The following is a 72089-nucleotide window of genomic DNA, read 5'->3' as shown; positions in this document are numbered from 1 at the left end:
CTGTGCTAATGATCCTTTGGTTCCCTTTACAGCTTTTACATACCATATATACACAACTGATACACACAAATAATGTAAAAAATGTGTACATTTTATGGAGAAAAGTTAGTGCAGGGAAACTGAAAATGATAAAAATGACTCAATTGTTTCAAACAAGGAACTAAAACTGAAATGGAAATGTTATAACCGAACCAACAAGCTGGAGAAAGTCACTCTCATACATACGCCATCTACCGATGACATTGAGGATCCACAATCAGATGCCCTAATGGTTAACTAACTGTCAAAAGCAGTTAATGCATATCATCCACCTCTGCGCTGTGGGCGCGGCAGCTTTTTGCAGGTAAATTAACATAACAATAATGAATCCTCAACATCCCATGTAGCTTTGTCCTTTAACATATTTGTAGAGCAGCATAAGCCTGGACTCTGCGGGATGAAAATTATAGGTAGCCATATTGGTCAATAGACCCCCCCCCAAGTATCTTTTATTAGAACCTTTCAAATATCACAGAATACTGAATACAACTTTTTAATTTGTAATTTGTAATCAGAACTCTTCACAAGGCTGGATATTATGGACTAAAAAAGGGTGAAAGGGGAAAAAAACTGTTCTGGAGTCCAAAGGACTGCAATTGTAGATTTCTTAAAATGGAGACTAGGAATTTATGCAGATTAAGTAGATTGTATGATGATGGTGCAAGTCCCCTGGTGACTGAGATAGCTAGGAGCACTTGACCTCTGCTCTCTTTCATAGCTCAAGAAGCATCACTTTTGCTTCTGCAGGAAGTACCCAGTCAGAAGCAGTTGACTCTATCACAGGAGAATGCTTGGCTTTTGTAATTGGCCCGGTCCTCTGTAGTGGCTGTTTTGTGACTGATCTTGTCTCCATAGCAGCCTTTTTGCAGGGGCACTGCTACCACTATGAATGTCTCTATCACAGGGGAACACTTGGCTATATTAGAAGTTCAGGGGTTCCTCTGACTTCTAGGCACGGGAAGTCTGAAGGAGCGACATGAACAAGCCTCCCTTTCCTCGTCCTTCCCAGAGCTTAGGCACTGTCAAGGGGGGCAGAGGAATGCAAAGAGAGTGCCCTGCAGGGCAGCTTGTGCGTCAGATGAAATTAACCTCAGCGTTGTTCATAGGATAAGGTGAAACATAAATCTAAAACAAATACAGAGATTGAACAGCAGAGAACACAATACAAGTTTCTGGGGCAGAAAAATTCTCCAAAAGATGATACACAATTGAATCATTGCTGTAGTGGAAGGTTTAACTACAAATTTCCCCCAAAGTGGGTGAATTCAAGCAACAGAAAACCTGCTCCCAGAAGGATTGCCCTAACACTTGGAGAGCCTTTTTGATTTTGTTTGTGTTGCTCTACCTAGTTGCTCCAAACTAGCTGCTCTACTTTTAAAAGAAAAGCAAATGGGACCATGCCTGGTAGCAGACACATCTCTCTTGTAGCAATACCCTAGATCCAGGAGTTTGTAGTTAAACATTTAGATGGCTGATAATGCCCGCTGAACACTCACGATACCATGGTAAGAGATCAATCCCAATAGGGTTGCCAACTTAGGGCTGGGAAATTCCTGGAGATTTGAGGGCAGAGCCTGGTTGGGGTTTGTGGAGGGGAAGGATCTCAACAGGGATGTGATGTTGTACAGTCTACCCTGTTTTTTTCAGGGGAACTGATCCCTGGAGTCTGGAGATCAGTTGTGATTCCAGAGAGCTCCAGGGCCTACCTGGAAGACAGCAACTCCACTCTCCAGCAGGCTTTTTCAGAATCCTACAATGGGGCTTACCTGCAGGGAAGTGTTCTTAGTACTACATAGCAAATGAATTAATATACCATATTTAAAACGATGCCTAAATTGGAAAACAGTGTTTTTTAAATTCCAGACCAAGATAGATTGGAGAGAACGTACTACAGTCTTTCTTCTTGCCACATCATTACTATGTACAAATTAATTAATTGAAACATTTTCACAACACTTTTTACAACTTGGCCTGCAGCTAGAAATGATTGCAGCTCAATCATGCCTGCGTCTATCTGGCAGAAGATCCCAGTGTATTGAATGGGACCAGTTCCAAAGTAGATCTACGGCCGAAGGTTTTGTTGCTGTTGTTATTTTGCATTTAGAGCTGATTGCATCTTAACCGAGCAATTTAATCCCTTTGTCATCGTACAGCCATAAAAAATTGCAGGGAGACAGAAGTTAGCAATGGCTGCTTCACAGGCCCCACAGCAATGCATGGTAACAGATTTTCAAAGCAGTTCAAAGAGTCCAGTTTCCATCTGTGTTTGGTGAAGGGTGCAAAAAAACCTTGAGGCCATCTGAAAACTCTGCTTCATCTCTAACACTTGGAATAACAAAGGTGTTATTTTTCAAAGCTCCATTCTCCCCTCCTGGGGTGGCTCTGCAGATATAGTTCAGGCAAGGTGGGAAACTTCAGAGTAGATATTCCCCTTCTAGACTTTGCCTCCTTCAGGGAGTTCTTTTGAGGATGTCACAATGCTGGCCTATATAACATGGGTTACTGCCAGCAGAGGCCAACTGTTAATGAACCCTATAGACAAATTCTTTCTTCTGGTTTCTGTGAAAAAAAGTCTCCAGAGAAACAGCGTCCAGGCTCCCCCCCCCCCCCAAGCTTTGGTGTGTTATTTGATCAAATGAAAGTAGAGGGTGCTGTGCATCCATATTACAATGTAAAATGAACACACAACACTGTTCTCGCTGTTTGATTCAGCAGCGTAATGCTCTCAGATACACGACATTGTGAAGTTCTTTATTTTTTGATCACTAATTCTTGCTTTGTCTGCACATAAGAACTCTTTCTTTAACTTCTAATTATTTCAAGAGAAATGTGATCACATTATATACAGAGCAAATGCTCATTCTCTGCTAAAATCAAACCTAGATAGCTGCAAGTGAATGTTGTTTCCCTGCAGTTGCAGGGAAGCTGAACATTCGCTTGCTTACATCCATTTCACTATTCTTGTGTCTCCGTTCCTCCTCCTCCTCTTCTATTCCCTCTCTCTTTCATTCTCCTCCTCTCTGTTCCCTTTGTTTTGTTTCCAGTTGTTAAAATTTAGATTGAAAGTTCCTTAAACAGAGTAGTTTAAGTGTCCCTTGACATAACACTGGAGATTCATAATTTGATCCCTAAACTGTAACAGAGCTGCAAAAAGCAGTATCAGGAGGACCTGATATGGGCCTAAACCATATCAGGGAAGTGGGGATTAACTCAACCCTCCATATCATTTCTTTGGATAAATCTTCTCAACTAGATATCCATGTCATGTTTGCTCTCCTGGGATTTACAAGCAGCCCAGGAGCATATTTTGAATCAGGGAAAAGGCACAACTCTGTGTGTGGGGGCGGGGGAGGAGACACTAAAGTCCACTTCTTTTGCATCCTGTCCTCAATCGATATCAGGCCTCCATATTGTGTTTTTGCAGCTAAATTCCCAACTGGACAATGTGATCATGAATTCCCAACATCATGTGTATTTTGTCTGTTAGCTGTAAATATGGATTCATGTGTTCTGCAACAGGGTTAGGAGAGTCTTACTACACTACTGCTCCAAGCCAGAAATCCAGGGAACAAGGGAAATGGTAAATTTCCCCCAATACTTGGCTTGATAATACCAACAGCTGTTGGACAATGTTGTAACTAGGGTTGCCATTGCCAACCCCCAGGTATGGCCTAGAGCTCTCCCAGAATTACAATTGATCTCCAGATTACAGAAATAAATTCCTCTGGAGAAAATGGCTGCTTTGGAGGGTGGAGTCTATGGCATTATACCCTGCTGAGATTCCTTCTAAGAGTGTGCATTCTGGAAATCCCGAAAAAAAAATATATAAAAAATCACTGTTTTAGATCATTACTGTGATTTTGTGGGATTCTTAAGCATTACAAAAAATGCCCCCTGGGAAAAAAATCCATGAAGTTTTTCATGTTTGAGTGCTTACCGTCAGCAGCAGCAAGCTTCTTGTTTTTCTTTGATTGTCTAAAGTTCTCAGACAATGGTGTGGGGAAGGCATCACTCAGCCAGCACAACCCAGGTGCAGGGCCTGGCAGAGCTGCAGTTCTGACTTGCTCCTTCTCCTTCTCTTTCTCCTTTGTGGAGACAGAGCCCTTTTTTCTTCAGCAAGTAGCATGGCTGCGGACCTTGTTCATGGGCACATAGAATTGGAACCTTTGATATAATTCGCTTGAAACTTGGGAATTCTTTAGTGGACAGACAACACTAACTTTTCTGCAATTGTAGTAACATTCGGTTGAAAAACAGCCATTCCAGCCCTCTCCCCTGAATAAAGTCCCCCCATAGGGAATAATGGAACCCAAATAATTCTGAAATCCTGGAAAAACCCAAAATCTGAACCCCAAAACAGTTTTGGGGGAACTAAATGCCATTGAATACATATTTTTCCAAATTCTGAATCTCTAGGAATTTCCAAACTCAAAGTTGGCAACCCTTTTTGTTACATGAATACTGGGATAAATCATTTATTTTTCATCTGAAGAGTTTTTTTATTGTTATTGATGTTTTTATTTGAATTATTTTTCTTGAACAACTGAATACAAAGATACAATATGTTAATTTACAATTAGGTTGATCCATCATTAATGTAATTTTCAGATCACATGTTTTCTAAATGGTATGAAAGAACAATTATTTCTTCCAGTACTGATGCGAATTTTCATCCAGCAAGTTCTGGGTATTGCAAAATCACAAAGTGTGAACTTAAGTTCACAACTAATAAGCAGTCAGGGCTGTAGAAAGTCAAAGATTTTCCGAGCTTTTGTTAGCTCCTGCAGTATAGTTAGAGACACTGAAAAACTTGTGAATATTTCCCATAAGACAGAACATGTCCAAAAATGGTAATACAACAGGGCACATACTGTATTAAAAATCATGTTCAAGGACTTGCCAGTCAGAAAGTAACATGGAAGCTTGAACGAGGCCATAATTCCACAGGGTTCTCCTCTACACCTCTCAGTGAAGACCAATGGCTGCTTAGTAACAACTGTGTTGTAAAATATTTAATGTCTTTCAGGGGCTGCTTGCTGGCAAGTGTCTTTATTTCAAAGCCACCACTGCTGGCTACATTTCAGATTTCACCTGTCTGACTTCAAACACAAGGTACATTAGCTAATCAATGGTTAAATAAGATGCCAGGAGCAAGATAAATAATGTAACACTGAGTCAATACCAAAAAAAAAGTCAAGAGCGATAAAAACAGCCAGGAGTTGCACTTTACAAAAGAGAATATGAATTCACTTTTGTGTTTATCACTACCATGCCTTCCTATGTGTTATTGATATTTATGGGCTCTGTCAGTACCTATAAGAACCTACGGGCATAAAGAATTAGTGGGGGGTGGCCCTGCTTTGAAGTAATTCACCTAAGAGCCACACCTGAAATCATAGAGCCAGCCAATCTTAGATTGTGATTCCATTTTCATATATAAGTTTTATGGTTTTAGGGAATATGGAAACTAGCCCCCAAATGGTTTCTGAGATCAAGCAGATCTGGATTCTTACTCTCCCCACTTCTGTTTCTACAAAGGAAAGGTGTGAGTTGCTATTTAAAGACTTATTTTTATGACTTCTCTCATGATATACATGTCCAATAATAGATTGGCAGGAATATTTGCATAAATGTTACGGATCAATCTAAGAAACAAAGTTGGAGGCACGGTCCCTTTGCTAGGCTGTTTTCTTACATAAAAGCTGCACAAGTCACTCCACAAATACAGATAAAATGTTGTGACACAGATTTCTCCAGCTAGCAGTGCAATCTTATGCTGTATTACTCAGGGTAAACCCATTGGCTTAGTAAGTGTGTCCCATAAAGCAATCTTCTAGAAATTAACATCTATTTTTTCATAGTTGGGATTTGTTTTAGAGTATTTACAGGTAGATAGGCCTGTGTACATATGTTCCTGAGTCAACTATTCCTCAATGTCTTATAATGAATTAGCAGAGCAACACATACTAAGAAATACATACTTATCCTTTGACATTGCACATTAATACAGTCAATCAAACTGCTTGTAGATGCCATTATGTCTTACATAATGCATGCAGTTTGCTAAACATAAGTTTCTTATGCTGCAACTCATAATATGGAAGAAAATTGCATTCCCACATCAAGCCTGAGTTATTTTGAAAGAATGCAAAATAGTAAAAAAGTCCAGTAGCATCTTTAAGACTAACCAATTTTATTGAGGCATAAGCTTTCGAGAACCACAGCTTTCTTCATCAGATGAAAGAATGGTATACTATTATACCAATTTGATTGCCTTTTTAAAAAAGTTTTGAAGATGAGTCTCTGTATGTGGCTTTGGACAAGCCTCAGAGCACAAGGAATCTGCAGAGCTTGATTCTCAAATAAGTTCAGTGCTACTTACTCCACTACCCTGGGAACTTTCTCTGTAGTTGTTAAGCTATTGTGCTGCACAAATATGCATGCACACAGTGGAGATAACAGTTGCACTTAGAGAATCTTGCAGCGGCAGAAACTCCAGAAAACGAGAGAATATGGAGGAAAGCAGGAGGAAGTGTTCTGAATGCGGTTTGGCAAGGTTCTATCACAGCAGTCATGTCTGCTCACATGCAATATAGTGGTTCTGCTGAAAGCTAGAAGCAGGTTGATCCAAGAAGGTGCTACTTGTGTCAAGTCAGCTGGGTGCCATATCTCCTGGTTTGAACAGGGTTTGGATACGTTAGGTTCAGCCCTTCTGTCAGGGCTGGTCCAGCTGAGATTGAAGGAGGCCATGATTGCCCCACTGGGAGGCATTCTAGTGGTCTAAATGGCCAATCTGACCCTGCCTGTGAGGTAAGTTAGGCTGAGACTGTGTGTGACCCATGGTCACCCAGTGAGTTTTCTAGGCAGAATGGAAATTTGAGGTTCTAGACTAAAATTCTAACCCCTATGCCACACTGGCTTTTCTCAGGTGGGTGCCGTTAAACAGTAGAAAGCAGCCATGCCTACATGAGTCATGCAAGTTGGATGGTAGCAAGTTGCCTGGTGGATGCTGCCAGGCCTGACCCTGATGAGTTCTCCATCAAAGGCCAAAACAGCTCCATAATGAGCCCTGCCCCTCCTCCTGCTTTTTTCTGACAGAAACCAATCCTGGAAGGCTGGTAAAGTGATTGTGGTTGCTTAGCAACTGCAACTGAGGATATTGGTTTCATAAGCTATATTTTTGGCTATTTTAACAGCCCCCTCCTTTTTTTTAGATTAAATGTTTCTGCAAACCTGAGGCATTTTACAGATTTGTAGAAAGATCCATCTTGTCCATTCACAGCTCCAATCTCCAGATTAAAGTATCCTTAGATCTGGCCAAGTCAAGAATTAGATATATTGAATTGCATCTTTTTTGCCTTGCACATATCCATTAGTAGTAACTCGTCATGTTTTTCAGCTTCCAGGTGCAGGTATGTCAAGCAAATATAAGTATTGTGGGTTTTGTGGCATGGAAAATGTTTTGTTTTCTAAGACTTAAGAAAAGCTAAGAAAACAAAAAGCACCCAGAGGAATCTCGAATGCATATCTTAGCTATATGTCAAAGATTATTGAATGCATGGATGTTGTCTCACAGGAACAGAAAGGTCTAATGGAAGAGCCAGCCGGTGTGGTATACCTCTCAATAATGATGAGTTATGCTACATGGAGTAGTTAATATTTCTTGGCTGAAGAAGCAGACTAGGAATTCATCTTCAATTATATTTATATATGGAAATTCACCTGCACAAGATTTGGAAGTCTGAATTCCCTGAATATTGGTGCCAATAAAACCTGACCAATAATATCTACAGTGGATTTCACTCCAGGAAATTTTCCTTAAACAGCCAATCTCAGCCAGCTGGCAGGTGAAGAGCAAGAGACAGCCAGGCTACCTGCTATTTTGGGGTTCATTCGGTGATTATTTAGAATGTAGATGGCCTTTCCCTTTCCTTGTTGCCAAATATGGGTGGATGAACATCTGGTGCTTCCCTAGGGCAGTGATCACAAAAAAAAATGAAAAGTCAGTAGAAGTTGATCCTTTGACAGAAGAACTTAAGTGGATAAGGAGTGGATAAGGAGGATCCCCTTGTTGACATCATTTCTGTTGGCATGTCAACATTCTTGGTCACTTCTTTTTCTCCACTTTTCCTATTAGTACTAATGGCACTGTTAATTTTGCATTGGACAGGTTTGGCAGATATGCTGGTTGTACTGAACTATCTCAATCAAACATGAGTCAATCACCAGGCTTGCTCGGTTTGGCACTGAGCAACTTGAACACATTCCAGACAAGTTTGCAACAGATTATTTCAGAATGGTGTATGTATGACCATGTACAGATCCAACAGGACTACTTAGACAAACATCAAACAGTAGGATTTGTTTTTTAAAAAAGAGCATTTATTTATTATATATTCACATGATTTTGATTGATTTAACTATCTATTTAAATAATTGCTTGCTGAGTAAAGTAGGCATGGGTGGAGTGGAACTCAACTGGGCTGTGTGAAAACATGCACATGTGGAAAGTTTATTGAACTATACAGTACTATTAGGAAGGGGTACAGTGAAGTATCTTGTCAAACTGCTTGAATGAGTCAACAAATAGCTGAACTGATGAATAAAAAATAGGTTCCCAGTTTCCAACTACTGAATAGGACATGGGCTGAAGTAGTAGGTATTTGAGCATCCATAATTCCATAACAATCCACAATCCATAACAGTTATAGAAACAATTTCATGAGGTCATGTTCTAACAAGCTTTAGAACAACCACTTTCCTAGCCTTACTTCCTATAACAAGAATTTCACCACTGATCAGTACATTGTTAAAGAATTAAATTAAGGAACTGACTCCTCTGAAAAGTACTTACAGAATTTCACAGAAAAAACATGAAATCTTTCTAACCTCTTCACTATCACAAATCAAAGTCTCCAAGACTTCAGGAGAAAGTCCAGGAACATTTATCTTATGTAAGTATTTCATCTCTTCTTTTACAGGTTCCCTGGAAGAGTAAATCATGGTAGTTCACCAAACCTTAATGAGATTTCTGTTAGCAAAGCCAACAGTATTTCATTCTTTCCCCTGTATATAAATGAAACCAGATTTGATCTTCACTAATGTTTCAGCCCATTTCCCTACAAGTCTACTAGCTGTGTTTCCATAGTTATTATAAAGTGGAATTGTGTCTTTTGTGCTTTATTAGCTAAGCTTTCTCCAGATTTTCCCCAGTGTCATAGGCGCTAGATTCTTTGTGGTCTTGGTTACGTACATAATATTGCCTCAAAAGTCCTTTCTGTTCTCTTCCTCGTATTTTCTTAGGATTTCTTAAAATGCACCTCTGATACAAGTGCCTTAAAACACACCTTTAAGAGAATGCCAGTTAATTTATGGAGGCCTTATTTAGCAAAAAGAAGTTCAAAATGGCTGGCTTAATCTGTTTTACATATTGTTGATTGAGTAGCATCAGCCTGTAAACATCCAGACTGAGCTCCATGATCCTTTGATGCCCAAGTGAAATAAAGCTTTGATTCAAATGTATCTCAGCTAGACACTGGATGCATTCTTCACTGTGTTATTTAAACAGAAAAAAGTATACAATCAATTCTACTGTGAGAGTTATAGAGTGTAGAGTATTGGCATACTGTGGTTTGCTAGTAGGTGAATAAGTCCGGAGGATACTTGAGCTTGCATGTTTCTTCTCCTTCCAACCTTCCCTTGTACATGACTATCTAATGACTTATCTCTACTTTGGTGGTGCTGTTCCTTCTGAATCAGTGAACTATGGCTTGCAAACCAAAATCTGAATCAAGAAACTGTGACTTGCAAACATAAAGTGTGGTTTGGAATTCTCGTTTGCAGAAAAAGGGCAAAATAATAGTTTGCAGATTTGGATGTAATAGCAAATTAGGGTTTGCTGTGAAAAAGTAATAACTCGTTAACTGTCAGTGTTCAAATGGACGAAAGGGACAGAACATGCTAGCCCACAAATAGCATTCACACAAGGTTAAATGGTTTGCCAATTTATGTGGATAAAAATGCTTCCCACTCTTACTGGTGGGAAACTGCTGTGATTTTACCATTCAGTGTTTCAAAATCCCTGGCAGTCCAAGAAGGATGTAACCAAATTTGTCTATACTGTCACTGTAAAAGTATATGCTGCTCTGCTCCTGAAATGTCAGTTTTGTTAGGTCACTAAAAGTAGATTTCAAAAGGGAAGGGAAGCTTGTGCCGTCTATATCATGTTCAGTTTTGGCAAAGGTTTTCCAAGCATGATTATTGAAGTCTTTCAAAAAAGAGATCAAGTGACTGATGTTCCTGGAAGCCTTCATGAGCAGAGATTAGCATACAAAAGCTGAAGGCTATTTACACCTAACTGCTCTAATAAATTTTTAACCGGTAAATCATGCTGACACCAGCAAACATTAAAAGCATGTTTGTGCAAAATGTTTTAAATGCCTCTATTAAGTTCAATGGCTGTATACTCTGGAAATTGTCTTTTTTGCCATTCATCTGAATTTAATGCTTCAGAGTCTATTACCATTGCCATTTGGCATTAATTCTGCAGAGTGTTTTACAATCTATATATTGTTATCTTTCCCAACTACCTGTGAAGTAAATCACTCATGCTTAAACTTGATATTATGGGGAGTTTTGTAAGTCACAATAGGGATGTTCAAATATCCCACCCGATTGCCTCATGGTCTGTTGCTCATTGTGAAATGGGAGCAGGTTTTTCATTGAGCAGTTTGACTGCTCGTCAACAGTTTGAGCATGTTCATTGGGTTATTTTTCATGTATTCAAACAAGACAAAACAGTTCAATGGCCACTGTTTCAGGCATACACATCTGAGAGTCCTACTTCCTTTCGCCCTTTCTCCTACAGACCTTTCGTTGCTGCACTGTGCTTGGCAGACAATTGTATAAGTAAACAGTAAACAAATCAGTCAGTAGGACAATATAAACACTGTGTTATTTTTATTATTGTCTATTCAATTAAGTCCATGTGATCAATGTTATTTTGCACATTCTCATTTCTGCACAACTTTATAGGCGGCATAGTTCCCTCATCTCATCAATTGACTTCCTTTCCCAAGTGTCCATGATGATGATGATGATGATGATGATGATGATGGTGATGGTGATGGTGATGGTGATGGTGATGGTGATGGTGATGGTGATGGTGATGATGATAGTGTGCTTATATACTGTCCTTCTGGACAGATTAGTGTCCACTCAGAGCAGTGAACAAAGTCAGTGCCATTTCCCCCACAATACAGCTGGAGAGAGCTGAGGCTGTGAGGAGTGGCTTACCCAAGGCCACCTGCTGAACTCATGGAAGTAGTGGGAGTTGCAACCTAACTTAACCACTGTGCTACAGCAGCTTCTATGACCCTACTGTACAAATGTAAAATTTCCCTCAAGACAAGAAAAGGAAACTCCACTACCACAAGGGAAAAAACCCACCACCACAGCTTCTGCACAGCTGTAAATCTGTTCAACAGCCACTGAAGGCAGACATTTAGTTAATGGGTGATTGTGGCTATCAAGCATTGTATGTTCATATATTAAACATGCTTACTATGAAGTTCCCACAATCCCTAGTCCAAACAACATGAGGTAGACTGTGTCTCTGGAAAAGTATGGTAAGACAAACTGTTTAACCCTTTTCTTTCTGGTTCTCAAACTACCCACCAAACTTTCTTTTTCACAGGTGACAAGGCAATTTGGGGAGAATGGTGTTTGAAAAATATCAGTAAGGAAAGGATTAAAAACCTCTTTCTTTGTGTCAGGCTCTGCATGTCCCAGGCTGCTTTGGGCTTAAAAAAGGGATAGGAGAAAGGAATCTCAGAACTGCAAGCAGTATGTCATTTAAATTTTATTTCCATTTTACTGACAGGAAAATGAGTGTAACCTATAGCATCTTCTCCAAGTCCATACAATGAATCCCTGAGGGAAAGAGGGCTTCTTGCCAGGTCAACAAGCTCCAAGACCAACTCTCAAGTCTCTGGAAAAAATTGCTGATGGTCTGACCATGTCAGTCTACTGAAATACACAAAAAACTTCCTCTGCTTATAATGCCCATTTTTCTCTTGAGTTAATCTCCTAGACTCTCCAAGTGCTAATACATTCATTTTCCCTTGGTGGGTTCTAGAGGTGGGGTACTTATGGGTCATGCTTTTGGGGTAGCACTCAGCAGAGACAAGTAGGCTTAACTGCTTTTTATTTAGAACAGAACACTGGCACTACAACTTAATTGCAAAATTCACACACACTTCTCGCTGACAACCAAACTAATTAGAACAGCTTCACCAAACAGGACTAAACCACCCCATTCAAAACATGGGTTGTAGAACCAGGTAGTACCAATCAATCACATAATGTGTGTGTGTGTGTATACATGCATTGTGTAGTTGAGCAGTTTTGCATCTGCACAAGTGGCAGCATTCATCATCATATTAGGCTGCTAGTCAGTAACTGCCCAGAATAAGGCATCACAGTACATGGCATGCAATATGATTGTCTAAGCAATGCCATGCCTTCCTCTGTATGTGAACTAGAGGCACCACAGCACTGGAAAAAGATATATATGCAAAGTATTTGCAATCCTGTTTAGAATAGGTGATAAATACTCAATTTCCCCCTCCTTGGGGAACAAGCAGGTGAGATAAGCAGCCAGGCCAAAAAATACCACAGAGTCAATCCATACCCAGTAGAGTTCCCAGCTCCAGCTTGAAAAATTCCTGAAGATTTGGGGGGTGAAATCTAAAGAGGACAGGGTTGGGGAGGGGTGGAACCTCAGCAGAATATAATGCCACAGAGTCCATCCTCCATAGCCACCATTTTCTCCAGGTGAACTGATTTATGTGCCCTGGAGATCAGTTTTCTGGGAGATCCCCAGCCACCACCTTGAGGTTGGCAACCCTAACACCCAGTGTGCCTAAAATTCAAGAAGGTAAAGCAAAAAAGGCAAGTGAAACAACAACTGCAAAGGAGCAAAGCAGCTAATGATTGTGAATAATTTGTTCCCTAAGCTGTTATGAATGGTCACTGGGGAAAGGAGAAGCTACACAGCTTCATTCTAGACTGATGCCTTTTTCTGCATATAAACCATAGCTGTTACAATGCAGTGCAAAAGTTTTAAACCTTTCAATAAAAAATGAGCATTTTTTGGACTGCTTGTTATTTGAAGATCAGTTTCAGTAGATGAATGACTACCTACCACTGGTCCCAATTAGCTCTGAGTTTATTCTATTAGTTTGTTGTGTGGAATTTTTAAAAAAATCACAACTGCTATAATTATGAAGCTCCATATCTATTAAAATGAGTATTTTTTGCTTACAATTTGGGATTAAATTACAATTCAAATAGAAAAGCAATTGCCCACTCTTAGCTCTGAGTTTATTGTATTAGAGTTTGCTATATGAACTCTCTTTGAAAATAATATTTCCTGTCTATTTCATGCCAATAACAACAGGAAGCCACCTTTGAGAGCAGGGGCAAGGTGAACTTGAGTTGGTTCATTTGCAATAGAAGCTCATTTTAGTCATTAGCAGCTTGGCTATACTTTGGGCCCTTCTTATGCCTCCAGAAATCACCTGACATCAAGCATATTCTATTTTAAGCAGAGCTAAAAGAGACAATCACCTTTGCCTTTAAAGTGCTGTATTCAAAGCCAGGATAGTGGACACAACGAATTGTTCCAGTATGTTTAATCTCACTAATGAAAATAATCCCCTGTAATAGGCTTAGGTTTGACCTGCAGCTATCGATCTTGCTCTTTTTACCCCATCCTGACTCTGAGTCATAGTATGAAAATCTTTAGACTGTTTCACTACTGGACTTGAGATTGTGTCATTAGGAATTAGTTATGGGACTTTTGATATCTTCCACCTGTATCTCTAATTCCTTAAGCTATATCCCCTCTTGGTCTTTTTATAGTTCCTTCAGTGCATCAGGAGGAGGAGGAGGAGGAGGAGGAGGAGGAGAAGACTTCATACTAAAACCACATCAGTCCTAAATTCTAAACTTACCTTAATGGTATTACAAGTATATCTACTTCTGTCATATGGAGCCTGTGGATGGGCTTATTCTAGAAGTTGTTTTTTCACTGTTTAAACACAGCTCTGATTCCTTTTTCATATTTTTGCATCAACACTGTCTATTCTATAACCCAGGTGAATCAAAGTAATCTGATTAAAGCCAGTTTAGTCCAGTCATACCACCAGCACTTCCCATCAGATTTATATATTAAGGGCAGCTGTCTAATTCAGATTTTCATAAATCATTTATTCTAGTATAACCTCCAGACTTTTTTATGTGCCAAATTAAACACACAAACAAAAAAATTCCCAGGCATTTGTGGAGTCATATCGATGATGTTTGATTGTCTTCCATTTAAATTCTATATTTTGAATTGTTTCATCACTTTGATCTTTGTCCTGGAATTAAAGGTTTTAAAAATGACTGTTAACAGAGAGCGAAGAGCAAAAAGGATTTAAATTAATAAGTATAAAAGCGTACTTGAGTTATACTTTTAAGTAAATGTGCTGCAAAGTACAATATAAGACTTATATCTTCAAAATGGTTACTTTAGATTTATCTTAGAATATTCCAATATTGACTTACTCATGCATTTATGTTGCCAAGGAGCCCCCCTCTCCTGTTCTAAGGCCTGCAATGAACTGTGTCAGTTTCCTGCGTTGCTGTTTAAAGATACACTAAAGACCTGTCTCCTGATTACCCTGCACATGTGAACTCTACTACGCGTGTCTGTTTCCTGCCTATTATCTACAGACTATGCCTGTTTCCTGCATCTGCTATGGACTATGTTGTTTACTGTTCCCTGCCTCTATGGACATCTGCCTCACCTGGGCCCAGAGCCATGCTGTTAGCAGCACGGTGCCAGCCAGGGAAAGCCCTCAGCGAGCTTGGCCAGGCACCCCCTGGTCAGTTCCCGACGGGAGCCTCCCGCGGGCCAGTTACCAAGTCTGCCCTCGCTACCGGGCAACCTGCTAGCAAGCCCAAGCCATGCCAAGGGAGAAGCCATGTTTCCCAGGCAAAGAAGAACCACTATGGACTGTGTGCTCTGCGGCAGCCATTTCCAGACCAGGCTCCTGTCACATCTACGGAGCCCAGCATATCTCTGGAAGCTGCCCTGAGATGGAAGTGCCGACTGTCCAGAACAGCTAATGGATGCATCTCAAAGCAGCCTCCACATTCCAGAGCTGATGACATCGAAACCAAGCCCAGTGTCCTGGAACATCCATTCAACCCGCCCGGCTTTCCCCCTCCCTCCTTTGTCCCCTCTTCCCAAGGTGTCACAATAACAATCAGATTCTAAAGTGGCCCATTAGCGATAGTTATAGGACCATCAAGCTTTTGTTCCCCCTCCTGAGAACCACATGGAAGGCCCCCGCCCCAGGGTACATGTTTGGCTATTTAAGCAGGCTCTGCCTGACACTAGGTGCTCGGTGCTGGGCACCGTGCCCAGTGCCTGGCGCCATGCTCAGCCAGGCGCTGTGCCCCACCCCCAACCCAGATGGCACTGTACATTGCCCCCCAACCTCGCTGCTGGAATCTCTGCTTCTCACCGTGATCCGGTAATGTATTGCCTCTATTCCATCGATCTCAAGTGGGTTCCTGCTAATGCAAATGTCTCCGTAACTCTTTCCAACCTTTATTTCTGAGTTCTTGTATGTTTGCTGTATGTAAGTACTATGTCAGGCATATGCCACACTTTTAGTAAACATTTTTTATGTGAATATTAGCCTCCTCTTTCTTGTCTGAGTAATCTGATAGGCTGGTATAGTTGGCTAAAGATCCGCGCTAGCTCAAACCCAGACTGCTAAGCTAATTCCCCATTCAAATAGAGCAGTTCTGGTAACATTTACTTGGATGTATGCCCAGTGACTTAGGATTCCAATCAGATGCTCTTTGTGTATGATTCAGGAAAAAAGTTAATATTCAGAACCAGAAGCCCCATATTGTATGCTTTTGTGCCTTGCACTTGTCCATATCTTGCAGTCAGTTTTGACATAGTTGAGGAGGCACAAGGCAACATCTGGAATCATTGCTTCCATCACCAATAAAAGTGATGTATTAGATGTGTCAAGACTGGGAGAACCACAGTGCCATCCTAAACAGACTTACATCCTTCTAAGTCCATTTAGTGCTTAGGATGCTAACAACTTAGGTGGGCACTGCTAATCACTTGTTTGACAGTGCATGTGTAATTCAGAATAACAACAACAACAACATTCGATTTATATACTGCCCTTCAGGACAACTTAACGCCCACTCAGAGCTGTTTACCAAGTATGTTATTATCCCACTACAATAATCACTCTGTGAGGTGGGTGGGGCTGAGAGAGCTCCTAGGAGCTGTGACTGACTCAAGGTCGCCCAGCTGGCTTCAAGTGGAGGACTGGGGAATCAAACCCAGTTCTCCAGATTAGCGTCCCATGCTCTTAACCACTACACCAAACTGGCTCTCACTGAATATGCACACTGCATGATGGATTTTTTTTCTTTCCATGCAAAACTAGTTGAATGGCTGCACTCGCAATCTTCAAACTAACCAGCGTAGTTTTACCAATTTTGAACCAGAATTTAACACCAGTGGATGACTGTAAAAGATGATATGATATAAAATGACACTAAAATGTGTATTTTAATAATTATAGAAAAATACATATTAAATTATTAGACATTGTAACACTATTATATCAAAGGTAGATGAAGAAAAAAAATTAGCAAAATCCTTCCGGAAACATTGTGTAGCATACCTTTATAAATTAAACCATGAAATACTTTTGTCTGTGCATAATTTATTCCAATAATATAATGGAAGAGGATGTTTCCTTATAAATAACTTAATTTACTTCTGTATGCTAAGGGGCAATTATAGTCTGAGGTAGATAAAGTTATCTGAACAGATGGGCCCAACAAACTGTTTTCCTATAAAGAAAAAAGCCACGAAATATCACTTTTGCTATGTACATTGTGCTCTTAATAATCTTATCATATTCAAAATTTCAGCTATTGATCTTATTGAAGCATTGTAAGTGAAGATTAAAACACTCTGACATTCTTGTATACAGGTGTGCCACAATAAATTATGATTCTTGCATAATTTATAGGATGAAAAAGCTGGACCCAGGAACCAACTGTTAATCAGTGCATTTGCACAGAAGATCAATCTTTGATACTTATATTCACAAATCCTGTTTATTTGGCCATATTAGAGAACAGACGGGTTTGCTGGAATGGATTCTTAGCAATGATGGATGTAATTGTCAAAACTGCCAAGGTCAATGTATAACGTTCAAAAAGAGAACTAACTCATTTTGAGCACCTTCCATTTATCATTCATGCAATTTGACCCCCAGTTCTCTCTGTAATAACAGAGTATGAAGGAACAACTGCTGTGTTCATTCCTATATGCTCCTGTGGACTTCTAAATACCATACAGGTCACAGCCTTTCCATGGAACCATTTGTACATAACTTCTGTTTCCAGCTATGCTGGAACTATTGGAGGAAACCTGAATGGAATAAGGAATAGATTGCCTATAAATTTGCACATAGCTGGAAAACATATTGAAATATAATATACATTTAAAACATAAAATTATTTTATGTCTTTTACTATATATATATATATATATATATATATATATATATATATATATAACCTGCTGAATCTTCTTTTCTCCTCTTTCTGTCCATCATAGCTGATGGTGGTATATTTGATTTGCATCTTGCACAACCGAAGTCATTCCTAAAGATCGTCAGAGAAAGATGCTTCCTCCATTCAAGACAATTTATTCCAACAGTAATTTGAAGGTATTCTTGCACATTTCCCTGAATACCAAACAGTGCTGGAAACAGGAAATGAAGCAATAGAATGACTAACACAATCTGCTATGACAATTCCTTGGAGGCTCTTACTGTTCCCTGTATACAATTTTTCTGACAGCCATGCTGATACAAAATTTAGAAACCCAAATATTTATTTAAAACTCTGAATATGTTTAAATACGAGTTTCAATAGTGATGGTATATTTCCTCAAAGTTACAAAAAAAATTGGAATTAATTAAGCCACTATTAATTAATTAATTACACATTTCTATTCCGCCCTCCCCACGAGTAGGCTCAGGGCGAATCACAATTATTTGTTCTTCTTTTCCATGGTTTCCGTGAGGGTCAAGGGCACAGAGGACTGTCAGGTCCCATGCTTTCCAGACACTGAAACTCATGTAATGAGACCTGGTGATGTCACATTGAGTAGCAGTATTAATTCGTACTTAATTAGTACATCCACCAACCACTTGAAAGTGCACTAAATGACATTTGTGAATATGTGCTCACACAATTATATGGAGGTTATGCCTGGTTTTCATGTAGTTGAGCTTTTGGTTCCAAATTATAGCCTCCTTGCTCTGTTTTACATGTGCAGCAGCTACCACAATCAGCCCTATATAGAGAAGCAATCAAGTGTATGGGATAGTTTATGACCCTAATGTTTCAACTGGCTTATCTCTCTACTTTTGAGATACTCTAAGCATCAGCTACTTTAATTACTGTCTCCAAGGCCTGATTTTTTGAGAGATTGTCACACATAGTGATCAAACTACCCTTTGAGCCTGGCTTGAAACAACGAAATAGAGTGCTGTCAAACAAGAAGCCTGGATAAATAGTGCTGGGTTCCTACATATTTAGTCAAGCCACTATTTACTGTCAGGACTAGAGATGAGCATGAATCAAAATACGAACCACAGTTTGTCATGAACCGGGCTAGTATGTGGTTTGTGAACTGGCAGTTCATCAGAGCCCATTTCTGATGAACTGCCACAAACTTTAGTCCCGTTCGTTTGGTTCGTTTTTTGGTTTGTCACTGCAGACAGCCTGGTGCTGATCAATCAGTTTCCTAGGCAATAGGGGGCAGGGGCTTTCTGTAGACCTTCTGCTGCCCCTGAAGTGACATTTTCATCATCCAAACGAACCAGTTCGCAAGCTAGGACAAGTTTGTGGTTCATGAAACGTGACGAACCATGAACTGTACAATTTTGTATTTTCCTGGTTCGTGCCCATCTCTAGTCAGGACACATGGTTGAGGATTCACCATGGCATTACGTTGTACAAGTGCAAGATGCAGCTCTTTCCCTTCATAATGCTGGCATTGCCTAGGCCTTTCTGCATCCCCTGAACATTTATACTGTCCACAGTCAGAAGAAACACAAGTATGCCATCCTCATACAGTTGTTCATGCTTGTGGTATCCTTGAGTGAACTCAGCCTCAAGATTTCTGTACCTGAATCCAATAACATAAAGGTTTCCAAGTAGAAATGCTCCTGTTCACATAACTGCAGGTACCTGCATAGTTATTTATCTGGACCATTCATATAGTTGCTGAGGGTAACACTTTTGCCTCAGCTACACGGAGATTCCCTGGTATGTCTTACCTGATATGATACCTTGGGAAGTTCCTCTTCCAGTAGTCTGTTTGTTCCCATTCTATGCAAATATCATTTGTCCTGGGGTTTTTTGAGAAATTGTTTTGGATTCTGCCCCCCATCCTCAAAGACTGCTGTTGAATTTATCATACTTGGGTCCTCTCAAACTGCTGAGCCACAATGGTAACAAGCTGTTCCTGGAAGGCTGTTGTTGTCAGAAGAAAACAATTCTGGATCCTGAAAGTAACAACAGATATTTTAAGGAAAGAGCCATTTCCACATCCATACACTGTACAAATTAGTTCATTGGTTTATCTAAAAATAGGATCTTCTTTAACCAGCATGCTGTGAAGTTCACCAATCAATCCACTGTATGCTGGTTTTCCAGAAGGCTTCTTCATGGCTTGCCTGTGTATCGTGTTTCCTGTCCGTATTGGCAGTTTTATAAAGGTTTGAATGTAACATGCCACAATAACACAGTATATGCTGACTCTCTTTTTGAGTTCACAAAATATTTCAGTCAGAATTTTAAAAAGAAAGGAACACAAGACATGTAGAGACCTTCAAGCAGCTGCCTAGCCAGTTCATCCAGAGCTGTAAGTAAAACATTCATAGGTACCCATTATGAAGTATGACCTTCATAATGGCCTTTAAAGCACTTACATAGCCTGTAGGAGCACTTATGAACACAAGCAGCTGCCTTATGCTGAATGAGATCACTTGTCCATCAAGGTCAGTATTATTTACTCAGATTGGCAGCAGCTCTCCAGGGTCTCAAGTAGAGATCTTTCATATCACCTACTACCCGATGCCGGGGATTCACCCTGTGATCTTCTGCATGCCAAACAGATGCTGTGCTACTCAGCCATAGTCCCTCCACTGAGGGCATTACTCTGTAGAAAGACCACCAGAAATTGTGCTATCTTCTGGTCAGTCCACTCAGTCACAGAAACCAGAAGTTCAAAGTCAGTCAGGTAGTAACTGAAACTAGACTCATCTGACCAGTACATTTCTTCTCATACAATAAGGCTTTTGATATCTTGAAGTTGCTGCTACCAGCTGTAATACCTGAAACAAACTTTATCAACACCATTAAAGTTATCCCAACAGCACAGACCTAGAGATCAGATTTGAATGTCTAGAGCATGTGCATGTATATGCATACAGACACATGCACACTCACCTCAGTGCTAGCACAATCAAGAAAATGCATCCAGAAATGAGTGTCATGGGAAGATCTCTTTCTGGGTAGGGGGAAGGAATCTCCTGTCCTGTACCCATCCAAGCCCTGAGAAGGTAGAGTCCAAAAGGCTGAATATGGCATAGGCAACAAACCAGGAGTGCATCTGACAGTGGTGTAGCATGGGGAGGGGCCAGAGGGGCAGTCGCACCAGGTGCATAATTTTTAGGGTGCGCTGCACCAAGCAGAGCCTGCAGTGCATCTGTAGGAGGCTGTCTATACTACCATGGCCACCTGCTGTGCCAACGGGACAGCTGGCTCACTGGGCACTGAGCTGGCCCTTCTGAAGCAGCTGCTGGCTGAGGAGCATGCAGAGCTGGTGGTGGAGGCACGGGTGGCTGCACCGGAGGTCTTCCAGGTAAGGGGTGGAGAGACAAGCATGCCTGAATTGCGGGAGAGCTCCTGGGGAGCAGGGCGTAATTGTTAGGGGATGGGGTGCTGCACCAAGGAGAGCCTACACTGCATCTGGGGGAGGCCACCCATGCTGCCATGGCTGCTTGCCGTGCCAACGGGGCAGCTGGCTCGCTGGGTGCAGAGTTGGCCCTCCTGCAGTGGCTGCTGGCTGAGGAGCATGCCAAGCTGGCAGCAGCAGTTCAAGTGGCTGTGCCATATGGCTGCCAGGTAAGGGGCGGGGAGGTGAGCAGGCTCGAATCGCAGGAGTGCTCCCAGGGGGCAGCTGCACCTTATGCGATAATGTCACTTCCCAGAAAGTGGTCCTGGGAGTGGGCGCAAAGCACACACGCATATGTAGTAACAAGGGCACCACCAGCCAGGAGTTGCCCCAGGTGTTGCCTACCCACACTACGCTGCTGGCATCTGGCAAAGTCTGGGCTTTCCAAAGTACTTGAAGAGGGATGGGCCAATCTTAGCAGATTTTTCTCAAATTCTGTTGAGCACTTTTCATAGTAATGTTGGGAAACAACCAAAGATTTCTGTTATGTATAAATTACTATATATGCCTTTGATAATCTTCATATCAGTTATTCTAGAAAAAACAGTGGTATGCAGGTATGCAAACAGGGGAAACGGTATACTCAGGCTAGGGTTGGCATTGAGAATTCCCAAGAATCTGTGAGATGAAGGCAATAATGAAAAAGGAGAAGATCTTTATTTTGACAGATCCCCTTTAAGCAGTTCTCCTGGAAGAAGCATGTGCATGTGTGTTATGTTCTGTCAAGTTGCTTCCAGTTTATGGTGACCATATGAATTAACAACCTCCAAACTGTCCAAAAGTCCTATCATTGACAGCCTTCCTCAAGTCTTGCAAACTGAAGGCCATAGTTTCCTTTAATGAGTCAATTAATCTCATGTTGGCTTTTCATCTTTTTCTACTGCCCTAGGACCCCCATGCCAAAACTAGGGTGTGTGTGAGAGGCATTTTGGACACAGGTGGCCATAGGTACACACCTGTGCATGCACACAAAGCGCAGACAAATGCCTGAATCCCTCAGTGATTATATCAATTTTGGCATGACCCAGAAGTGACAGGTCACATCAGGAGCCAATTCTTTTTTTAAAAAATTAAATATCGGCCCTGATCCTGTAGGTATGCAGATCCCAGTCCGTGAAGGGCTTTAGACACTAAAACGAGCACATTGAACTGGATCCAAACTCAACTGGAATCCATGTAGCTGGCACAGCACAGGACGGATATATGCCTTAAACCAGGTCCCAGTAAGGACACATGCTACCACATTCTGGACCAGTTGTAACTTCCGGGTCAAGCTCAAAGGTAGCCCATGGTAGAACAAGCTACAGTAGACAAACCTTGAGGTGACCGTTGCATGGATTACCAAAGACGACAAATAGGGCACCACTTGCCTGACCTGCTGCAGCTGCAGTAAAGTAACTAGGCTTTTACAACTGATATCTACAAAGGGTCCACAGGCATCTGAGAATGCTGCAGTTGGAATTTCTGCTTGATGAGCTTTAAAAAATTCTGGGTGGACAAAGTTTGTTACCCCATGTAATGAAAACAGGGAAATTAGATATATATGCTTACATGTTTCTTCAGATCAGCATCAAGTAATGCCATACATATTCCTGTAGGCTTCAGGAAAACAAAGCCAAAAGACATTTGGTGTGTCAAAATGGAAACGAGGAAGAAGAAAGTCACCTTTGAAGCATAGCTGTACATCTGCAGTGCAGCAGTAACTCAAAGCTCATTTCAAAATCAAAGATGGATCACACAAAATTCCAAGCAATCAGACATAGATTGCTACCTGGAGATGTCACATCAAACCCTTCTATTTCAATATGGGTGGGGGAGGTAACAAAAATGGCTGTTTTGTGCTGAATAGTTCAGGCAAATTAGTCAGATCTAAAATGTAAGTAGCATTACCACAGTCCCAGTGACTAGCATCACTTTTTTCTCTTCTGTGGGATGCAGTGTATAAAAACCTGTCATTTTTATGTGACAGAAACTATCAATTCTCAAATTCTCACAGATGTGCTGTTAAAAATATTAATTTCAGCAGGATGATCAAAATGTTTTATTCAGCTGTTTAGCAAACATCAGAATAATAATGAAGCAACTTTTAAGTGTGATGTCAAAATAGCTTTTGTCCTTATGGCGGAGCTTTGGCCTTGCTCAGGTGTACTTGGAATCTAAAACTGACATTTCTGTGAAGAAAAGGTGAAGCACTGTGGCCAATATATAGCAAGTGTGTAGCCTGCTGTAAAATACAATAAGCTGTGTCACCTATAGAAGAAGAGAATTCTAGCTCCCCCCACCTCTTTTCTGTATGAATGTTAACACCTGTAACAGTAGACTTGAGGCAGCATAGTTATGGAAAGGATGGGTACTGTTGAAGACTCAGCAACTACCAGTTCAGTATTTATTTCTCTGCACACCAGTAGCACATTAATTTTTGGCAATTTGCTAATTAAGATGAAATTTGCTACTGTTACACAACCTGTTTTTGTTGTTGTTCTTTTTCTCCCCCTTCCTCCCAAAACGACTTCGTTAGCATCTAGCTTGACGCAAGACAAACACATCTGCTGTCAATATTCATTTTAATTAAGCCAATAGCATTAGCCGCTTATGACTTCATTCTGTTTGGTCCCAGTGGGCAACCTGAAAGGCAATTCTCACTGTTACTTAGCTCCTGCCGTGTAATCCGCAAGAGGCTGTCAGCTTTCCATGGTTTGTGACCTCTGACCCAATCACTTTCTTCCTTTTAACACTACTACTTTTGCACATTTAATGAACTTTGTACATGGTTAAAAAGATGTCAGCACAGAGAAACGATAGAACCTGCTGTGAAGGACCTCATTGTTTCTATAATTCTAATTGACCTTTCACATCTGGGGGAAAAAAACAGAAAAAGAAAAAGAAAAATCAATATGGTTACTTAGTCACCAATCCAATGCTATCTTTTATTATTAATATGCTAAACGCGTTGCTTTCAGAGCACTGACACCTAAACACCTCTAGACATACAAAAATGACTTCTCATTAATAACCATTATATTAATCACTGTTGCCCAGAACTAGAATCTGGCTGCGAAATCCCCTGGTGGAAATTGCTATAATCGTTCAAACTACAGGAATGAATTTTTTTCCCAAGCATAATTACTGCTGTCTTCTTATTGAAAAATATCCCATTAGATAGCAGCTTTTAGTTACGAACATCGTGTTGATTAATTTTTAATTTCTGGCTTTTTATATGACATTGCACATGTAAAGATATTTGATAATTTAAATGGTTAGCTGAACAATTATTACAATAACTTATAAGCAATTGAAATATCCATTTACTTACTAGAAGGTGGCGTACATAATTTGACTCATTGCTAAAAGTTTGGAAAAACTGCTGGTGTGATCACAAGTCTGTTGTTATTATCTATGGTGGTATAGCATGTCCTACATCATTATGTTACAAGGAATCAATCTTGGCTAATGCTTCACACTTTCTCAGGAGTTTAACCTACAGAAGAACAATACCATGGTTTTGGTGAGGTAAACTCCTCATTTTTACTGACTGACTGACTGACTGACTGGAGAATACCAGCTTGCCAGCAATAATCCTATCAAGAAATATATAGATGGAATAGGAACTTTAAAAAAAACTGAAGCATTTACCTATGGAACACCTTTTTAAATAAGTGATAACTTCCTTGTATTATTGCTTGTTCCTCTGAAATATGTTGCTATACTCACACAGTCATAGGAATTCAAGAAAGTTTTTTTTAAAGAATCTCAAAACCAGATTTTACTTTAAAAAAACAGAAGTGGTAATTTTACTAATAAATAAAGTATTTTTCAAAATATTATTGGGCAAGGCAAATCAGTGTACCTGACAGGCTGATTCACCCATTGGTTCCACCACAGCTCTGATATGACCCTGACACCACCTAGGTTTAGATGGACTTTTATGGCATATAAACTTGATCCTGCTTCTTTGAAGACTGTGAGAATAGATACATATTTCCACAGTCGTATCTTACTGCCCTTACTGATTACTGTGGGTTACTGAGCTAGTGCAAAGGTGTCGGTAGGAATGATGACTGCTAGGACAGAAGGGTTTTTTAAAAGAAGGTGGCTGTAATGTATAGACATTTTATTGTGTTAAAAAAGGAGGATGGTATGCTAAAAGCAGCCTTTATTAATGAACCACGAGTTCCCTTGACCCAGTTCTAATTCACGCTGGCATTTAGAGATGTGGCAACCACTGGCTTTTTAGGCTGTTATTCATTCTGAATTCAAAATGCAGTGGCTGGAAAGGGTGCAAAGGCGATTCAGACAATGATCTATGGCACATGCTAGTCCTAGCATACTTTTGGATGTGTTCATGGTACTCGCTTATATAGGAAAAGAGACCAGGAAATCTCAATATTTGTAAGCAGATCTATTTACTTTATGTTGCAGCATCTCTGACATTATTAAGACTAACTCTGTAAGTCATATTTCTTTAAATTGTGGCCTGTTTAATTCCAGTGCTTTGTGTCTTCATTCCATTGCTCTTACAATGGCTGCAATGTTTGCTTAGAAACAGGAACAAGATTATGAAATGAAATGAAGCCATTTGAGCAATGATCCATCCTGTTTACTTGTGGCCAAAATATTTTTCTTTAGTTCAAAAGCTTAAATCTGCTCATAAAAACACTCCCTTTAACTAAACAACTTCCTTGTTTCTTTTTATCCCTCTTTTATCATCCTGCCACGCCTTGAGTAGCTAAATGACAATAAATAAATCATGCTCACTGAAGCACGATAAAGGTGATAGAGATGTTGAAAAAGCCACTATCATAACTATGAAGAGCTGGACAGACCAGGTGGGTTGAACATTAAACACTACAATCTATTGTTGGCACAAGTAGCGACTTAAAATATATATGCAGGAATAATTTAATGAGAATTTCTCATGCTTTAAATAGAAGCTGTAAAGCCACAAATTTAATTATTTTTTTTAAGAAAATAAAATCCCTCACATTGGACAAAGCAGTGCTTCACCCACTGACACCACCCCCACTCAGCCAAGCACCATCAGCCAGTATGAAGTTATCCCTCATCGTGTCAGTCCCTGCCTTCAGTATTTTAAGATGTCTTTGGCCCCGAGTTTCCTTTTATCCCTTTAATCTCTCTTATCTTCACCACACTGGCGCCTCAGTCACAAGTGGGGATGACCCCCACCTGTGCTGTCATTCCCTTCTCACTCTTGCTTGTTTATACCCAATGAGCTGCTTTGTACTGAGCCAGACTAGACATGGGCATGAACAGCATTACGAACAGAAAAAACCCATGAACAGCCCAATCTGCTGTTGGTGAGCAAGCTGTTCGTGAGGCCCCATCCTAAATGAACAGGTGGTCGTTAAAAGCCTTGTTCGTTGCCTTTGACAGCCGTTTGGTAAGCCAGACAGTCTGGCACCTGCTGCAATCAATCCCCTTGGCAACCGGAGGGAGAGAGGGACGGAACTCTGTCTAAACTCCTTCTGGCTTTCCTTCTGGCTTTAACCCTTCAAAGTACTTCCAGCAGAGAGTCCCATTTTTGCCACTGTGAAGAGAAAATGACAGCCAACGGGGAGACCCATAGATCATGCCTTTCCTGGGGTGCAATCTCTCTAAAACTTGGGGGTCTTCAGAGGACAGTGAGGACTATGGACCCTGAAAATTTGGTGGGTATTGGACATTGGAAAGGTCAGTTTGTGGGATGTTTAAAGGGCACTGCTCCTTGCACGTGGCAGGAAAGGGACCTTTAAACTATCAGCTGGCAGGCGGTAGGGGGGAATCCCCCTCTGCCGCCTGCCAGCTGATAGTTTAAAGGGATCTTTAAAGGGTCAGGTAAGTGGGTTTGAGGGGAGGGGGCTAAGTGAGGGGGTTTGGGGGTGGGGGTGTTTCTGGCCCTCACGAACAATTAATATGTCTGGGAACAGTCCATGTTCATCGTTGTTTGTTGTTCGTGGATGGCACCAAACGACGAACAGGGTGTTTGGGGTTTTTTTTCCATTCATGCCCATGTCTAAGCCAGATGACTAGCCTATTAGTCAGTAAAAGTGGAGACCGACAAGGTTTTGTGGGGGACATCCCATTTTCCCTTCCCACACATGTCCTTTTTCTCTTCCCTGTCACCCCATACCTGTTTCCCCTTTTTCTGCCTCCTTTTCTTCTCCCCATCCACCATTGTCTGTCCTCTGTCTTCATATTTTTTCCTTCCTCATCCTGGCAGGACTATAGGGTGGTGTGGTGCCAGCTGATCCAGGCCATGTTCCAGGGTGGGGAACCTTCAAGGGCTTGCAGGGAGGTGGGTACTTCATTTTCCCCTGTATCCTCTTCCCTACACTATTTCCTCTTTCCCTCCTCCTTGGACCCTCCTTGGACCCTTTCTTTATGTCCTTTTCTCCTTCAAACCCACTAAACAGCTTACCTTTTATCTGCCCCCTATCTCTATCTATATTTATTAATTTACTTCATTTATATACAGCCTTTCTCCACAACGTGGACTCAAAGCAGCTTATGTTGTTCTCTTTGCCTCCCTATTATTAGAAATCGGCACGAACAGCAATATGAACAAAAAAAAAGCCACGGACAGCCCAATCTGCTGTTCGAGAACAAGCTGTTAGTGAGGCCCCATTCTAAATGAACAGGTGGTCATTGCAAGCCTTGTTCATTGCTGTTTTTCAAGCCAGACAATCTGGCACCTGCAATCAATTCCCTTGGCAACATAGGCAGGGATTGTCTGAACTCTGTCTGAGCTCCTGCTGTTGCCCTGGAAACCCCAATCTAAGCCCAATTTAGCTTGATAGGCAGGTCTTCCTTCCAAGTGCGGAGCTCCAAATTTGTTATAAGAGAGCAAAGACCAGAGGGGAGGAGGAGGGACCCCAGTGTTCTGGCTAATCTTTGCAGACAGTGGAGAGGGAGAGACAGCTGCTGTTGGCATTTTGATAGAGAGACAGGGAGACTGCATTGGAGCTTTAATTTTCTTTGTGTGTGGTGGGATAGGGATCTACCACTTCAGGTTCCAGGGCTGCTGCCAGGCTCTGGGGCCAAGCTATTATTTACTATTGGTACGTTTCCTGCTGCCTGCTCAGGTAGGGTTTCTGGGAGTGGTGTGGTAGGGATCTACCCCTTCAAGTTCCAGGGCTGCTGCCAGGCTCTGGGCCAAGCTATTATTTATGATTGGTACTTTTCCTGCTGCCTGCTCAGGTAGGGTTTCTGGGAGTGGTGCGGTAGGGATCTACCCACCCTCAGATTCCAGGGCTGCTGCCAGGCTCTGGGGCCAAGCTATTATTTATTATTGGTACCTTTCCTGGTGCCTGCTCAGGTCAGGTTTCTAGGAGTGGTGCAGTAGGGATCTTGACCAAACTTGGATGATGGCTGGAGGAGAGCCTGCTGGCTCCTATGAACAGCCAACCACAAACATGTTCGTGAAAAGTGTCATGTTCGTGGTTGTTTGTGAGTCCCTGTTCATGGATGGCAATGAACAACGAACATCATGTTCATTTTTTTTCTGTTCATGCCCATCTCTACCTATTATCCTCATAACAACCCTGTGAAGTAGGTTAGGCTGAGTATGTGTAACTGGATCAAAGTTACCCAGTGAGCTTCTACCACAGAGTGATTCAAGCTTGGGTCTCCCACATCCTGCTCTGAAACTGTAACCACTACACTATACTGGCTTGGGGGATTGCCGTTGCAGTAACAAGTAGTCAGGACTGGGTGAGTCAAGCAAGTCATGTGGTATCAAGTCACCTGGTGGTTACATCTGAGCATGGCCTCGGGATTCGGTTTCGTTTTCTCAGCCATGCTGGACGCTCCTCTCGGCTGGTCCGGGAGGAAACGACCGGGCACCCTGACCGGGCGGCTGATCCGCAAGGATTAGCCCCCAGGACTCCCAGGGAGGGAGCCAGGGTCCGGGACGCGGCGGGAAGAACTCCCCGAAATCAATGCGGGGGGGGGAATTGCCCGTTTGTCCCTATGGAGGCCGGCAGATGTGCGCGGCGCCTCGAGTGCCGCCGGGCAACGAGAAACGGCAAGTAAAAGAAACAGGCGGAAGCCTGTAAACTAGCGAATCCCTTCTGTTTTACAAGCGTTTGTGAAGGAGAGGTTGATCTGAAGAAGACTCGCTCTTCCCCTTCGTTGAGTTCCAGAATTTTGTTGGCGCCCCCCCCCCCAAATGGCAGCAAGGAAGCAAAGTCCCGCTCTCGGTAAGTCAATCTCGGCTACTTTGAAGGGGGAGTCGCTCGAAGAGTTGGTGCGCAGGGCAGTGGTGGAAGCCATAAAACCCTTTGTTGACAAGCTGAACGAAACTGATCAAAGGGTGGGCTTAATTGAAAGCGAGGTGAAAACCATTAAGGCAGCAGCGGGGGGGGGGGGCAGAAAAGTCTGCTCTGGAAAGTGCGTCACTTGTGAAGGCTACAAAAAAGGAGCTGAAGTTGGTGGAGAACCAGCTGATCGGGCTACAGGTGGAACGAACGCAGACAATTTTGCGTCTCCAAAACGTGAAAGAGGAGGAAAATGAGGATCTGTGGGATTTGGTCTCGGAACTACTGGCGACACCCGCGAGGACGACTAAAGAAGAGGTTAAAAGCGCCATTTTGGAGGTCCGTCGGGCTTCTTCAAAATATGCAACAAAGCGACAGTTGCCTCGTGAGATCATTATTGACTTTTCATCTAAAAAGATTCGGGACACCATCCTATATAACTCATACAATGCGGATTTGGACTTTATGGGTTTGAAAGTTAAGATCTTGAAGGACGTTCCATTTCTAGTCCGGAAACGGCGTTTTAAATATAAAAAGTTTGCAGCTCTTCTGAGGGACCATGGAATAAAGTACAAATGGTTATTCCCGGAAGGAATATGGTTCAGATATAAAGATCAGGCCTATAAGATATTATCAGAAGATCAACTAAAGGATTTTGAGAATAAAAACCCAGAACTCTGCTGCACCGAGAACGAAGAAAAGGAGGAGCCGGAGGGGGGGGAGGAGGAGGAGGAGAGCACCGCAACAGCGGTTGCACAGAGAGAATTGCGTCCGGGACCTAGAAGGGGGAGGAAAGTTTAATCAGAATTTGAAATGTTTATTCTCTGTATGATTAACCACTCCATCATTATTCTATGGAGCTATTTTTGTATTATGACAGTATGAAGGGAAACATTGAAGTGTAGTGTTTAGTGTTTGTAGTTCATTCCCCCCCCCCTTTTCTTTTTCCACCCCCATTTGTCCCTTCCCTCTCCCCTTTCCTTGTGATAGTCTGGTGTAGTGTTTTGTAGTTATGAAAATAAAAAAATTTATAAAAAAAAAAAAAAAACATCTGAGCATGGCCTCAATGAGCCCTCCCTCAAAAGCCAAAACAACCCTGGAAAGGGCTCTACCCCCTCTTCTTGCCTTTTCCTGACAGAAACCAAGTCTGGAATACTTCCTAAACTATGGTTGCCTAGCAACAGCTGCTCCACTGAGGGCATCCAGTTAAAGCTATAGGCATTCTTTTTATCATTTTTTAAAAACCTTGCAAGGTGTTTTTTAAAAAAAGATTTCAGATATTTCGGCAAATCTGGGCCATTTATTGGGTGTGTGTTCATGGTTTCGGTCTCTGGATTTAAGTATCCACAAATCAGGACCACTTGGCTATTAGTATGTAAGACTGTTTATTCTAACTGGCAGTATCTCTCAGTTAGGAGTTATTCACATCACCAGCTACCTGATCCTTTTCACTGCAGAGGTTAGGGACTGAACCTTTTGCATGCAAAGCAAATGCTATACCACTGAACCACAGTCCTACTCCTGCCTCTGTCCCCATTCACATTCATGAATTCTTGTTGATTCTGAGATTTCACACAGTTTAAATAATCAAGATGTGTGCCTCATAAATATGACACAGTAAAAACAAAACAATGTAAAAGAGATACCTTTTTCCTCAATGAATTTAGTCAGTCCAGAAAACTGATGGAGCTAAGCAAGCACTTTAAAGTGAGAAATAACTACAACCGTTTTCATCTTTACGCAAAAAAAGCACCAGTTAAAGATTCTAGGTGTCCATTTCAATTCTGTGTTTAAATCACAAAATGTGATTCTTGAAGGCCTATGTTATTTTCCCCCGAGTCCTCCCCAGGTATGCATAACCAAACTTGAGAGCTGTCTGGTAGGAACTAAATTCCCAGGCTTTAGGACATAGGCTGATTCTGCACACATTGGATAATGCACTTTCAATGCACATTATCAATCGTTTGAGGTGGGTTTTTTGTTCCGCACACAAAAAAATCCATTTCAAATGATCTATAAAGAGGATTGGAAGTGCATTATCCAACATGTGCGGAATCACTCATTGTTAAGATCAGGACCATGACACATGGAAAGCAGGAGCTTATACCTTACACCACTGGTACTGGTTTCCTGGCTAGAAATGGCTGCTAGGGTGCTATTTGCCCTATGGGGGTCCACATGTACTCATGGGATACATGTGAGCTATGGTCCTGATCCAGTGGGAAACTCACAAGAAGAGTATGTGTGATAGACAGTCCTTATGCCAGACCCAGACTTAATCTGAGGATTGTGCATTGTGTAGTTAATAAAGTACTGAACAGCTAAAAAAAAGAAAAAAAGCAATTGTTTAAAGATATGCATTTTAGTTTCTCAGCTGATTTGCAATGCTATCACACTTTGTAGAAGTGTCCTCTTTGCCTAGCTGAATGTTCAAAATATTTTGCCTTAAGGAACAGCTTGAGAAAGAAGAGGGGGGGACCTTTGCTTTTAAAATACTAATTTTGTACAAACCTGTTCAATATGGTTCCTTAGCAGATTAACATTATTAACATGCAAAGGATAACATCCATAAAGCAGAAGAGACAGTACCAATAGCTACTGTGTCAATTTAATCTTTGCATTCATTATTCCTGTATCCTTTTTTACCCTGTTCTTCCTTGGTGGTCTCCTTCTATTTTTGTTAAACAGAATTCAAAAACGGAAAGAGAAAGTGAGTAGGGGAGGAGGGGGGAAGATATGGATTTGATTTTTTTTTTGTACTTTACAGATACAGACTTTTTGTAGTTTAATTTTTTTTCTTTTTTGAAATTTCAGCCCTTGGAACTCTGAGAGGCACCATTCCAGTATTTACACAGATGTGAGCAAAGGCAGCTTGTAATCATCTACCTCTGCCCTTGTGGTCACATCTGCCTCTGAGCAATTTTTGGGAGGTACATTAATAGCATTTGTATTAAATACTCAGTCCTAAGATCCAATATTTTCATTTCTCACTGTCTTCACAGAGTGTAATTCAATATATACATTCTCTGAATGCAGTTAAACATTTACTTAGCATTTTATGATAAATTCAATCATGTACCAATGGGACATTACAAGAGAGCTTCCATATATCACAATCCAGTTCCAGTTCTCTTTTAAAGAAGGGTACACATAGTGGGGTTAAAAACTCATTTTAATGGCAGAAGATTTTGTTTTTGTTTTTTTAAAAAAATCTGTTTTCCTTGGGAAAGAAAAAGGAAAGAACTATCTTTAAATCTTGCTCTTTGAAATGAAAATAAAATAGTTCCAGGCACATTACACGTATTGTATATAAATTATTTTAGAAGATAACATGATTGCTGGATAAGGTGATTAAACTGAAAATGGATGGTAGGGGGGTGCTGTCTCTCTCCATATCATCTTTCCTTTGCTATTCTTCAAAATGTTCCCAAGAAAGAAAGGAAGAAAAGCCATTGATGCTAAAGGGGGTCTTAGAAAGCCTTCTGCTAAGTCCCTTTTGATTCTGCCTTATGCTCTTATTTTATGGTATATGAGGTGAAATTGGCAGCAGCCTTATTCTGTGGGCTCTTCCTGCCTCTTAGAGCACTGCTCTTTCAGAACCCGCAGATGTCCACGTCCTGCTGGCAGGCCGAGTGCTAGACTCCCACTGGGATTTTTACTCAGCCAGGTGTCACGGCTGCCACACTGAGTGATAAACACTAAGCAGAACCTGTCAGGGGACTATTTGCATTATGGCTTTTTCCTTTAGAATTAAAAAAAATGTTACAAGATGTCATTGAAAATCTTGGAAGAGTGACTAAGCATTTTTTGTGCTTTAGCACCTCTCTGGCTAACTTACATAACTAACATATGGAAGGCCTCCTGCAGGTAGTCCTAATAACACCAGCTCTAGTGCCTATATCTCTTTGCACCTTTTTATCCGGAAGGAAGCATTGTCTTTGATTGTCCATCAAGCCTAATCCTTTCTCAGCATGATGCTTGTTAGCATAATTGCAGAAAAGAAACCACAAGGTATATTGTGTGTGGGTGGGTGTGTTTCTCTTAAAGGCCATTGGGATGAAAGAACACTGTACTTATGACACTAATCCAGCATTTATAGATTCCTTCCATAAAAAGGGGGGGGGGTGTTTTTTGACATCTCAATTGTCATCATTTGTATTAATTTTTTTAAAGAAAGAAAAAAATTCTGCAGACACAAAAACACTTTGCAGTAGTCACCACCAAGTTAATGTTAGGAGAATAAAAAGCCAAGGCCTTGAAGATGTACACATTAAAGGTAGTGTTTAAAAAAAAGAATCATGACTGAACTTGCATTAGCAACACCTCCATTGTTAAACCTATTTCACTAGCTGGATCACACAGAGTGCATATGGAGAATTGTCTTTGATGGTTATGAAAGAGATGAAAGGATGGCTCAGTCCTTCAGCCTTCCCAATGTCCATATCTACAGGGTCTTTGTTACACTAATGCACAATACTGGCATTACATAAATAATTGCATGGCCATCAAAAGACCGCACCCAGCTCCACCAATGGATCTTCCACTGTTTGCACTGGTGGCAAGGATCATATATCTACCATTGGATAAAAATTCCTTTATGATGGAATGTCCAAAGCAGCATTCCTTGAAAAAGCTGGAAAAGACACTTAACTGCTTGCCAGAGTCACCCTAACATTTCCTTGTTAAGAGGATGCCAGTAGTGCCTTCTGGATTATAACAGAGCTGATAATATGGCCATTAGCTCGCCCCACTCTTATCCTAGCTCATCTAGGCTTACCAACCTCCAGGTGGTGGCTGGAGATCTCCAGGAATTACAATGGCTACATAGTGCAGTTCACTTGGAGAAAATGGCTGCTTTGAAGGGGGGACTTTATGTCATCACATCCCTGCTGAAGTCCCAACCCTCCGCCACCCCTGCTTTCCCCAGGTTCCCCCCCCCCAAAAATCTCCAGGAATTTCTCAACCCAAAGTTGGCAACCCTCATGGTCCCCTGGAGCCCAGTCTGGAGAGGGGTATTATGGAGGGCATGGGAGGACTTACCTCAGTAAATCAGCCTCCATGAGAAAATTCCCTTCCTTGTCATTCTGGAAATGATGTCATTCCTAGTGCGACAAGGAAGAACTCTGGTGCATGCAGGAGCACACTCCGGAGCTCCTGGGACCATTCTCCACATTTCTGTCCCCCCTCTGCCAGCCAGGTGAGTAATGGCGGGGCTGAGGCTGAGACTAGGAACCCTAAACCCTACTCCTAACTCCCAAAGCCCCTATGCATGACCTTGATGGACTTGGCAGTTGCTAATAACTGTTGCTAACACAATCCGCTGGGCAGTCTAAGTACAAATGTTAAATATTTGCTCTTATTCTTGAGACCATGTAAGCAAGTCTCCATACAGATTGGTACTTGAAGGCAGCTTGCAACTACTATTTACTGGTGGTCAGTTCAGGCCTGATGCAACTAGAATCATGTACCAAATGCAGTGATGATGACCATAGAAAGCATTGATATAACTTGTAATGTTTTGCATTTAAACAGTTTAGATTTTATTTCTGCTTGCTAATGCTGGGTTTTTAAAATTATTGCACTCAGTTAAAATGCAGGCCTCTGAGGAAAGAAGAGGGGAAGAGTGGAGTAAAATCTGATTGGACAGTAGTTGTACCCTAGGGAATGGAGTGAACTACAGTTTTGGTCAGAGAGCTGAAAGAAACGTGTTCATTCTGTTCAAAACAGACATGCTGTGTGCAGCCTTGTAGTGTCTGTGTATTTCTGAAAGAAAGTATTTATTCTGGGTAAAGCATGAAGGAGCCTGAACTTGCCATGTGGTGTTCTGAGAAATTCTAAGTCGGGCAGACAGTGTGTGCCCCTGGGGCAGTCTGTGTGTATCTGAGAGCCAAGCTACAAGTGATGAATGAGTGCAAGTGAACAAGGAGGAATACTCGGGAGTCTGTTCACCTGCCGTTCAAGTGTTGTTCGTCACTTGTAGCTTGGCCCTGAGAGAAAAATTATTCTATCTAGGTCAGGCAAGCTGTGTTGAAAGGCCTGAATGAATCTATGTCTATGTGGATGGAAAGAAAGTTTATTCTATTAATGAAGATGTGTGGGGAAAACTAAACTCTGTGACTGAGTTTGTAAATATACCTTTTAGAAGAGATAATTATTTGAAACCCCCAAGCTTAAGAACTATTCTGAAAATAATACACATATCAAAATTCTGCTACCACCAAGCTTATGTACTTAGAAATAAATTCTACTTTTGTTTAAGAAAAAAAATACTCTTTTACCTTACAACCACCCTCATGCAGTGACTGTTCTGTCAAGCTACCATTTATAACAAGCTTTCCTATATTACCAGTTAAACTGAGGAGATCTATGGCAAAAGCCTTTGGTGGCATAAACCTTTTGAGGAAGTCTGGGAGGCAGCAATATACACTCTAACATAAAAGGTGAGGGGTTCTCGAGGTAAAGGTTTGGGTAAAGTAGAGAACACCTGAAGCTCTGTATGAGTGGAAATAGGAGTGTTGACTGGTTCTAGGACTCTCCTGAGGTATAAAACCAAAGGTTTAACAAAAGGTTTTAAAAGTTTTTAATACAGGGTGGAATCAAAACTAAGCAAAATATTACTAGTGTTAACACTGATATAGCTCCATCAATGAATTATATCTGTGATTATATAATACTGCAAACAAGCGACAGGGGATGACTGCCTCCATCTTGATTGGTTTTATTAGGCCAGCTTGTTAACTGCAAGTAGAAACAGAGACTTGGAGCAGATGTGTCTTTGACCTAATCCAGCAGAGGATATTTTAAATGCTTTTAAATGCTCAAATGACATGCAACTCCTCTCTACTGTGAATGTCTCCGGCACAGGCAATCTGTTAAAAATGCTTCAAAGGTTATTTGGGTCCCCTCTTTCTTTAGCCTTCTAGCTTAATTGCACTCAGTATTTCTGCCTTAGTCCTCTTCTATGTTTTATTGTTCATAGCTTTACAATAGAAGTATGGTGGGGGGAGGTGTTTTTATCTGGAATTTTGACTCAAATGTTACTATTTTGGTTCTGTACATAGTGCCTTGATAGGAATCTTTGTATGATTTATTAAAATGCTCAGTCATTTGATATCTGCAGGAGCAATACAAAAAAGTGATATGGTATTTTGTGACCCACTCTGTGTTCATGTTCTCTATTGACATAACCTGCAGTTCTCACCAGGGTTGAAACTTTATTACAGACTGAGATAATAGAGCTTACTGGCTGGGCATCTACCCACAAACTCCCCCTCGTTATAAATGAAATGGCAGTATTCAAAAACTTTTAGTACCTTTACACCTGCTGTTTGATGGAGGGCAATTTACCACACATATCTGCATGCATATTAATTTTGAGTGTCAGTGACTTTAAAACAAATTCTAAAGTTCCTGATATACATGCCTGATTATTTTTTCCATTACAATAACCATTTATAGTTTAGATCAGATGACTGGAAAGTTATCTATGTTATGGAATGATATATAAGGAGTTGTGAAGAAAAGTTCTAGCCATCTGTCATTCCTTTACCCTTACATTATTGTTCCCATGGTACATATGAAAAGTGAACTCTACAATACTTTCCACAACAAACTTGCCATTCTGTAAATTACCACAGGATGTTTTGTTGTTTTTCAACAAGTAATACTAATAATCCTCTGAAATTTATACTATTGAAATTATTTATTACAAGGGAAAAACCACAAATAACTTTTAATCTTAATTAACAACATCATTGTGAGGTAAGGAGGAAGAGAAGAGATAGAAGGAAAGAACAGCTTGAATAAGATCACTGTGATAGACTATGGAATTTCAAAGTGTTTTGTCTATCTTGCTTGAGCAGGTATACCATGAAGAGTAACTTTTATCAGCATATTAGAAAGGATATTAGGAGTAGAAAAGATATTAGCAAGCATCACCACTAATTTTACATACTACCTTCATGCATACATACACATTTTAGTCCAGTTTCTTTCTCTCTGTTTCTAAACACTATTATTTCTTCACCTCAAGCCCCTAAAAGCCTAAGTAATAGAATTGCCACTTACTCAGTGGGAGAGGGGGAATTCCTGCCCCTATTCCCTGCTTTTGCTCTGGCAAATAGCAGGGGATAATACGGGGGGGGGGGGGAATAATGTCACAGCATCATTTCCAGTCACATAACCATCACCATGCCATAGAATGTTCTTGGATTTACCTGAAACTCTGTGGTTATGCCAACAAGTTTTAAGTGAATCCTAGAGTGCCCTGAGATGTGGTGACATCACTTCAAATTATGTGGCCAGAAATGACATTATGATGTCACAAGATATCATTCCAGAGAATTTCTGCACTCCAGTATCCCAGGGACTGCCAAAAAAGGCTGACACCTTTGCTCAAGATTGGATCAGCGGAAGGCAGTGATGGATGTGGCCTGCAACCTGAGGAATCAACTTTTCCAGGTTTAGAAAGGCCTCCTAGAGGAAGATAAGTGTAATAAAAATTCACACTCCTTGTACCAGTGGATCACTGGGTCGAATTCAGTGCACACAAATGAACACAAATGCAGGCTAATTACTATTGTTGAGGGCTGAAATGCTTTTAATCTTTCTCTTAAAACGTAATACTTTATACTGAGCTTTTTTAAAGTAGTAAAGTTGTAGAAAAAGCATGAGTGTTAATGTTCAAATTCTGTCAGAAGCGTTATTATTTTAAAGAAAACACTGAATAATTATATCTATAAAATAAAAATGTTTCTTGGTTCATTTCTTGTGTTTTCTATACTGTTGTTACAATTAAAAGTATGCTGAATAACCTGAATTATGTTGCAAAGTCTACATTTAGTAGTTCGCCACTACTTCAGACAGGAAACCATAATACTTCTTCTGCATTTTACAGCCTGTCAATCAAATGCTAATTATTTCCCTCACCTGGGTTTAATTCTCATGTCAATTTAGTTATCTGAGGATTGCATCATGAATACTGTTAACAGGTAGCTTGTCTCAATTGGTTCTGATCTTGGAATTACAGTATGGGAAGTGTGGTCATACTAAGTTCATATCTGTAAACCTTTGAATAGGATTAGATGTAGAAATGACTGCCAAGTAAGTACATTCTGAAATAATGAGGTTTAGTACTAGTTATACTTGAACATCCACTGGCTTGGCTCACATTCACCTTATCATTTGGTGAGCTTTTCTGATGCATCTGGGTAAATTTGGATACATCTGATTTGCTCAATTATACTGTTTTCTTGCACAATTTGATGGCTTTTTTTACAGCTGCTGCTCACTATTTGCCTGCTGTTGCTGCCTCTGAATTTAGATGGTAGTAAATGGTAAAGAAAAAAAAGAGGGGAAATAGAAATTAAAAAAGTAGAGGGTTTTGAGTTGAGAGTCACCACTTATATTTCTCCATGTGGTTTTGATTCTGACCGTGAATCCAGCTAACCTTGTAATCAGTTCTTACAACTGATTCCTGAATAGAGATGGGCATGGAACAAAACAACAACAAAAACGAACCAGGAGGTTCATGGTTCATGGGTTTCACGAACCATGAACTACAGAACTGGACTAGTTACGAACCAGTTTGTGGTTTGTGGTGTTTAAATGCCCCTTTCCAGCCTTAACAGCGGCAGGAAAGGGGCATTTAACAGTTTAAAGAGCCCTTTCCTACCTTGCAAGTGGCAGGTTCCTTTAAACTATCAGCTGGCAGGCGGCGGGGGGATCCCGCCTGCCAGCTGATAGTTTAAAGGGACCTGCCCTTGCAAATCCCTGGGGAAATGGCCATTTAAACTGCCCCTGTAAATACGACCCAACGAACCAGTATACAGTTTGTGGAAGTTCCTTGAAAAGGAGCTTCCACGAACCCTGGATCGTGAACCCCGAAGCCTGGTTCGTGGGTTTTTTGGGGTCGTATTTAGGTTCATGGCCATCTCTATTCCTGAATAGATACTGTTTACTGCACAGGCATGCATGTGCGTGCACACATACACAGGTTATGAATTCTTTTAGAAGTTTGTAGTTTAAAGGATCTGACTATGCATGTGCAAAGAAGGGATGAACGACAAGCTGTTCTGTGCTTTATACCATTCAGTCAGCCTGAACGATCATGACCACAGGGGATCCTGTGTCTTCTTCAGTCAATGATTATTTCAAGCGGGTAGCTGAGTTGGTCTTCAATAGATGAGCAAGGGTTGAGTCCAGTAGCACTTTAAAGATCCTGGAAACTCTTGTTGAACTTTAAGGTGCTCCTGGACTTTATTCTTGTTTGGTAAATGAGATAATTTAGTTCTTGGACTAGGCAAAATCAGTCACCAGCCAAAAAACCAAGTGACTACTGTGCAGGTGCAAAGCTGCTCAATGCATGTGTGGTGGTGGAAACTACCATCAAATTATAGCATGGCGATCTCTGCTGGTGTTTTCAAGGCAAGATATTACAGAGGTGGTTTGCCATTGCCTGCCTCTGCATATAGGCCCTTTTCTTCCTTATTGGTTTCTCATCCAATCACAAGCTAAGCCAAGACAACCCTGGTTATTTTCTGAGATCTGATGAGATCAGGCTAACCACCTTGACTAACCACTTCTAAATGTCTCTTGCCTTGAAAACCCTACAAGGGTCTCCATAACTCACCTGCAATTTGATGGCTCAATGCATACTTAAGATGAATTTCACCTGGTTACATCAGGCAACCAGATCAGATGCTTGCCTTATAGATAATTGATGTGACTCACCACAAGGCACTCCAGTGGCTTTGGTCTGTAAGGAAGGTGACACTCAGGGTCGGCGCCTCCATTGAGGCAGGTCCAGCAACCGCCTCCAGTACTGAGGCGCCAGAGGGGGCACTGGGGGTGAGGGCGCACACTGTGGGGCTGGCGGTGGCAGCGCGCGGGCAGCTGAGCAGGAGGGATGGGAAGCCACCTGCACACCGCCCCGGCTGCCTGCCATGCCTGGTCCACAGCTACTGCAGCCTCCCAGCTCTCCTGCACTGCTGCCGCCACCAGCATACGCCCCCGGCCAGGAGCAGCAGCCGTGGGCCAGGCGCAGCAGGCATCCTGGGTGGCGCACGAAGCAGGAGGGCTGGGAGGATGCATGCATGCCTCCCCAGCCACCCACCATACCTTGCTGGGAGCACATGCCAGTGGCGGCAGCGCAGGGCAGTCTGAGCGCAGGGCAGCCCTCCCACCCAGGTGCCTGCCACCTTGCAGTCTGGGTGTACATGCGCGAGGGGGCAGGAGCAGACCTGAAGCTGCCCTGGCCTCAGGCACCAGAAACCCTGGTTCTGGCCCTGTTGACACTGATGCGTTCATGACCACATTGATTGCCCCATCCACATGATTGCTCTCCCTCAAATGTAACAAGCAACAAGGTGGGAGCAGCTGTATCAAAGCCCTGACAAGTATTTTATGTACCAGGCCTGTTTATAACTTTTCTATCAACAAAATTCTGATTCATTGTTAATGGTTTACTTTCTTGCCCAACAACAGTAGGATTGATATGTGTTTGCTATGACAGTCTACCTCCCAACAAAGAATGTGTAGTTTGCTAAAAAATTTACACCAAAGAGAAAGTTTATAAGAAAGACACATTTATTGATTTTTTTAAATGATGATATTTTGATTGGTATTTTCTCTTTCATGGTTCAAAATAATGTAACTATTATTTTTCATCTTGGCTTCTCGGAAGCCTTTTAAGGACTCTGAAGAAAAAATATATATAAATATCATAGATGGAGAGAGACAGGTAGATAGTGAAAATTGTGTCTACAGTTCAGGTAATTAACAATATTCCCGGGATATGGCTGGAGGGCATATCTGTAGCAGTCTTAAGAAACAGGGTTTCTTCAGGGCATGAATGGTGTACTTGATGGGAACTCTATGTAAGCTGAATTCTACTATGGATAAATGGTAAGTCATTGAATAAAACATCACATTAATGACAGACATCTAGTAACTCATTGATATGAAAGATTTGAATCTGGTTCTTATGTATGTGTTTTTAGTACATTTTAAGCCATCTTTTTTCCAAGGAGCTCAGGTAGTGTATCTCCCCTCCTGTAATTTACTTTTACAAACTTCCTGTGAGGAACGTTAGGCTTAGAAAGTGTGAGTGGTCCAAGGTGAACTTCTTGGTAGAATAGCCAGATACTAATACAACACAATACTAAGTTGGATCTCAGACTTGACACTCTGATTGCTATGTATATGGAACCTTTTCTTGAGACTCATAAAACTCTGCGGGTTTGCCTGTAATGAATTCAATTGGCATGTATTTCTGATGATAAGAGATCAAACTGGTTTTATATGTTACAGGCCCACTTAAATTGTCCTGTTATAATTGGCGCATTTTACATTATATGTATTCTGTAGCTGCACTGGAGAATTGAGGCTAGTTCTGAGTATATCCACAAAGTGTGCACAGCAACAAAGAAAATGGTGTAGCTGCATTAACAGCACAGTCCTAGCAGGTCACCATATCAATTGGTAACACATACCCATTCAAAAAGTAGTGCATGAAATGTCTCTCACAGAAGGAAGGTAGAATTACTAGCCAACTGAGCTTGCTAGAACCACTATTTATGCATTTAAAAGTGCCCCTGCCTCAAGGTGCTATAAAGTCCTGGGACTATAGAGGCTGCTTCTTGCCTTGACCTGCAGATTTTTAACTTTTTCTGTTTTGTACCCTTATTTCGTGTTTAATAGCTTTTTTCCCTTTGTAGGCGGATACTCCCAGTGTAGTGTTTTTCTCCAATTTTGAATTTTAACAGGAGTGTGAACAAGATATGCTCTGCTGTGTTAGAATTTTAAATGATTGTAGTCATCTTGGATTTTCTTTGTCTTTAATATTTGTAAGCTGCTTTGAGTTCTGCATTTCAGAAAAAAGTGACATGTGAATATGTTAAATAAATGAATAAATAAATAAAATTAATATATCCAACTCTCAATTTTTCTTTTATGGCCACATTTGCCTGGTCTCAACATAATGGCAGAAAAAAGATAGAAAGGTATGCTCAAATGCTTGTTGTTGTTCCAGAAATTTGGAGTACGAATACTACCTCTGGCTAAGTATATATAACTATCAGTAAGCAAAGCATTTCCCCATAGATATGACATCAAAGTGCTAACAAAGTTAACACCTTTCTAATCTATTGACTCCAAAGTAACTCACTATGCTTAGGCTCTATGCTCTAAGGCTCTAAGGACCTTCAGAAGACATGTGATTATTAAGATAACTTCAGACCTTCCTTTTCTTATTATACTAATAAAATACTTTTACTCTTAACTTTAGACTAAGGAGGTCAAATATGGCACAAAATCCACATTTAGAAAACAGCCCTTGATCATTGGAAAAGGAAACAAATGTCAAAAGGAAAAGACAAACGTCATAAGAAAAATTGGGAAATGACTATCATGTATTAAAATGAGTATTATATGTCATAGAGCTGGGGTGGTAAGTGATCTTTGAACAGTTCTGAAACTATTTTAAAACTGATACCTTTCCAGTATTGTTTCAAACATTAGGAGAGCATTCAATAGTTCTGACAGCCAAACAATTTTGTAAATACAGCTGTCAAAATCACACAGTATGGGAGTATTTCCAATAATGGCAGTTGGTTTGATTGATTTTCAAAGTGGAGGAGGACTTTCATCTACTTCAAGACATTTTTTTCCAAAACAGTTTGTAGGTTTTATGGGTGTATGGCTTTGGGATGGCCAGCGTTCTTTCTCCCTGCAAAGGGGATAATTGACAACAACAGCTGTGCCACTGCTTTCCGGAGCTAGTATAATCCACCAGGGCACAGAACTGACTGGAATCCAAGAGAGAGGGCCTCTTAGAGGTTGAGAGAGAGCTGGACCACTTACATTTTTGAGCCCCTGTCCTCCTCTGTCACTGATGCTGGGCCTTGCTCAGTTCCCAGACTCTACTGCCTGGTCCTGTGTGGCTTCTAGCCTCTGACACTGACACAGGCTGAGGCAAGCACAGACAATGCTCTTGGGTTTGGGTGTGTGTGTTAAACCCTCTCAATGTCTTTTTTAATGTTTTCAGATTTTTTTTGCAAACTAGGGGTGGGGTCCCCCAAGTTTACAGAACTACCTGTTTTTTATCAGTGTGGTGTGAATCTGTGGATTTAAGTATCTGCAGATGGGGCCACATTTGTCTATTTCTCCGGCCGTGAAAGCCTTCGACGACGACGATGACGATGATGATGATGATGATGATGATGATGATGATGATGATGATGATGGTTGTTGTGGGTTTTCCGGGCTGTATTGCCGTGGTCTTGGCATTGTAGTTCCTGACGTTTCGCCAGCAGCTGTGGCTGGCATCTTCAGAGGTGTAGCACCAAAAGACAGAGATCTCTCAGTGTCTGAGAGACACTGAGAGACACTGAGAGATCTCTGTCTTTTGGTGCTACACCTCTGAAGATGCCAGCCACAGCTGCTGGCGAAACGTCAGGAACTACAATGCCAAGACCACGGCAATACAGCCCGGAAAACCCACAACAACCATCGTTCTCCGGCCGTGAAAGCCTTCGACGATGATGATGATGATGATGATGATGATGATGATTCAGAGACCACTACTGGTGGCGTTGCCTGGCAATAGGACACAAATTTAGTTGTATAATGAACATAGCTAGTTAAATGTTACAGATGAAAGCCAAATAAAAAACATTAACACTTTCCCCTCCCACCAAAAGATGCATGCTCTTCATACCCCATCAAAAGCTCTGACAAACAAATAAGCCTTACAGTGCCTCCTGAAGTTCTCTAATGAGGGGGCTCCCCTCACCATTTTCATAGCCTGTTCTGCAAAGTAGGAGCTGTGATGAAAAAGGCGCAGGCTCTGGTTGATACTAGGTATACCATCATAAATAGGGGAACAGCCAGCCAGTGGCAGCCTAAAGACTGTAGTTGGCACATAAGAACATATGGGAGGAGACAGTTCTTTTGATAGGTTGGTCTCAGGATACGAAGGGCTTTAAAGGTCATAAACAGCACCTTACGTTGAACTCAGAAACAAACTGGCAGCCACTGTATCCATTTCAAAATGAGCAACATATGTTCCTGTCAGCTAGTGCTGGACAGTAATTTGACTGCTGCATTCTGGAATAGCTACAGTTCCCAAGTTGTCTTTAAGGGCAGCCCTACGCAAAGCACATTCCAGTAATCCAGCTTTGTAGTTACAAAAGCATGGATCAGAGTGTGACCAGATCAGGTGGGTCTAAGAAAGAAGAGTTGGCAACCAAGTGTAGCTGATAGAAGGTGCGCTTATGCCAACCAGCCTTTCAATCAGCAAGGCTGGGTTCATGACCATCCCAAGCTCTTAACATGCTGTGCAAAAGCCAACTCCACTCCACCTAGGATAAGTAAATCCAAACCCTCTAGAACATCAGTCTTTCTGACCAGCATTACCTCTGTCTCATCTGGATTCAGATTGTTCTGTCTCAGTCAGCTGACCATGTCCTTGATACACCAGTTCAGAACCCAAGATGGACATATCTGGAGGCTTAGGCTGCAATTCTAAGAACACTTTCCAGGGACTAAGCCCCCATTGAATAACATGGGGCTTACTTCTGAGTAAAGGTGCTTAGTATTGCTTCCTTAGAGACTGACATACAGAGTTTCATGCCGCTGTTTTGACTCCTGACTGTTCAACCTGCCACCCACCAAGTACAATGTAACCCTCTAGCAAATTCTGTAGCAAACACCCAGGCACTTAATAAATAGGTCAAAGTGCATTGTTTGTAGACAGTATTTTATTTGGAATACCTGCATCTTAAAATGATGATTCTTCTTGTCATTGTTAGAGATGGGCATGAACAGCATTACGAACGCAAAAAAGCTGTTCGCAAACAAGCTGTTCAAGAGGCCCCATTCTAAATGAACAGGTGTTCGTTGCAAGCCTTGTTCATTGCTGTTCGTAAAGCCAGACAGTCTGGCACCTGCAATCAATTCCCATGGCAACTCAGGCAGGGATTGTCTGAACTCTGTCTGAACTCCTGCTGTTGCCCTGGAAACCCCAATCTAAGCCCAATTTAGCTTGATAGGCAGGTCTTCCTTCCAAGTGTGGACTGGAGCTCCAAATTTGTTACAAGAGGAAAAGACTGGTGTGTGTGTGTGTGCTCCCAGCTCTGGCTTTCAGGGAGAGACAGCTGCTGTTAGAGAGACAGGATGAGTGCATTGGAGCTTGAATTTTCTTTGTGTGTGGTGAGATAGGGATCTACCCCTTCAAGTTCCAGTGCTGCTGCTAGGCTCTGGGGCCAAGCTATTATTTATTATTGGTACCTTTCCTGCTGCTTGCTCAGGTAGGGTTTCTGGGAGTGGTGCGGTAGGAATCTACCTCTTCAAGTTCCAGGACTGCTGCCAGGCTCTGGGGCCAAGCTATTATTTATTATTGGTACCTTTCCTGCTGCCTGCTCAGGTAGGGTTTCCGGGAGTGGTGTAGTAGGGATCTTGATGGCTGGAGGAGAGCCTGCTGGTCCCTATGAACAACGACCATGTTTGTGACAGGATCATGTCCGTCAGCGTTCATTGTTTATTGTTCATGGATGGCAACGAACAATGAACATGTTCAGTTTTTTTTCCTGTTCGTGCCCATGTCTAGTCATTGTCCCCATCTTGGTACCATCATGCATATGAGGGAGGTCCTACTTTTCCTTTTTCTCTGCTCCCCATCAAAAATCCAGAAATCTGTGACTCAATCATAGATTTTGTTTCAAAAGATTTTAAAAGAATACACAGATATCAGGGTGTTCACAGTGGCCATTTCTGCACAGCCTGTTATTCCCACATTTTTCCCACTTTAGATTAGACATGGGCACAAACCAAAAAAAATTAATGAATCCGCGGTTTGTGGTTTGGTGCCGATGATGATCCCAAAGTCGCGAACCGCAATGGACATTTCCCGTTGCCGAACAGGTTCATGGTTCGTGGTGCTCAGAATTTTTTTGCCCTGTTGCACTTAGAGAGCCCATATTCACAGGGGGTGTGTAGCAGGCTCTCCTCCAGCCAGCACCCAAGTTTGGTCAAGATTGCAATAGGGATCTTGGAGTTATACCCGCTCCTATCAGAGGCTCCCAGGAAACTCCCACAAAAATCCAAGCTCAATTATACTCTCTCTGTCTCTCCCCAAAGGCTAGCAAGTAGCAAGCAACAGCTCTCACACTCCACTGCTCTCTGAAAGTGAAAGCCAGCCTAGAAGCGCAGTGGTTTTTATAAGCTGAGGTCCCAAAGAGCAATGCAGGAGGTCTGTGTTTGGCCATCAAAGCTGCCTATCAGGGTTTGCAGGGATGAGATTGGAGTGCCTATTGTCAGGATCTGTTTGTATGTTGCCTGAAAGGATGCAACCTGAGTAATGCCATGTTTAATTCTTTAGTAGTTTAGTCTCCTTTTCCCTCTAGGCCCCACCACCTGCGAGGAGCCGTTTCCATGGGAGAAGACTCTGTCTTATCTTTTCTTCAAGCCGAGTCAACCTTGACTAGTGTTCCCACAGAGAACTCTCTTGCTATGTGAACTCTGGGGGGGAGGCTGGGCTCTGAGAGTGTGAAATGTAACAACTTCTGTTCTGTATCTCATTCCTAACAATGCCTTGTTCAGCCAGGGTCTCAAATCCTGGAATATGGATGTCTGGGCCTGAATGCTGTCAAAAGATCTTGTCTTCTTGCAGAAGAGAGTAAGATAGACTCTTGTGTCTGCAATGCCATAGTCTGACACCTATGGCCCTCCCCCTCCCTCCCCCGGGTGTCTTCTCCCAACTTGTAACCACTTTGCAGCTCCATGGTTGGAAGGAAGACCTGCCGATCAAGGTAAGCTGGGCTTCCATTCGGGTTTCCAGGGTGACAGAAGGAGCGCAGACAGAGTTCAGGCATTCCCCCGGATCTGTTTCCAGGGAAATTGATTGATGAAGCCTGACTGTCTGGCTTCCTGAACTGTGGCCAAACGCACCGAACCAGGCTTCTTCCGAATGCTGGTTCGTTGGCCGTGGACAATCACGAACTGCCGGATCGCGATCGCCAATTTCGTGGCTTTTTGAAGTTCATAATGTGGTTCGTGCCCATGTCTACTTTAGATCCATGTTTTGCTGAGTCACACTGACAACTCATCCTCCACATGCAGTATCCATAAGTGCTTACCTTTGGTTGTGAGGTCGCAGGAAAATCTGTTTTTTAAAAAAGAGATTTTGGAAGGGAGGTCGGGCACTTTCATCATCATAGACTAAAAGCACCCATTTCCCTTTTAAATATTTTTAAAATTTTGCATATGAGCAATTGCATGCAGCTACTGGTGCAAGCAGGCTTCTGCAGCTGAGCAGAAATGTGAAGAAGGAAGGGCAAGAACTTTGGAGGAAGAACTGGGCAGAGAATGAGAGGAGAAGGAGATTTCTTCAGAAACACTTCAAATTCATATGCCAAAAAAGACAAAAAACAAAACAAAACACCAGAAACTTGCAACAAAAGGAAACATCGGAGCAAGTGCCATCCCCATAAATACTCAGAAAACCTGGTAAAAAAAACCAATATGCACATGGTTGGCAAACAATAAGCTGTGCATGCTTGGGGAAAAGCTGCCATGGTTCTAAGGGTGAACTGCACTTCTAAGGATGTGCAGAAACTGCCAATATCTCTGCCAAAAAAACTCCAAAACTAACAGCTCATTCTATTGAACTGTTACCTACTCTATGAGTCTGAGAAGAGGCTGGGAGTTATTGCAGCCTATCTATTTAATGTAGCCTAAAATAAATTTAGATGTAAATGTCATTTGAGCACACAAGTAAGGGCTCTTCAGTCTTACATATTTTTCTCCATCCAGAAGGCCCATTTATGACAGATCCAGCTACATAAATAGGACACCTGAGACTTAGTAACCGGGATCCATGCATTTCCCCAACCTTTTCCATGACAGTATCTATCATATCATCAAAGGTATATATCAGCCATTGCAGTTTTCAGTACTCACAAGAATTTTAACATAACAGATTTTTTTCTTACTTGGAGAAATGAAAAGGCAAATCCATCTTCCCTTAAGGAGTGGTGGTTAGGGAAACTAGATATCAAACACTTCCTGCTTTTGAGAGGGGATATAATATTCTATGAATGGCTGACCTTAGTCTGACCTTCATCATGGGAAAGAGTTTGTTTTTGGTAGTCTGCTGGAGCCAGCTACCTGCCGTGAGTCTTGGGATTCCTATGAGAGGGAATTCTTAACACTGTGCTTAAAAGCACATTTGTTTGGGTGGAGTTATTATTGCAAAGAATATTGCTTTATAGGTAGAATGATGGATGGTTGCTTTGCTTATTCATACTAAGATTTCTATTCCATTCTGACCATATGTTCAGGGTGGGTATTGCAGTTAGTAACCACATTAAAATAGGATAAATTGCATCATTTTTTAAAAGTTCCATGATGTAAGTGCCACCACTATATCCTCAGAAAAATCAAAACTACTAGATTGTGTTGCAATACTGGCTTCTTGATCCAAGAACAGTGTTGGATCCAGGAACTTCACAAAGCTTCACATATCTGAAGGAAGGTTCTATCCTTTCTATGAAGAGTGTCCCTACCAACCTGAGATCATCATTAACTATGTGATGGAATTTGGTTTACATGGTTATAGGACAAGAAAGGGAGGGAAGAGGGCTTAGGTATGAATGTCATCTACCAACATGTACCACAGATACACACAAAATTTCTGCAAAGTCTCATTCAGAGGTGTCATATGCATGTTGAAGGGAACCATGAATGCACAAGCGATACCTGAAGATAAAATAAGCAATCACCCTTTGGACAGTCTCCCCCTGGATGAATTAGTAGAACTACTAAAGCAGGTTTCCATAAATATCCACTAGATCTTTCAGCCTCATCAGTGATATTAAAAACCATTAGAATGATTATTAGGGATGTGCCCTGAAAAAAAATTGTTATTGCTTCAGCTTTGTGGGGGAGAGATTTGAGATTCAAATCCATTTTTTTGTTTTGTTTTTTTTTGCATTCCAGTATTTGGGGACCATTGTTTTCAATGGGGAATATATTTGAGGGTCTGGGACAGCTGTTTATAAAGAGAACAGCACTTAATTTGCACAGAACATAGCAATTCCTCTAATCTAAAGACCCCCCCAAGTTTCAAGAAGATTGAACACGGGTTTGAAGTAGGTGCCTCCTGGCACAGATGCACTTCACTCTTTGCTCCCTCTCTATGCAGGGGGGAGAGGAATGATAGTCAAGTCGCAACCTAGCAGGAGAGTACTGAGTGGCCACCACCACCACCACCACCACCACCACCACCACCACCACCACCAACAACAACAACAACAACAACAACAACAACAACAACAACAACAACAAAACCATCTTCATTTCATTGTCCTACTCTTATGTTGAGTGACTGCCCTTTCCACTGAAAACTGCATTTGCCATCTGTCCTTGTCCTGGTTTGTTGTTTGCTTCCTTTCACAAAGTGAGAAAGGAGGGAGGGAAAGAGAACTGCAGCTCTATCATTATTCCTTATGGAGGACTTTTTTCAGGAGGGGCTGGATTGGCTGTTTTTCAATCAAATGACATTCAAATTGCAGTGGTGCAAATGCTGCCCATTCACTAAAGAACTGCCAAGTTTCAAATGAATTGGAGCAAAGGTTCAAGTCCTACCAGCCCCTGAACAAGCTGTTTCCAGCCATCATGCTTGCAAAGACCACAAGGGCTCCAGCTCTACAAAGGAAGAGGGAAGGAGAAGGTGTGAGCCAGAACTGAAGCTCTACTGGGTCTTAGCTGCTTTCCGTGGGTCACTGCCTGGAAAATTCAGACAATCAAAGAAAAACAAGATGCCTGCTTCTGATGAGCACCCCAATACGAAAAACTACAGATTTTTTTCAGAGGGGCATTTTTTTGTAACTCCCCAGGAAAATCATGGTAACAACCCCACACAGCAATTTTTTGTATATTTTGGGCTAGGAAATTCTGCAATACATATTCCTTAATGATTACACCTATACATTTCAAAATATCAGCCAATATTAAGCATGGTATTAATGCTGTGTTTATAGTAGATGTGGGCACAAACGGAAAAAAAAAAACCCGAACAAGCTGTTCATTGCCATCCATGAACAATGAACAATGAACAGTAATGAACATGACCCTGTTCACAAATATGTTCGTTGTTCATAGCCGCTTAAAGATCCCTTTAAACTATTAGCTGGCAGGTGGCAGGGGAATTCCCCCCTGCCACCTCCCAGCTGATAGTTTAAATGGCCCTTTCCTGCCACATGCAAGGGGCAGAGACCTTTAAACACCCCACAAACTGACCTTCCCAATGTCCAATACCCACCAAATTTGCAGGGAACATAGTCCTCATTGTCATCCAAAGACCCCCCAAGTTTCAGAGACATTGCACCCCGGGAAAGGCATGATCCATGGGTCCTTCCCTTTGTTGCCATTTTCTCTTCACAGTGGCAAAAATGGGAATCTCTGGTGGAAACTACTTTGAGAGGTTACAAACTGATCTTCCCAATGTCCAATACCCACAAAATTTGCAGGGAACATAGTCCTCACTGTCCTAAGAAGACCCCCCCCCCCAAGTTTAAGGGAGATTGTACACCAGGAAGGGCCTTTGTTGTCATTTTCTCTTCACAGTGGCAAAAAACAGGACTCTCTGCTGGAAGTACTTTGAAGGGTTAAAGCCAGAAGGAAAGCCAGAAGGAGTTCAGACAGATTTCAATCCCTGCTGTTGCCAGGGGAATTGATTAAAAGGCCCCAGACTGCCTGGCTTGACAAATGGCAGACAAAGAACAAACAAGGATTTCACCGACCACTTGTTCGTTTAGAATGGAGCCTCACAAATGGCTTGTTCATAAACAGACGAACGGACAGTTCGTGGGTTTATTCAGTTCGTAATGCTGTTCGTGCCCATGTCTAGTATATAGGTTGAAAATTTAATGCAAAGTTCCCTGACCTTTTTAAGGGACACTGGTGAGCACCTGCTGAAGTAGGCCGATCCAAACCCCAGATGGTTCCTGCAAACAGCAGAACCAAATGCAATTCATCCCTTCTAGCCTCACAAAGATGCCTGCTTCCATCAGAGTAGACAATACTGAGCTGGATAGACCAATGGCCTAACCAGCTGTAGGGTAGATTTATAATTAATCCTAGCTACATTTGCAATGTATCCCTAGAAAGAACAAAATATTATGTCTGTGACAACTTAATATGTCATTCTGGATTCAAAATAATGATTCCTCTGGCCAACTCAATATTGAGTAAGTATGCAGAGTATGCTACAAAAGCTTCCTACTGGGCTGGGGATAGTTTAGGTGGAGACAGCCCAAGTTCACCAGGAGAATCTAGAATAGCTTCATTAAACAGCATTTTTCAGATTTAGATGGAAGAAGCAAAGAATATAGTTTTTTGTTATTCCCAGTACTGCTCACAATACACTGTGCAGCAATATACTGGATTCAGAATGAACCAGGCGTGGCCTCTTTCTGATCATTCTCCATCCCATTTTGTCCATGGTAAGTACTCTGTAAATCAGAAGACATGCAGATGTAATAGCAGGACACCTGGAGTGACCTCTCACTCTTCCGCAGTTCAGCTGATCATTGCCAAAACAGTCAAGGTCACTGGTATCTTCCTACATGATTTCTGGAATCCAGTTATCTCCCTAAATCTTTCAGAGACTGGGTGTGCATTATCTTATCATGTCCATCAGTTTGAAGGGACATGAGGTCCCTTCAACCTGCAGAAAATCAGGTTTTCATAAAATAATAATTCATCCATGATCATGATTACTTCTTGATACTGTCAGAGAAGACACCTTTTCACACCAAACCAAGACAAATGCAACACCTGTCCCTTCTTGAATGTCAGGTCAAATACTACTTGTAATACATCATAAGTTACCAGAGACAAAGAGGTCCTCCTGAGCAAGCCCTGAAAAGCATGTATTTTTTAGCTTTGAGCAATAAGCCAGTAATAATAACAATGAGCAATAATAATTGCTGACAGCAAGCTTACCCCTAAACTGTGAAGCGTAAGTTTTATTTCCAGTTCAGGTGAGAGGATGGCTCTTCTGTGTCTGATGTCACTTGTGGAGAGGTCCTGCAATCATGTTTAGATCAATTTCACACTTCATCTCCTTTCTCCACGTGCCTATAGTCATTATATCATACTTCTATTGTAATTTGAAGTTTCTCAAGTACCTAATAGTTTCACATTCCTACTGGGGAAGGAAATACCATTACATCATGTTGACTTTACCTTTCAGAAATCACAGGATCATGCAAAATGGAAGTTTTTATTGTAGAAATTTCAAAATATATGAAATTAAGTTACAGGCGTCTTCTATCTAGTCTTTTGTTTTGTTCTGTTCTTAGGACGGGGCTTGTGGACAGCTAAAAATGGGTCAAATAATAGTTGAACTGACTATGAAAAGCTGGCTCCTTGTTCTGAAACTTGTGAACAGTGCATGAGCTCAGCAGCTGTTCAACCATCCCTAATTAGATCCAAAGATGTCCCTCCATTGGAGGAAGACCCAGTTCATAGAGTCTTACATAGATGAATAAACCTTCTGTTCAATAGTCTTTAATTGATAGAAGGATTTCTTCTGTTCATAGAAAGATTCCACTGACAGAACCCAGTAGTAAATAGAAAGCTCCTTCCATGAATGGAAGACATCTCTGCCAACATGTAGGATTCAACCCTGTATTATTATTTATACCAAATTCAAAGTCATCACCCCAGACTGATTTTTATCTATTCTTTTCCCATGACCAGCCTCACTGGATGCGCAATCATGTGATGAAATCTGAAAACGGCCACATCCTGGAGTTTTGATTTTTTTAAAAAATCCCAAAATCTCAAGTTCTGTTAAGTCAGTGATAGGGAGGGAGAGGTACAAGGTATTCTGAAGAAATATTTCCTATACATGGACTAAAATTTCACTGTGCTGACATGATGATGACCAAAAGAAATTAATCAAATTGGCCATGATTTTATAGAGATACAATTTCAGAGGGATACAGTAAGCCTAATAATGTTTTTAATAAGATGGAAAATAAGTTCAGGTAAAAAGGGTGATGAAAATTAACATTACAGTGAAGGAAAAAATATTGATAGCAGGAAGATAAAAGGAAAAGAAATAACATATAAGGGAACGTGATTACATTCTTTTTACATTTTAATGTATGCCATGTTTTGATATTGCATATTGTTTAGGCACCTAATTCATTATCCACTGAATTCAAAGCAAGAAATTCCACTGACTTCAAAAGTCCTTTATCAGATTCTAATTAAGAAATAATGATCATTCGTGCACACACAGCACTCTACAAATACTGGCATTTGAGGTCTGAAGCTGTGTTGAGTTTCAATTGGATTTAACAATATTTCTCTAAATACATTTTCGCCTGAATACGTTCTTTAGAAAATACTTGCTGTCTTCATATACTCCAAAGAATCTGTTCAAACTCATTCTTGGGCAAAATTAAAACACTTTCAAAAATGCCTTGTGATACCTGTGGCTCAATTCAGATATCATGTCAAACCTCAGTTAAGGGAACTTAATTACAGTTTCTCACGGTATGTGTGAAGTAGGAAACAGCCGATATGGCAGTTTTAGTTTCTGTTGTTATTATCATCATCATTTCAGGTCACCTCAGTTTCATTACTGTTGTTGTTTCTTTATTGTCTTGTTTTATGCCATTTATATATCACTGAAATGAAAAGAAGATTGAATATTTTGAATTATTACTAGAAGGGTTGTAAATTTCATGGTGCATGTGCACCACAAACATATTGTGTTTGACTCTGATGATCAGATGGTTCTGTTTGGTTTGGCACCAAACAAACTCAGATATCTTTTTTTTTTGCAAAATGAGTTTACATTCTTTCCCCTCAACCTGCTTATGCACAAAATCATTGCTGGGCCAAACAGACTGGCAGCCATTAACATTGCTAAGAACTATATAGGTGAACACCAAATGGTAGGATTTTTTAAACATGGCATTTCTTTATGATGGATGTATATGATTTGTAATTGATTTAAGCATCTAATTTAAACAATTGCTTGCTGAGCAAAGCAGCATCTCAGCTAGGATGGGGGAAAGTAGGACTTAGTGAGAATATGCATGCTCCAAAAACTGATCATGCTGTACTGAACTGGTACGTACGGAGGCAACTTGTTGAACAGTCACAAATAGGTTGATAAACAGTCCAACAAAAATTGGCTCCCTTTTCTCAGCCACTGAACAAGACAGGCTGAATCAATGCATGTCCCAGCATCCCTAATGATTAGAGGGAAAATGCTGAAAAAAGAAAGGGGAAAAAAAGACTTATAGTTTAATCCTCACACGTAAAAACAAAATAAAAATGGACATATTTGAACTGAACCAACCAACTTTGTTATCCTTAACTGACAAATCATAATCTGTAATCAATAAAGGAAACAAGATGATGATGCAATCATGATCTGAAGTAGCAGAAATGGGTGGTGCTTCCATCTGGAGGCTCCTCTTGTAATCAGGCTTGGATAAAACAGAGCTTAGGTTAACCGGAGTCTGATTCTTTTAAGGGTTCAGAACCTCTTGGTAGCCTAATGATGCCTGAGAAATCACTATGGATTTCCTGAAGTATCCAAGCCCCAACCCATCTTGCTCCTGTTTCTATGCTACTGCAACAGTGTCAGCCATGGTAGGTAAGCCAGTGCTAGCTGGCCAACAGGTCAGTAAAAAGGAAGGAAAAACTATTCTTCTGTATTCCTCCATCTATTTGCATCTTGCTTATTCCATCATTAAATACAACAGCTTGTGCATACTGGGAAATATAGTTCATAAGACACCTGACACTAGATATGGAATCTACAATTCCCAATATACACCAATAACCCACCCAGAGCTGTTGTAACCCTCCCTGAGCCTGATTGTGGGGAGGGCGGGATAGAAGTTTAATAAATAAAGAATAATTAAAAAGAAACTTATTCATGGAGGAAAATTTTTCTTTTTGTCCTCTATCCCTCCAGGCCAGCCAAGGCTGGGTGGTTCACCAATACCACAACCGCAATTACAGAGCAGTAGTAGCAGCAACATGTTAAGTTGCAAAGGGAATCCAACGTTCTCCATTTCTTCTGTGAATGGCTGTAATCCTAACCATGAGACTTTGAAGAGATGAACTATTTACTAAACTAAAAATAACAAAGAAATTAACTAAGTGATAAGTGAAGGTTGAATCATTAGATTCTTACCTCCAATATCCTATGTACAGTAGCCATCACAAGCAGACACACAGAGAAGTCTTTGAAGAAGCCACTGATTGTGGCTAGTTGATAACCCCAAACAGTATATGTAAAACACCAATTTTCTACCCAATGTTTTCACTTAGAAAGTGAGCTGGAAGGGATATCCGTCATCTAGTTGAACTCTTTACCCAATGCAGGAAATTCGTAGCTTTCTTCTCTTCTCCTCTATGCCCAGAGGATGGCAAAAAAAACCCTCCAGGATCCCTAGGCAATATGGGCTGGAGCAAAATTCCTTCCAGACTCGAAAGTGGCAGTTGGCATTACCCTAGGCATGTTTAAAAGGGCCATGAAAGCCTAGCACTGGCTCATCCCTACATGCCCTCTATTAGGTACTAGGGTGGCTCTTAAGTGATTTCAGCCAGGCAGTGAGTTCAGCTCATAGCATATGTTTATTGGTACAAGAAGAAGAACAACCTGGCTCCCGAGGGAGCCATATATATATATATATATATATATATACTCCCAACTCCACCCCATTTCCGTAACTGCCCAATAAGAACACAGGCACTAGGATCCTTCATTTGCATGCACTAAACAAAAGGCAACATGTTTACTTGATTGCAATTGGCCCACATCCAGGGGAAACGATTGGTTGCTGATATTCCAATTTCTAATAGGATTGGCTACCTGAGGAGCCCTGTTTCCGTCGAAGCTAGCCCAATACATAACACCCCTCCCCCCTAAGCTTGGGGGCCCCCTCTCCAAACATAGTCCCCCAGAAAAGCAGGCGGCTTTTCTGGGACCTGCACAAACCTTCTGTGCTCTGGTTCCCCGCGGCCAGCCCCTCGACATCGGTGGCTGGCTCCATGGCAGGGCTGGAGGGGTTTGTCTCAGTGGCGCCCGTGGCTCCTGGTGCTTTTGGTAGCTGGTCGTGGCCTTCCCGTGGCCTGTCCCGGTGGCTCTCAGTTGCCGCGCCAGCTACCTCTCTTGTCCCTGTAGAACAAGGGGGAAAGTTACCGTCCCGTTCTGGCTCCCGCGGTGGCCATCGTTGCTGCAGCTGGTCGATGTGCCGGCAGTAAATCTTGCCTGCGGAGTCAGCTACTTCATAGGAAACTGGCCCTGTGGTCCTGGTGATGGTTGCCGGCATCCAGACTGGCCCAGACCCTTAGTTCCTGGCATACATAGTTCCGTCTCCCCCTTGGCGTCGGGTGCAAAGTCTGGGTGCAGTCGATCCAATAGTGTGGTCAATCTTTGCCCCATTAGCAGCTCCACCGGGCTCCGGCCCGTCGTAGCATGGGGGGTGATGTGTTGCCGCAGCAGGCGCTCCGCCAGGTGCTGGCTAAAATCCCCGTGGCCGAGCTTGCACCGCGACTCCTTCGCGGATCTCACTATGCATTCCGCTTGCCTGTTCGTGGAGGGATGGAACGGCACCGATGTGATGTGCTGGATGGCATTGTTCCCCAGGAATGTTTGAAACTCTCGCGACATGAACTGGGTGGCATTGTCTGACACGATAGTGTCTGGCAGTCTGTGTGTCGCGATTAAGTGCCGCAGGGCGCAGATGACAACTCCCGAAGTCATCGCTGATACCGTAACTACTTCCAGCCATGTGGAGTATGAGTCCACAACGATTAGGAAAGTGTGTCCTTGGAAGGGGCCCACAAAGTCTATGTGGAGTCACAACCATGGCATTCGCATTGTCACCCAGGCTCATACCGGTGCTTGCGGCATTTCGGGTCGGGCTTCTTGGCAAGGCTGGCAAGCCCGGACCCATCTTTCCACCTCCAGGTCTATTCCTGGCCACCACACATAGCTGCGGGCCAGCACCTTCATCTTCACTATTCCTGGGTGCCCCACGTGCAGTGCCTCTAGTACCCGCTGACGCGGCTTGGGGGGGATAATGACCCTGCTCCCCCAGAGTAGGCACCCTTTGTGTACTGACAGTTCATGTTGGCGGGAGCGAAATGGTCGGCGCTCAGGTTCAGCTCCACCAGCTGGCCACCCCCTCCACACCCAGTTGATGACCCGGGAGATGATGGGGTCCTTGGCAGACTGTACCGCTATGTCCGAAGCCACAAGGGGGGGCTGTGGCAAGTCCTCAATCTGCATGACCCCGTGAGCCGGCGAGGGGTCCTCGGCAGGCTCTGGCAACGGCAGGCGGCTGAGGGCATCGGCATGCCCAATGGCCTTCCCAGGCCTGTAGGACAGCTGGTAGCCGTAGGAGGACAGGAACACCGACCAGCGCAGCATCTGGGGCAACATCACCTGTGGAGTTTCCCGGTCTGCTGCTAGGAGGCTGAGGAGAGGCTTGTGGTCCGTGGTTATCTTGAATGGCCGCCCGTAGACATAGTCGTGGAACTTCTTGACTCCCGCGACCAGTGCCAGGGCCTCCTTGTTGATCTGTGCATAGTTCCTCTCGGCTCACGACAGGGATTGAGAGAAGTAGGTGATAGGAGCCTCCCGGCCGTCTGGCATCCGGTGGCTCAGCACAGCGCCGATTCCGTATGGAGAAGCATCACTGGCAAGGAGGAGCAGCTTGCCCTCGTCGAAATGTGTCAGCACGGCCTTGGATGACAGGAGCTCTTTGACCACTGCAAACGCGCGGGCGTGCCTTCGGTCCCACGTCCATTTGGCGTTTTTTTCCAGGAGATGGTGCAATGGCTCCGCCAGCGATGCCTTGTGCGGCAGGAATGCATGGTAAAAGTTCAGGAGCCCTAAGAAGGCTTGCAGTTCCTTCTTGGAGCGAGGTGGCGGGGCGTTGGAGATGGCTCGTACCTTGCTATCCATTGGGTGGATACCGTCTGCATCGATGAGGAACCCGAAGAACTCCACTCTTGGCACGCCGAACTGGCACTTCTCCTTCTTCACCTTGAGCCCAGCATCTTGGAGGCGTTGCAGCACTTCCCGGAGCCGGTCGGTGAATTCGGAGGGGGTGGATCCTGCGATCAGGATGTCATCAAAGTACGGAATGATGCCCAGGATTCCCCGAGCAACCCCTCCATGAGCCCCTGGAAGATGCCTGGGGCTACGCTCACCCCAAACTGGAGTCTCTTGACTTTGAATGCCCCACGGTGTGTCACGATAGTTTGCGCCTCTGCGGTAGCATCATCCACCGGAAGTTGCTGGTATGCTTGCGCCAGGTCAAGCTTTGTGAATATGTGCCCTCCTGCTAAGGACACCAGGAGGTGGCTGACCACCGGCACAGGATATGCGTGTTGTTGCAGCGCCTTGTTGATTGTGCACTTGTAGTCCACGCAGATCCGCACGTCCCCATTGGCCTTGATGGGCGTGATGATCGGTGTCTCCCAGCAGGCATGTGACACGGGCTCCAGCACTCCTTGGGCGATCAGGCGGTTTAACTCCTCGTCTATGCACGGCTTGAGAGCAAAGGGGACCCAGCATGCCTTGAGGTGGACTGGCGCTGTAGCTAGGTTGAGGTTAAAGGAGACAGGCGGTCCCTTATAGCAACCTAAAGACCCATCGAACACGGTGGGGAATTCCTCGCAGACTGCACCGATGCCTGATTGGTTGGCTTGTTGGATCCTGGTGACTTGGATGCCCAACGCCTCAAACCAATCGAGACCCAGTAAACTAGTAAGGCGCCCCTTGACTACAACCACATGGAGGGGGCCTTGGAACTGTTTGTAGCTGACCATGACTTGGCCAACTCCTGCCACCAGAACCTGCCGTCCTTGGAAGTCCATCAGGATCAGGTCGCATGGCTCTAGCCGCTGGCTTCTCCCCCTGGCCTCACTTGTTCGAAAAGGTCCCTAGAGATGATGGAGTGCACTGACCCAGAGTCCACTTCCATTTTGCACGGCGTTCCCTCGATCTGCACTGTGATGCGGATCTTTGGCTGTACTGTCACCTTTGTGTTCAGGACAAGAGTCCTGTCTGCGTGTGTGTCTACAGTATTGCACTCGTTGGACCGGCACGATCCTTTCTCCGCTGGCTGCCTTGCTCGTGATGGGAAGCGTGGCGATGGCGGTGGGGAAATTCCCTTCTTTGATGCTCTGCAGGCGCGCGCTATGTGGCCCTTCTTTCTGCATGCTCAGCATTCTGCGTCTCAGAATGAGCAATACCGCCTCTCTTGCATTCCCCTGCAACTGGCACATGGGGGCCTCCTATACGGTTGCTGCTTGGAGTGCTGGGATCTGGTGGCTTGCGTCCGGTGGACTTCGTCATCTTCCTCAGTATCGCTCTTGAGGCTTTCATGGTGCACCGGTTCTGCGCATTTGGTCAGGGTCAGACTGCATGATTGTCGCACTTCCTTGGTGGACTGTTCAGCTGCTTCCACCGCGAGTGCCTCCTCCAGAGCCTCTTTAAATGTGAGTTGCTTCTTCGCGAACAGTCGCCGCTGCAGCTTCTCATCCCGCAGGCCACATACCAGTCAATCTCGAAGTGCGGTCTCGAGGTCTGGGAAGTTGCATTTCCTTGCCGCTTGTCACAGGGCAGTGACAAAGTTGTTAACGGACTCGCCTTGTGCTTGGTCTCTCTTGTAGAAGACGTGCTGGTTTGCAATTTCCGATGGCTGTGGTGAGAAGTGGTCTTGGAGCTTGCTTTTGATCTCACTGAACGCCATCGCCTGGAGCTGTGCTGGCGCTACCAGCGCCCTGGCAATCTCGAACGTGGATTTTCCACAGATGCTGAAGAACGTGGCTCTCTGCAACTCGGCCTTCTTCAGCTTATTTGCTTCCAGGTAGAACTCGAACCTCGCAATGTAAGACTCCCAGTCCTCGTAGGCTGAGTCAAATGGCCCAAACTGGCCCACAGTAGCCATGGTCCCCGTGCTCTGGCGGAGGAGCGAGCGAGTGCGGGCCAGACAAGGCGACAATTCCTTGCCGGGGCATGCTTTAGCTCTGTGGCGCAGGGCTGCTTACCTGCATGTAGTGATTCTGCTCTTTGCACTCCTCCTGTGGGGCTGCCTACTCGCCTTGCATCCCATCCTCATCGCCAGTATTAGGTACTGGGGTGGCTCTTAAGTGATTTCAGCCAGGCAGTGAGTTCAGCTCATAGCATATGTTTATTGGTACAAGAAGAAGAACAACCTGGCTCCCGAGGGAGCCACATATATATATATATACTCCCAACTCCACCCCATTTCCGTAACTGCCCAATAAGAACACAGGCACTAGGATCCTTCATTTGCATGCAAAAGGCAACATGTTTACTTGATTGCAGTTGGCCCACACTAGGATCCTTCATTTGCATGCACTAAACAAAAGACAACATGTTTACTTGATTGCAATTGGCCCACACTAGGATCCTTCATTTGCATGCACTAAACAAAAGACAACATGTTTACTTGATTGCAATTGGCCCACATCCAGGGGAAACGATTGGTTGCTGATATCCCAATTTCTAATAGGATTGGCTACCTGAGGAGCCCTGTTTCCCTTGAAGCTAGCCCAATACATAACACCCTCCCCCTCCCAATCTGGGTACATTCATCTTGAGTCATAGCTGTCAGGTGGCCATCTAGCCTCTTCGAAAATACCTCCAAGGAAGGAGAGCCCACCTCCTCCTGAGGAAGCCTGTTCCACTGAGGTACTACTCTATCCATCAGGAAGTTCCTCCTAATGTTTAGCTGAAAACTCTTTTGCTTTAATTAATTAAAACTCTTTTGTTTCTGGTCTAACCCGCTAAGGCAACAGAAAACAACTCCACTCCATCTTTTATGTGACAACCCTTCAAATACTTCAAGAGGGCATTCATATCACCTCTCAGTGTGGACATTAAAAAGGTAAGATGCAAAAAGAAAGAAGCAAAGCACCCTGGGGGAAAAGGTGATGGAACAGAGCAGATGAAAATGAAATTCAGTCAAGGAGGAGTTAACTGGCTCTAGTCATCTTGCAGCTTCTGCTCCTCCCTCCCAATTCCATCCCACACAATCTAGACAAAAAAAGTAGTTGCACATTTTCCCTTATGACTTCACAACAAAGGGCCTTTTTTAAAAAAAGAAAGCCAGGTACTTAAAGATACCTCTGTAGTTTTTCCTTTATCTCCCTTTCCTAGCTGGGTGAAGTTGTTTGGTCCACCATCTCTGCAGAGCACATCAGTGACATCACACTCTAGTGCAATCCTGTTACAACAGATCATCCTCATGCTGGAAGCAGAGCCTTGTGTAGGCTGGCTAAGCCAAAAGTACTAGTCCTTAGCCCTTTAACAGTAGAAAGTGGTCCACAAGCAATCCCAGCCAGCAAGGGATTTTCATACTTGCATCAGATTTAGGCAGATGTAGCCAATCAGATTTAGTTATGTGCTGATATCATTTAAGAGCAATGGAAGAACATTAAAGTGAGGGCAGTTCTTACTGTACTAGCCACATGGGTGAATATAGCCTATCAGGGATCATCTTAAAACAGTCATTTTTACAACAGTCACTGAAAAAAAAATCCCCCAAAAGGAAATCAAAGCTTTTAAAAAAGAAATTACTCTGTCACCATCTACCACTGTGCTCAGCATTGATATTTCTCTGTTTAAAATATACATTCTTATAAAAGGGCTGGTGGGATAGAATTAATAACCACGAAGGAAAGAAAAGGTGCTGTGAAGAGTGCTGAAGTGAAATAATCTGTTCTTACCCAGCCCATGAAGAGGTTATTTAAAAAGGCAAAATATGAATTAAATAAAAATCAATTTTGACCCCCCCCCCCCCAAAACAGTAGAAAGTAGTGATATGGGAAGGGAAACTAGTTGAACTGAAGAGAGAGTTCTAATACCTTCTTTTTCAAAGGAGGTAGGAAATCTGGTGATGTGAGATTTGGAGGATAATGGAAGAGAGAAGGATTGACATGGTAAATTGTGATTAGAAGAAGATGAAAAGAGCTGAAAGTGTTCAGGGCTGAGTACAGGGGTTATAGAAAATAGTTTGAATTAGCAAGTCCTCTGCAAGAAGGAGGACGAGTTAATTACTATGGTGAATTTTGTTTTTGAGGGTCTTCTGATCCTTACCAAACTATTTTTGAGGTATGCAAGCATCTGCTGGGGGAAAAGAAAGATGGGAGAAGACCCATCTCTTTCCATTGACAGTACTGGAAGATTCAGTCCATGGCTCATAAATCTTCTTTGGATTAGAAATCTGTTTAGATCAGTGAACATTTCTAACATATTGATGCTTCTGTAGTACTGAATGTAAATGCTTTCAGCATAGAAACCACAATCCTTTGCTGATGCTGATTAAAACATGCTTATTGATTTCTGTAGCCTTAAACATGTTCAGTTCCATGTTAGAATATATCATGAAGTTCTATTTTCCCCATATAAATCCATTGTGGGTCATTTTCAAAAGTAAAAGGTGGTGGGCCATCAGTACAACCTCCATCACCCAAAAGGGGATTACTTATGGATATTGATGTTAATTTCTCCTTTTTTCATGCCACAATAGTGGCATGTATCCTATCACCTCACTGAGCAAAGTTTGAAGCTTTTCCTTTGGAGGCTCTTGAGGTTGGATCCCTATGCCAGTAGCTTTTAGATTCTTGTGAGTTTGGCTGAATAAAATTCAAGAGTGGTCTAAAGTCTGTAGCCAGTTATATAACTGAGAGCCCCACCTTTTGATGAAATTATCCTCATGTTGCTTTGTAATAGATTCAAATATTACCTCCCCCCCCCCATCAAAATATTTGGAGATGAATCCTAGGTCCTACTGGTAGGGAAGCTAAGAGAGAGACTGAGATTATACAGTGTTCAAGCTCCTTTCCAGATCATATATATTCCTGCTGTTATTTTGTGGGGGATTTTGCAGGTAAGCTAAGAGGAAACTGCACCATCTCTGGAACCATGCTGGCAAAAACACTGACTGGGAACATATTTCTTATATATTTTTTTGAAATATCTGTACCCTGCTTTTCCTCTTGGCTCAAATATATTTATTTGAATCTATAATGTATTTAAAACATTATAAATTCAAATAAAATAAAAACCCAAATTACCCACCTCTGTTACCAGAACTGCTCTTTATTATAATGGGGAATTAGCTGTAGCAGTCTGTAACTTTAAAATTAGCGCGGATCTTAACCTATGTCTACGGAGGTCCCGATCCCAGACACTCTAGTGAAAAAGAGGCAGACTACAAATAGGTTCCAAACACGTGTATTCAGTGTGGCGTAAGCCTAAACTTGCACAAGCATACAAAGAACATACAAGACCTAAGAAATACAGAGTAGGAAATATAGAGACTCTCGCATTAGCAGGTTCCCAATGATGATAAGGGAAATACTCACAATCCTGGAGCGAAGCAGAGACACAGCAGCGAAGGTGGCCCAATGCCAGCACTGGGACCACAGACGGACAGCAAGGAATTCTGGATAGGAATGGCCTAAGCCACGGACAGCAAGGGGGGGGGGGTCTGGATAGGAATGGCCTAAGCACCGAGTGGTCTGGGAGACCAGCTTAAATACCCCAAAACGTACCCTGGGGCTGGTGCTGTACTTGGTGGTTCTCACAGTTTAAAACAAAGGTTCTAATGGGCTACTGAATGGCTTAGATGGGCCACTTTGGTAATCTGATTGCGATAAGTGACACCTCAGGAAGAGGGGACAAAAGAGGGAGGGGGAAATCCAAGTGGGCTGAGAGATCTCTGTCTTTTGGTGCTACACCTCTGAAGATGCCAGCCACAGCTGCTGGTGAAACGTCAGGAACTACAATGCCAAGACCACGGCAATACAGCCCGGAAAACCCCCAACAACCATCTTTGTTGGTTCTGTTTGCATTGGGAGGCTTTTCATCATTGGTTGATGTTCTGTGTTTGGTTAAGGCTTCCTCTGTCTTGGAGAAAGCCTTAGATGTTTTGCTCGTAGGAAATCATGGAAACTAGCTGGGGGAAGCTTGTTCAGGGGGGTCCAATTCACAACACTTTGAGGAGGAGGTGTCTTTAGTGGACCAGCAGGACTAAATTACCTGCAATTTGGTGAGGTTTGCTTGAAAAATGGTCCTAGGACTCTATGATAAAAACTTCCTGTAAGTAGACAAGGCCTTCTTTTTCTTTTTAATTTTTTCTTCTGGGTCACTGACCCTCCCAATCCTCCTGCCATTTGCCAGGCAACCTTAGGGGGGGGGGGCGGGTTTGTGGCCTAAGGTTGCAGGAAAACTGCAAGTAAATAAGAAAAAGAGTAAGAAAAAAGACTCACCACATCTTTTATTGAATTTTGGATTCCAAGAGACAGAATAATATTGTTTACATTGTGGAAGTACCACAAAGGTTACAAGAATCATCTCTGTTTCTGCAAAGTTTGTCCCAGGAGATTCAGCAAGGCCCAAGTTTAAATGACTTTTGGTCCAGATAATTCAGTCGTAAGCCAATTAGTTCCAATCACAATGATGCTTGAAAACAACCATTTCTCGATGTGGCCATATTCACATTGGAGAGCTCTTATTCTGCTCCAGGGTTAGGTAGAATAAATCCTTGATATTCTTATGAATCTTTTAAGATGAGGAACATAAACATCTGCAAGCTTGCATTTTCCAAATTCCGTAATAACATCTCCAACTGGTTATTTCACTTTCCCTTTTTATAATAATGTTCCTTTTCATTCACCATGTATTATTCATATATACCTTAAATTTAATTACTAACCCACTAAAGTTAAAAATCACACTACACCTGATATATAAACACTATCACGCTGGAGTCAAGAACACATTTTACCTTATACATAATTACTATCATGCTGAGATAAGGTTGCCACCTTTGTTTTTATGAAACCACAAAGGGTTTCCCCCCAATACATTACTTTTTCTAGCCTACTTGCACAATGACTTTTTTCCCTGACTCCTGAAAGAAATGGAACATTTTTTTAGTATCTCTTTTTCTGTAAGACATCTTGTCCTTTGTTAAGCAAAACTGTTCTTACATCTGGTACTTAGTCTTTTTTTACTTAGCTGTTGTGTCTGGAATACATTAACATGATTATCACCAATGCAACATGCTACTCAGTGACCCAATTCATTGTGGATACATCCTGCTAGTGATTACAACAGAAGGGTGCCATAAGATCCTCGTGTTCTAGGGAAAAAAATGTCTGGCCAACTAAACTAAGGCCTGCTTCACATATGCAGGAGAATGAAATGGCATGGCCCTGGGTAAGCATAGTGGACTATATCATGCCAGACTGGTGGATTCCAGCTTTTAATGGTTTCTTACATTAAAAGCTTCTTGGAAATACAATAATAGCTCGGCAAGAAGAATGGTTCTATTTTTCTTCATTTCCTGTTCCATTTGCAGGGAGTTTTACATGAGCATTCCAAAATAGAATTCTGCACTTACGATCTCAAGTGGTGATGCTTGTTCTACCAACTCACTTCCAGCTCATATTCATGCATGTAAGAATCAGGTCCAAAAAATTGCCTTCATTGTAGATGTCTGAGCTCATTAATCTTTGATGGAAGATCTCATTTTCATTACATTCCTTAGACGCCAAGGAAAAGACTCAAAAACGTTGAATAAGGTTTACACATGGGGGGAGATTACTCTCCTGTGGGCCTCTGCACTCCCACCACATCATGTTTAAACTTGGCTGCAACCTGTACAAAATACCTCTGCATGTTTTACATGCCAGCAAAATATCTGCTATGGCTATGAACCTCTAGCATGCAAACTAAGCATATGTAGAGGGTTTGTGAAAGTTGGAGAACTCTTTTAATGAGATATGGAACCAGTGCCATATTGCACAGGGAAGCTTTTTTCTTCAACAGGCTTTTACTTTGACAATTCTATTCTAGGAGCAGGATTTCAGAAACATAGCAGGTTAAAATGGAAAGGGAAAAATAGGGAAGTTTCTCATCTCTCTCTTGCACTCATAATACATAGTAAAGATGGGCACGAACCGCATTACGAACTTCAAAAACCCATGAAATTGGTGATCACGCGGTTGCGGTCTGGCAGTTCATGACCAACGAACCAGCGTTCGGGAGAGGCCTGGTTTGGTGCGTTCAGCTACGGTTCGGGAAGCCAGACAGTCAGGCGCCAGCAATCAATTCCCCTGGCAACAGAGCCAGGGGAATGCCTGAACTCTGTCTGCACTCCTTCTGTTGCCCTGGAAACCCGAATGGAAGCCCAACTTACCTTGATCGGCAGGTCTTCCTTCCAACCACGGAGTTGCAAAGCAGTTACAAGTTGGGAGAAGACACCCAAGGGAGGGAGGTGGAAGGGGGTGTTCTGTAGCCATGGGCACTCCAATCTCATCCCTTAAAACCCTGATAGGCAGCTCTGACGGCCAAACACAGACCTCCTGTGTTGCTGAATGGGACCTGTGCTTATAAATAGCCGTGGGCTCCCAGGCTGGGTTTCACTTTCAGCGAGCAGTGGAGTGGGACAGAGCTCTTGCTTGCCACTTGCTAGCCTTTGGGGAGAGAGACTGAGAGTATAATTGAGCTTGGATTTTTGTGGGAGTTTCCTGGGGGCCTTGGATTGGAGAGGGTATAACTCCAAGATCCCTTTTGCAATCTTGTCCAAACTTGGGTGATGGCTGTAGGAGAGCCTGCAAAACACTCCCTGGGAATATGGGCTCTCTAAGTGCAACAGGGGCCATACTGAGCCCTACAAACCGCAAACCGGTTCGGCAATGGGAAATGTTCATCGCAGTTTGCGACTTCAGGATCGGTGACGGCACCGAACCATGAACCGCTATTTAGTTAAATTTTTTTGGTTCATGACCATGTCTAATACATAGGCTCCAAACCTATATTGTTTATGTTTTCACACCGGGTTGTGATTTTTTTCAGGCTGAGAGTTCATAACTTGGATAGAGCCACTCAGAGCACTTTCAGCCATGGTAACAAGCAGAGGGAAGAGGAAGTTCAAATCAATTGCACTTTCTGGTTTCCAGTTTATCATCAATGCTTGTGCATTCCATTGTAAGCAAGCACTGTTCCTCAGACAGGTTAGCCATGGGCTTGTCAACCTTGTTGAATCTGTATGTACTTTTAGAAAGTTGTGAACAGGTAGTGAACAGGTACCACTACCCCTGGGAAACTTGGCCAAATACAAAATGGCTGCTAAGGAGACTGGGGCCAATCACAATATTTTGGTTCTAAACCAAGCATCTTCCTATGATTGAAGCAACTGTTTGTGAATAGGTGATCCCCATAACAGCTATGGGAGGGTGGTTCTGTGTGTGTGCATGTCTGCCAAAAAAGGCAATTCCTACTTCTCCCTCCACCCTGCCTCATTGTCCTTTGGTTTCTGCTGCCACCAAACTGACTTCAATCTTCTTTCACCAGTAGTTAGGGCACTGGTGAGAATCTGTGTGTGTCAATGATGATGAGGCCCTCAGCTCTACTTCCCTTACTTCTTGCTGGTTCCCAACCTTGCCCCCTGCAGGAGTTGGTGTATGAGCCTGAACAAACAATTAGGTGCATAGGAGAACTTTGATACAGTCTGCTTTCTTGACAAGAGAAAGATCTTTATTCATTCACTACAGTACAAGTCTACAGCCTTGTCAAAGGAACACTTGCAGTCTGGGAACCAGAGGTAAGGATGCTGCTGCAGCCCACTTCTGATCGAGCCCTACAAACACAGGCTGCTCTCATCTAGGAATGCACAAATGCTCCATATTTTGTTTCTTTTTTTATTCATACACATTTCTGTCATTGATCTTGGTTTCAATTTTTTTTTTGTAGATGTGTATGAATCTGAATGGTTTTTGTATTCAATGGACATGCTACTTAAATGCTCAAAGTTCTTCCGCTGGTGCAGGGATTTATCCTGAGCATGGTGAGAGGAATGAGCATTTTGCACAGGTCACAGATCAAGTGCCAAACTCCTCTGGCTCCTCATCTTCTGCCCATGACTTGCAGCCTCGGATGAACCAGCCCAGTGGAGTCAGGACCATTTTAGGAGTGAGAGTTGTACTGCATTTTTGTGGTCTATTTTTTTTTTGTAAGCCACCTTAAGCCCCCAATGGGAAGAAAAGTGGGCTAGAAGGGGTTAAAAAGATAGATAAATAACATAATGACAAAATCAGTGCAACAAAAAATAGAGTGAAAATAAGGAATAATAGATTGAACTCACGCAAGAGGGAGGCCAAAGTGAAAAGAGGGCTTGGGGAAACAACAAGTGAGAAATTCAAAATCATCATAAAAATGATTCCCTCTTTCCTTCCCACTGCCCAAAGATGGTGGGGAGTCTGTATGTCTGTATAAAAGGGCTTGCCCTCCTTGACTCCCCTTTCTTGCCTTTGAACTGCTTCACACACACTGTCCTGTGCCCAGCACATACCCTTCTTTGGCCAGCGCACACACCCTCTTCTGGCCAGCTGTCTGTAGCCCAGTCACTCAGGGGTTTCCGGTCTATGCATGGTGCCCTAGGTGAGATTTTTTATCACAGTCTGAGATCAAAAGTCACTAGAGCATGAGAGCATTTAAAAATGACATCAAAACACTACAGGTCATTAAAGAACTAAGACAAGAAATAAAACTTTTGACACTAACTAAGCTGTACCGCCACTGGTGTTACCTTGGCATTCTTTTCCTTGGAATGAATACAAGTCCACTGGAACTTGAAAGTACAGATAGGTCAAGACAAACTTCACTCTGTCTCTCAGAGCTTCCCACTTCTTGGCTGCACACCTCTGAGAAGGCATTCTGACTTTTTAACCCTTCCTGTCCCTGCTGAAAGGGAGGGTTTCACTTTAACCTATCATGAAATTGGAAGTGAGTCAGACTCCTAATTTGGGTGCTTTGTACACATTTTCCAATCAAATTAATGCACGTGTCCCCAAATCTTTATGGTCCAACTCAGGATATCCCAAAAGCCATCTATTTAGCAGCCCCTTCCAGGTAGGTGGGTGAATCTCCATCCTATTTGCCTCTGTAAAGGAAACTCATCTCCCCTTAGCCTAAGGAGTTTTATGGCTCTGTTCCCAGGAAATAATGTTTTCTCTGAGATCAGAGCCTGCCTGAGTGTTAATCAAGGTATCCTGCATCTCTTTATAATCACTCTGAACAGAAGCAGGAGTTGGGTTATTATGCATGAGGTCTAAGGATGAGTGGGCAATTAAATCAGGGACAGGCAACCTTTTGATCTAAGTGCCAAAAATGCCACAACTGCCTGCAAAGATGTTGATGTATGCTAGTAAACGGGTAGTGAATGTATGACAGTTGTCCTTGGCTAGACCCACTGCATATGTTGTATGTTGATCTTTTTTTCTATGCTTGGGAGTAAGTGACTCCCATGCATAGAAAAAAAAAGATCTATATAGTTGCATTAGAAATGTCAATATGAAATATCAGCAATTTTCCTTTAATGCATGTACTTAGGAATTGAAAAGCACCACTTACACAAAATAATAACAACATTCGATTTATATACCGCCCTTCAGGACGACTTAACACCTACACAGAGCAGTTTACAAAGTATATTATTATTATCCCCATAACAATCACCATGTGAGGTGGGTGGGGCTGAGAGAGCTCTGGAAGAGCTGTGACTAACCCAAGGTCACAGCGGAGGAGTGGGGAATCAAATCTGGTTCTCCAGATTAGAGTCCTGCAGCTCTTAACTACTACACCAAACTGGCTCTCTGATTCTAAATGATGTATTGTGCTCTCAGAACTACCATACTCCAAATTCTATTTTTCAGAAGAGAATCTGCCTACTAGCTCCCAGTCAGCCCTCCTGCCTCTAGTTGTGACCTAAGTCTGTTCCAGCTCAAGATACCCATATTTGAGGGGCAGAACAAGGGAGTAACCTTGTCAAGCAAAGGTGTGCCACTGCTTGGCATGTATGCTAGGGTTTGCCATAGTCACAAAGTGCTGAAATCCCTTGCTTGAGGTAACATACTTTGCTGACATGGAGTCCTCAGGTGTAGCCATTGCTTACTTGGTGTAGTTTTGGTGGGAGGGGAGGAAGAAGTGTGTGCTTTTGAGTGGCTTCCCTCTGCAACCTGCTCTCCATGAACAAAAACCCTCTGGAGAAACAGAACTACACCCTTGTTCTTCTGGGCAGATTAGAAATAATGTGGCTAACTAACAGATATGAACTAACAAACACAATCTGAGAATGGTTTTTTGAAAAGGACTTTGCTTATTAGGAAATATTAATTTATTTAAAAGTACATTTTAATATGCAAAAGGTACATATGTAAATTAATATTATGTTACGTGCTAATCTGATGTTTAGTAAATGGCCTAGGTTGATTTATTCATGTAGGTAATTATGTACAGTGTTATTAGTATAATTCACAGTTAGATTAAATTAGGAAAACACACAATAAATTGAAACTGTAGTCATATTTCTTCTTGCTGTGTAAGGAAGTGAGATATATTGATGTAAGTTCTAAGCGAACTGCATAAGTTGAATTCCCTAGGCTGTAATGGGATCAAAAAGCATTAGATTTTCACTTAGGCTATATTAGGTCCCTACCATTGGATGGCAGTAAAATTCTACATCAATCACTTTAAGCAAAGGGAAGCTACAAAAATAAGATGACATTCTTGTATTATTTAATAGCAGAAAGCTTGTTGCCTTTGTATGTCTTACAACCAATGATAAACATTAATGCTCAAACATGTTTTATTTTCTACATTAAAAGGTACAGTGCTATCTTAAGAACCCCTTGCCTCAAAATGCTTATAATGTTATACTGGATTAAAAGCGTCACATGCCTTGGAAAATTTTATTACACAATTCTTGACATTTCTGCATTATGTTTATTGAGCCCTGGCTTGTCGGATTTTGCAGTAACCAGTTTTGACTATACTTGTGGCAAATTTATTTCAGAACATGGGAATTATGGTACAATCCTTTATGTGAGGAGATTCTCGCATTTTTTAAAAAAAATTGCTTGAAAATTCATATCACAGTTTGGGCCAAATTTGACCCATAGCCACAAAGCCCCTTGACTAAGACAATATCTCCGAAGTATATCTCAGAAGACAGGCAGATTCTGCCTGCGAAATGCCAGGGACCATCATCTTTATTCAGCTCAGTAGGACACAAGCAGCTCTCAGCATTTCACATTATTTAGTCCAGAGTAACAATAGAAAAATTTAGGCCTCTGTCATAGTTAGCTTTACTTCTTTCTTGCTAATTATACTGCAATTAGAAAAGACAGTCCTTTTCAAAGTCTGAGCACACTTCCAAGGCTCTTGAAACAGCATAGAATATGTTGCCCCATTGTAATAAATGGGGATTTTATAGTCCATTAAAAAACCCTCCCCAAATGTGGATGTCATTCTCCAAAACTACGAGTATACTTACTGTTCCTATATATTGAGGTAAAAGCAGTCTTTTAAAAAAATAATTTTAGAAATAAATTGTATTCTTTAAAACACAATTTCCTAATGCATACGCTACACTTCCAGCTGGGTTATTTACTACCCAGAATCAACAGAAATAATTCTATAATTTTAGCATTAGTAGTGATTAATATTTCTATATACATATATTTAATAATCATGTGATTCTATGGATTAGGCATGTTCGTTTATATGAATGTGCTTGTGC

General features: G+C 42.3%; 1 pseudogene; it reads right to left on the bottom strand.

The window, feature by feature from the left end:
* Nucleotides 1–54699: 54699 nt before the first annotated feature.
* LOC129332653 (uncharacterized protein K02A2.6-like) lies at nucleotides 54700–60422 on the bottom strand (annotated as a pseudogene).
* Nucleotides 60423–72089: the final 11667 nt, after the last annotated feature.

Source organism: Eublepharis macularius, chromosome 6 (assembly GCF_028583425.1).
Source record: "Eublepharis macularius isolate TG4126 chromosome 6, MPM_Emac_v1.0, whole genome shotgun sequence".
Lineage (NCBI taxonomy): Eukaryota > Metazoa > Chordata > Lepidosauria > Squamata > Eublepharidae > Eublepharis > Eublepharis macularius.
Note: the sequence above shows the minus strand (reverse complement) of the source record. Positions and strands in the feature narration are given on the sequence as shown.